The following is a 61938-nucleotide window of genomic DNA, read 5'->3' on the forward strand; positions in this document are numbered from 1 at the left end:
CACGTAACTTCTAATAATTAACATCTCCTTAAGGCCATTCTAAATTTAACGTCGGTTCTTTGAATTTTGATATAGGGGAGCGGGATTGAAAGCGTGAAACCCTTATTGTCAACTGGTGACAGGAATTTTAAAGGGAGTATTAAACCTTCCATTTTAATTAAGGTAACACCATAATCCTTTATCTCGCTTTAAATATGTCGAGCAATCGTAAAACACAATTCAAAATGCTAACCCTTACTGATACAATTAAATGCAGGGGCGTCGGAAGTGTTTTGAAGTTGGGGGGCTCGGGCTCCGATGAAGACCAGGGAGGATGTATGGGATAACGCCCCAAACCTGCTCCGGAGCGTCTTTTGAAAGCTGTTGTCGTAATTTACACAAGTATTATTTTAAATAGTATAATTATAGATATACACCGGGGATGAGGCATGAGACTGTAAGACGATATTAACCTGGAATGAGACTATGCATAAGGTATTCAGGGGTGATACTCACTCATACGCTCAATTTTAGTTGAATAAGTGACTAATTAATTTAGAAATAGAAAGCAAAAAGGGACTAAATAGGGGTAAATCAAGCTATAAAAAGGGCCACTTGAAATGAAATGTTTTCAGAGATGACCGATTTAAAAGATATTTTAAAGGTCGGAGTCGTAATTAAGCCCAATCAATGGTCTTAGATATTTCCAGTCAAAAGAAAGGTCACCTCATAAAAGGTCTACGGCGAAATTCAATTACAGAATGCAAAGCATTCAAAAATAAAACAAACATTCATTTGAATTGGATTAATTTTAAATAATAAGTTAAAAATTTGCTGAGCGAGCGAAGCGAGCTCCACGATTTTGGACTTTGATCAACTGTGATCTCGCTATTTTTTCGTTTAAACCGTCATAAGACAAATATATTACGTTTAACTTTGTGGTCGAGAAGATAAATAACACCGAAAGACTCAAAAATCCAAAAAAAATGGCAAATAGTAACTAATTTTTGGAAAAGTGACTTTTAGTAACCGAATTTGAAAAAAGTGACTTAGTATCAGCCCTGGACCGTATTTCTCAAGGGGTGAGACTACTATTAAAGAAATTCAGAAAGTATAGCTAAAATATGCTTTACAATTTTTTGTAATGCAGTAGGTCTTAAAATATAGCAATTTTTTATTTTTAATCTAAAATTTAATACCTAAATGAATACAAAGTAAGAAAATTAAAAACCAAATGTGAGGGGGCTGCGCCCCCTCACATTTCGTTAGAGCAGGGGCTTGAGCCCTCCCTGCCCCCCGGTTCCGACGCCACTGATTAAATGCAATGCTTAAAGTTACTATTAAAATGCCCATCCTCTTAAAATACACGAACCAAACGAGGCCAAACTAAGAGCCTCATCGTAGATGTACATCATACGATGTGGCTAAAAACAAACTGAGTGGACGGGGCGCTTTCAAAATAAAAGTGTTTTACGTCGTATCTAATGACAAATACTAAAAAACAATCTGAAGTTAACAAGGACACTGATGAAAAGTTCAAACCTATTTTTAACATTCATGCTCCCGATGAATCTTTCTCTGGAGCTTTCCAAGAATTGGCAGAAACGTATTGCAATGATTTAAATTTTGAAGAGCTTGAAAACGAACTGCTACATTTCAAGCATTTCGTGAAGAATGAAGAAAGCAAAAACCCAGAATTCTTTCATTCCTTCATTCGTACCAATAATATCATTTCAACTTTTCCAAACTTAGAAATTGTTTTGAGAATTTAGTTGTGTTTGCAATGCAAGTGGCGAAAGATCCTTTTCAGCTTTAAAAAGAGTGAAAAACTACCTAAGAACCACATTAGCCCAGTAAAAATTAAATTCTTTATCTTATATATATTGAAAAGGATTTACTAAACAACTTCATAGACTATGAAGAGATAATTGATAAATTTCTTGAGTTAGAATGAAAGAAATTTAACTATTGAGTTCAAAAAGAAATTTAAATATGCAGTTAAGTGTTAAGTCAATTAAAGGTATAGAAAATAGTATGTCTCTTAGATTCTCTTAAACTGTGGTCTGTTGGGGGGCTGGGGGCCCGGGTCTAAGGCCTTGCCTAGGGCCCAAAATATTGTTAATCCGGCCCTGGATAAAGGTAGCCAATTTAATAACTATTAATGAAATCTGTTGAAATGTACGACAATTAATCCTTGAAGAATGTTTTGTTACATTTCCAGCCGCCATTTTTCAAGATGACTGCGGATTGAAAAAATCTCTCTTTTTGCGTAACTACTACTCAAGAGTAACGTCCCTGCCAAATTTTAGGTATAGTGGTTTGTACTGGGCGTTGATTATCAGGTAGTCAGCCAGTCAGCCAGCACTTTGACTTATATTTAGATACAGATTAAAATAAAATGTATTTATCCAAAATTTAATAATAAACCCTTCTCATTGAAAGTAGTACCGGATAAGATACTCAAGGCATTAAAGTAGCGCTTTCAATTGTATTTTTCCTAACAATACCGGTGCCAAACTGAATGAAAGCATATTTACACCTTTCAAAAGCTAAGAAGACGACTAAAAAAATCTAAATCCATTTTAAAAAATTGAAGGCAAAGAAGTTATAATGGAAAAAAGCGAGTGAGGCGAGGCTGGAGCGTTGAAATAAAAAGCTGCGAAAATTTCCAAAGTGTTTCTTGAATTTCATCTCGCAAAGTGGACTGAAAAGTTTTTTGGGTGGAATGAGGTGGTTGCTGTGTAAGAAAGAAGCTCTGTGTATGTCCGTGTTGGCCCCGAGAATGGGGTGATAGCTTTAGTTAAGCGAGGTACACAAAAACCACCTTAACAGAGGCCGATTAACTGAGGTAAACACTTTAAAGAATATCTTGGTATCGTTAGTAGAACTTCACTTAGTACACGGTTTAAAAAAGTCTTATATAATTGTTTACTTTTAAGCCTTTTGTGTACGAACAATGTCACAAAAGCTGCAGTGTCTTTTAAGACAATTATTCAAATCGTAGATTGTTTTCTCATTTTAACTTATTTGGAAGGGACTTTCTAATTTAGCAAGATTATTTCTAACTTAGTTAAAGGTTTAAATTCATACATAATGAAGTATTTAGTAACCATGGTTGGACAAGTTTTTAAAATTTAATGAAGGTGGTTTAATATAGGATAGGAAATTTATTAAATCAATTCACAACGCAAAAATTCGACTTAGTTGATCATTTCTGTGAATTTGTATAAGATTTCCAAAACTATATCTGACTTCAAAATGCAACTTTTGGTGAGAGATAATGCTACCCGTAAAAGCACCCTACTATAACCATACTATTTTACAACTTTTCAGTGTAAAATTAAGTAAAATTCCTCGATAATGTCCTCAGTTCTAATAAAGTTACTCCCATTTAATCCGATCTAAATTTGAGAATGTTTCCTTCGTCTGAAAGACTTCTGTATCTTAGTGTATCTTCATCAATTCCTAGTTTAAGCTCTGTTCAGTCACAGTCCTCGAAAAGCGATGCGGATTTCGAGGGGGTTGACGGACTTTTTTTTCGTTCTTTTGTTTTAAAGGCTTTTGGAGGCATTCGGGCGAGCTTAAAGTTTTTAAAGCCTTCTTTTCCAAAAGGGGAAGAGGGGTGAGATAGTGAAAAATGTGCCATCGGGGATTGGGCCGTTCTAGAAGAGGAAGAAGACGTCTTCAAAGACTTGGGCATAAAATATCCCCCCCTCTTTTCCATCCTCTTCAAAAAGATTTTCTTTCTTTTTTTCTTTCGGCCTTTTCTTTTGAAAAAAGTGGAAAAACACTTTTAAGAAGAATGGATGTTAAAAGTGACGGTTCTCCATGCTCTTCCTTACTCTTCTTGTATTGCAAGAAATCGTAATCATTTTCTAGGCAAAGACGACTTTCGACCCAGTTTTCCTAGGTTTCTAAACCAACAGATCTAACAAATTTGGTTTGGCAACTTCAGGACAATATTATCGTATATAGAGTAGAGGTGAGTGGGCATGCCAGATATAGCGGGCTCAAGCGACCGCGGGCAGTGTCCCTAAGGGCAACGACCGTTATTCCGAGGGCTGAATTTAAGTTTCACGAGGTTTGTTGGTTACCGATGTGTGCCCGCTGTTGCTGGCGGGCATTGTCCCGTAACTACATGATATACAATGTACAGTTCCACAATGGCGCCTAAAGATTGCATTGAGCAGGCTTGATGACGTTTTAGTTGTTAATCTCTTGATTTTTGACTTTGCAGGCCTATCATTGAACGGAAACTTATGTGCAGGCCTATCATTGAACGGAAACGTATATGCAGGCCTATCGTCGAACATAAACTTATATACAGGCGTTCGTTAGACCATGCGTGTTGTTATACTACGTGAAAGAGACAACTAAAATCGCCAGGCTTTCGCCCACGATGTTTACAACTGGCTACCGATCACGATAAAAGGACACTATTTTTTGAAACAATACCGTGATGCGTGCGATCTTATCTGTGCAAGGATATTTACTTTGTCGTGATGGTTTACGACTAGTAATGCATGAAATAAGCTCAGTTTTATAATTATTTCCAAAGACATTTTATAGATATTAGGCATTTTTATTTACAAATATTAACTTTGTCAATGCGTCGGCACTTAATTGAGTCCTTCTCGGGCTAAGAGTATATCCGGATGATGAAAAGACTCTCTCTTCGGAAGCTTCGGACGCTGGTATAGCAAGTAGCCAACTAGCTACACGTTTTAGATTGGGGAAATCATTCGTTTTCCAAAACGTCACAGGATTGTTTACATCTTCGTTGTTTCCTTGATTGATAAAGGATTTTAGTGGAGTTTAGATTTAAGAACCTATAATAGTAAAATACAACTGCATAAATACCATCTCTAATGGAACGATGTCGATGAAGCATGTACGAGTCAAGTTCTAGTTGAAGGTCGTCTTCATCGTCACTCTCACAAAACGACGCAAACATTTTATCGGAATACTTCGATATTTTAACAGCAGGCTCAGCAGTAGTCTTGTCAAGATCAACTTGGTCTTTTTCTATTTTCATCAAACATTTTAACTGTTTTAAAGCTAGAGCTTTCCTGACGTCACTTGCACATTTCAGTCTTTTATACCTAATTTGATGGAGTACAATGGGTTATTTCGGTAACAAAACCGAAATTTAATGAATGTATCTCAATGTATTATGTCTATGTGATGATAATGATGGTTACGGTTTCCCTCTTCATATAACCCTATAATGCATGATATGTATAAGTATGCCATGGCCTCGCTAGCAGTACTTTCACAAAATATAAGCCTTATAAACCTGCCAATCGAAACTGATTTGAACAAGATGTCACGTAAGATCCAGAATATTTATGAATTAGGTTGATACTTCAGTTGTAATATAACTATTTAAAAATTATAGATATTTACCTAGGATCCAGAAGGCATGCAACTAAGTGAATGTCCTCAGTTACACAGTACTTTGTGAACCATATGGTCGCTTCTTCTTTTAATAAACGAATGGGTGAAGAGTCTGTCTCCGTTATTGATAAATGTTCTTTGAGAATTGAATGACACATCGCAACTAAGCAAAGAGTAGGGTATTTGTCTCCACTAAGACGTGAAGTACAATCTCGAAAAGGGCTGAGGAATGTGACCAACTCTTGAACAAGTTGGTTGTCGATGTTGACTATCTTATCTAATTTTCTTTTTTCTGGTAAAAGTTCTTGTAGCTCCTCGGACGACTTCAGATACGATTCTAGCATTATCAGTTTACCGCACCAACGTGTGGGAACGTCTTGTTTTAAGGATGTAGTGAGTCGAGAATTAAGACCAGACTTTTTTATATACGTCGCTAGTTCTTTTACCCCAGAAAGGACATTATCTATTTCAGGCCATTTCCGAAGGCTTTTCGAGTCAAAAGAATGGACTAGTAATAAGTTAATTAGGTGACAGTGGCAAGGGTAGCGCTTAGGGAAGACATTAATGACGTTAGAGCCACCGTCAGTGACGGCTGTAGAATTTTGCATAACGATTTCTGCTTCGTCTTTAAAGTACACCATAAGGACCTTTAGGCACTCTGCTCTAACAACAGCGGTAGTTTTCTTATCAGCGATTATTTCACTAAACCCTAACAAACTAGTTTTAAGGTCAAACGCTACATTGAAGTAGTGAAGAGATAGTGACATAAAGTGCCTTTGTTTGTACTTATCTGACCACATATCAATGGTTATTCCAAATTTTGGGAAAGTCGGTGACGTTTCTATCTCTTCGATAAGTGCCTCTTGGACAGATTGGATAACAGATGGTAGTACTGCTGATTTTAATGTAGTACGGTGATGAAGAATTGCACGAACGTCCTGAACGCCATGGTGCGCACCAAAGTCCAGTAGACTCTGGGCTATTCGAATGAATCCTTCACCCTCTACAGTGCTGAGTGGTCGTAAATCCTTCGCCAGCCCTATGACAACTGATTCATTCAAGGCCTTTATGTCGTTGAACGTAGATTGTGCTTGACGAGGTGCAACATGTGTTGCATCATTGTTTATTTCCTCCGAAATACTATGTTTGCAAGGTACATGACGTAACAAACTTTTTGTTCCTCCACGAGATGTCCATGAGAAAATATTAACGCAGTTGTTGCATTTGACAAAGTCAAGTTCAACTTCGTCTACGCGCACACGCTTAAAGTGTTTCCACACCACCGATTTGGCACCATTCTTCACGCTGAAAGTAACACGTGGACTATTCTGTCTTACCAAGAAAGATATATCGACCTTTGTCAATGATGACATACTCCTAATATCAGGATTATAATTTCGCGTGACCAACAGGTCTCCTCCGTAACTGAAAATGAAATCTGTGTATTGAACTTGTTATCGTAACGAAATACCATTAAAACCCCCGTTGACTCACTAGGCCTACTGGTATACGCAGATCATAGTAGATGATTTTAAAGTAGAATATAGCAAGATTGGATCTAATAGGTTTAAAAAATATGCTATATCAAATTAGGCAAGAATCTAGGGTTATATAAAACAGAATGTACGAATGTGGACTTTAGACGATTAGATAACGTTTTCGTTTTTAAATGGCAGTCCAGTTTTACAAACGTTACTCATAGCGTTTTCCTTTGGGTCCTCGCGGAGCGCTCCCATGGAGGAATAAAACTAGGAGATCCTATTCTTCAAAAACAGTCTTTAACGAAGCTGGAAACTACTACTAACATTTTTATTGCTCCTTGGGAGCGCTCCGCGAGGACCCAAAGGAAAACGCTATCAATTAGCATTTTTATATTTCCATAGAGTAAGAAGTACGTGAAGTTCGTGTAGTTGTTGTGGCTATGTAGTAAACGCATAGAAGTTCATGCGTGACAACATTTTGCCAACACGACCCAAACGCAGAGATATTATATTTCAATAATTTCAAAAACACGAAGTTTATTAGCGAAATAACTGGCTCTATATTGATTGTTTTCACTCCCTCTGCCACGTCAATATTAACTATTAGTATCCCGCATTCATAACCAGATATCTTTTCTAGTATCTGTTAATATGTTGAGACGACGTCCCGCTAACTCTTCGTACGTGACTCACAAAGCTAAATTGTTAGTTTCTAAAGGTAGATATCGACATCCCAGTTATTAAAAGCCAATGAAAAAGCATTTTCTAATCGAGGTATATAACGTGTGAAAGAGATGTTTAATTTAATGCTGTTTTCTATTAGCTGCTAGAAATCGGCCACCACGTAGTAATATTTAAAATGGTACCAGGCTGCCATATAATAAAATTTCGTGAAACTCCTTTTGAACTCTAATAAATATACTCAAAGCAAAATACCAAGGCAAAATTGTTTAACGCTGCTGCACTTAAGATGATACTATTGCCCATGACTATTGGCTTTATCCTTCACAATCCTAAGTCCAACATACGCAACGAGTTCATAATTGAACCCGCCCAATATGCCCGCCACAGAGGCAACCCACTATCCACGAACGATAGCAGGCTGTGGTATGGTTTCATATTTTGCCCGCGGGCGCGATAACGCATGCCAACCTCGGTTTCACACCTTAAGCAGTTTACCTTCCCCTGCTCTGACGTATTATTACAGATAGGGATTTAAGCCTTCTGCTCTACTAAATGACGTTGCTTAGCAAACATACGCCTGCGTCTAATCGGGCAGGCCCGCTGTTTGGCGACGGGTATTGTAGGGCCCGCTCACCTCTATCTCTCACCAAAAGTTGCATTTTGAAGTCAGATATAGTTTTGGAAATCTTATACAAATTCACAGAAATGATCAACTAAGTCGAATTTTTGCGTTGTGAATTGATTTAATAAATTTCCTATCCTATATTAAACCACCTTCATTAAATTTTAATTATTGATAATTTTTATTTATCATGCATTTCCATTTCAGATAAGTTTGGTTTAGAAATTGCTATCGTTAAATCTAAAATAGGGTACGGACAAAAATAATATATATTCAACTTTTTTTTCATCGCTTAATCGTCGCTGTACTATTCAAAGTAGACACCCTAAATTTTCGAAATTGAACAAATACGCTTTGCATTTGTAATACTTTGGACTAGCTCTTAGGAAAATTGAAACTCTAGAAGTCGGAAAGAATAAAATAAATATGAAAACAAATCTTTCCGTACGATTGATAACCTCTAAGAAACGCGTATTCCTTTTCCTAAAAATGCTATTTATTATAACTTCTCCTAGACACGGAAATAGAGGATTGGCGGGGCTCCGTTAGAAAAGGTTTTTCCTGTATAAAAACGAAAAATAAAAAATCATCCTTATGTAATTCTCTTTAATCTGTCTTTACGGAACATACCTTTCCCCTATACTGAATCTCTACCTTGGACGGAAAACTCTGTAACTCGTGTTCCGATAATTTTCTTTTTTATCTTTCTAATACCGAAAATGAAAATGAAAACCAGAAACACAAGCTTAGCAGCGATATTTTAGGAGCATCGCGGTAATTAACATGGTGGTACCGGCAGCCCAATAGAAGCCTCATAGCTTGCATGTTCCAGCTATTGTCTAAATTTTACTTATAAATAATTCTATGTTTTATTTTTGTTCTATTATGTTTCTTTTACTTGGATACTTTAAGAGGCCGTAGACCCCATACTAATATGTGTTTGGAGCAAAGGGGAGGGCTTAAAAATTTGTTAAATCACACGCTCCTCCTTCCTCGTGCTTCATTGGTTATTCACATTTATAGAACAACCTTCGACGTCCCTAGGTTTACTCGTTCAGACGACGCGAAGAGAACTTGTTTACACTTAGCTTCGGCACGGATAGGTCGATGGCTACGTCAATGTCACTTGGCTTCAAAATTCAAATAAATTAGGCGTGGCGTCTATAACTCCTCCCCTTTAGTTCAAGCAGAAAAGGGTCAGAAAAAGATATATTAAAATTCCAAGTTAAATTAATCTACGTATTCCTGACACCAACAAAGTAACCAGTCACTCTAAATGATCAATTACTTACCAATTTTGGTTTTTCTATAGTTTTCTAATTCCGAATTATTCCACGCAAAATACATTCTGGTATCGATACTTATCAATTACGCAAAAAACTGATAACGTTAACAAAACAAAATAATAATTAGTGGGGCTTTTGATCTTATCTCTAAAATTTGTCTTTGCAAAGTTTGGCAATTATTACGTGGCAATAGTTGATAGTGTCGTACACTCATAGATAAAATTAAATCAAATCAAAATCATGGGTTATAGGACTTGATATAAAATTACGAGTATTCGAATCATAAAGCTCTCTATATACGATAATATTGTCCTGAAGTTGCCAAACCAAATTTGTTAGATCTGTTGGTTTAGAAACCTAGGAAAACTGGGTCGAAAGTCGTCTTTGCCTAGAAAATGATTACGATTTCTTGCAATACAAGAAGAGTAAGGAAGAGCATGGAGAACCGTCACTTTTAACATCCATTCTTCTTAAAAGTGTTTTTCCACTTTTTTCAAAAGAAAAGGCCGAAAGAAAAAAAGAAAGAAAATCTTTTTGAAGAGGATGGAAAAGAGGGGGGATATTTTATGCCCAAGTCTTTGAAGACGTCTTCTTCCTCTTCTAGAACGGCCCAATCCCCGATGGCACATTTTTCACTATCTCACCCCTCTTGCCCTTTTGGAAAAGAAGGCTTTAAAAACTTTAAGCTCGCCCGAATGCCTCCAAAAGCCTTTAAAACAAAAGAACGAAAAAAAAGTCCGTCAACCCCCTCGAAATCCGCATCGCTTTTCGAGGACTGTGACTGAACAGAGCTTAAACTAGGAATTGATGAAGATACACTAAGATACAGAAGTCTTTCAGACGAAGGAAACATTCTCAAATTTAGATCGGATTAAATGGGAGTAACTTTATTAGAACTGAGGACATTATCGAGGAATTTTACTTAATTTTACACTGAAAAGTTGTAAAATAGCATGGTTATAGTAGGGTGCTTTTACGGGTAGCATTATCTCTCACCAAAAGTTGCATTTTGAAGTCAGATATAGTTTTGGAAATCTTATACAAATTCACAGAAATGATCAACTAAGTCGAATTTTTGCGTTGTGAATTGATTTAATAAATTTCCTATCCTATATTAAACCACCTTCATTAAATTTTAAAAACTTGTCCAACCATGGTTACTAAATACTTCATTATGTATGAATTTAAACCTTTGACTAAGTTAGAAATAATCTTGCTAAATTAGAAAGTCCCTTCCAAATAAGTTAAAATGAGAAAACAATCTACGATTTGAATAATTGTCTTAAAAGACACTGCAGCTTTTGTGACATTGTTCGTACACAAAAGGCTTAAAAGTAAACAATTATATAAGACTTTTTTAAACCGTGTACTAAGTGAAGTTCTACTAACGATACCAAGATATTCTTTAAAGTGTTTACCTCAGTTAATCGGCCTCTGTTAAGGTGGTTTTTGTGTACCTCGCTTAACTAAAGCTATCACCCCATTCTCGGGGCCAACACGGATATACACAGAGCTTCTTTCTTACACAGCAACCACCTCATTCCACCCAAAAAACTTTTCAGTCCACTTTACGAGATGAAATTCAAGAAACACTTTGGAAATTTTCGCAGCTTTTTATTTCAACGCTCCAGCCTCGCCTCACTCGCTTCTTTCCATGGTAACTTCTTTGCCTTCAATTTTTTAAAATGGATTTAGATTTTTTTAGTCGTCTTCTTAGCTTTTGAAAGGTGTAAATATGCTTTCATTCAGTTTGGCACCGGTATTGTTTGGAAAAATACAATTGAAAGCGCTACTTTAATGCCTTGAGTATCTTATCCGGTACTACTTTCAATGAGAAGGGTTTATTATTAAATTTTGGATAAATACATTTTATTTTAATCTGTATCTAAATATAAGTCAAAGTGCTGACTGACTGACCTGATAATCAACGCCCAGTACAAACCACTATACCTAAAATTTGGCAGGGACGTTACTCTTGAGTAGTAGTTACGCAAAAAGAGAGATTTTTTCAATCCGCTGTCATCTTGAAAAATGGTGGCTGGAAATGTAACAAAAAATTTTTCAAGGATTAATTGTCGTACATTTCAACAGATTTCTTTAATAGTTATTAAATTGGCTACCTTTATCCAATAGACGAACCTTCTGGCATTTGGGGTTCGATTTTCCATCATCTTTCAAAAAATAACAAGTTGGGAAACCAAAATAAACTTCTCCGATTCGAGAGATTGCCGAGTACATCTCAACCCTAACGATGATAATGGAGTAGAAGCCAATATTACTTTCTGTGAAATGCGAACACGTTTGCTCCGATTTGCCAACTGCGAACGCGGTGACAGACACACACGCAGACACGTTCAATGTTATACCTCTCCGTCACATCATCGTCATGCCGAAAAGTAATGAAAAAACCATCGAGCTGAAGGTCAACGCCGGGTGCCTTGCTACTAGTGCAATATAGAAAAGAAAACTTTGTTCTTCTTTCGAAATCATTTTTTTTTTAAATTTTGTTATTTAAATTGTCTGGCGACCTCTTTATCAAAACGACACCGTTATGGCGTTCCGTGTCGCTTTAGACACTGCGTTGCACGCCACACCATCTATGTAGCAAGTGATAGTCCCCAGCTGCAGATATTTCTACCATAAATTATCTTAGTTACGCTGAGCTGTGTGCCTATTTTATTTACTGTTATTGAAATATTTTCAATTAAATCATTAGTAATGCTAATTTTTACCTCTCCGAGTGACGATGACGGTTACGGAGAGGTATTACACTGGACGCGTCTGTCTGTCTGTCACACCCCACGTGACCGCGTTCGCAGTTTGCGTATCGGAGCAAACGTGTTCGCAATTTCCGGACCGCGTTCGCAGTACACAGAAATTGCGAAAACTTTACTTCATTGCTTCATCTATCTTATTTAACGCCAATCATTAACTAGTCGTTACACCGTCATTTGCTGACTAACCGCTTATTCTTTCACTCAACACCCTCAGTATTTATTGGCTTCTAACAACAACAACATGCACTAGTCTTTCGTGTACACCACATACACACCAATCTGTTCTTATTGGCTTCTAACACCACCATCTACTTGTCTTTCGTCTATACCACATAGACACCAATCTGCAACTTTGGCTTCAAACACCACCATCTACTGGTCTTTCGTCTATACCACATAGACACCAATCTGCAACATTGGCTTCTAACACCACCATCTACTGGTCTTTCGTCTATACCACATACACACCAATCTGTTACATTGGCTTCTACTCCATCATCGTCGTTAGGCTTAAGATGTACGCGGCGAGCGGCTAGGGTTACGAGAAACGTCTAGCCTCCCAATGGCAGGGCTTCCACCATCGGTTCACGCGAATGCGTTTTTATCTATTATTATAATGGAAACGAATGGTACATATACCCCAAAATTTGAAAAAAAGCGGGCAAGAGGGGTACCCTTCACTTTAAATGTCAATATTAGCAAAGTTTCGAAAGATAATAGGAACAACTTCATTTTAAACCATTTAACTATTTTTAAAGTTATTTACTGGCGATTAAAATAATTAATATCATTTATATTTAATTAATTATTTAAGATAAACTTATTTCTATGTAATGACACAAGTGAGAGTTTATATAGAACGAGTAATGAAGATTGCATCTGAATAGAAACACTACACGCATATCAAAGTTAATATAAAGCGAGTAGGATGAAAAGATCTCTTACAAAACGATAACATTTTCTTTTTGCAGAATATTAAATGGAAATACTTTAATTTTTTTCGGCATTACGATTCTTTTAGTAGTTTTGTAGCTATAAAGCTCTGTTTCATCTCAATATTTCAAGAACATCTTTTGAAATTAACATTTCAAATTTGGTGTTTACTTTTTAATTCAGCTTTACTACATATATATATAGTGTAAACGTAACTTTTAGCTTCGTTGGATAATATGGATGTTAATACTTCATCTTTCCATAAATGTTGAAACGATTGGGTCTAAGACCATGTAGGAGGTCTTAACGGCTCAGAGTGAGCCGAAAGTTAAATACATGTATTTAAGTGATAGATATTAGGTCCTCATTAGAAATATTGAGGATACGCAGGAAATTATGAAACGCTTTAACCTTTACAAATGACCTAGCCAATTTGAACTATGTATTTCCGGTTTTACTCATTGGCTGGTGGACCTGTGATTCGAAAGTAAATTCGTCTCGACTCGGAGAGGTTTATTTTGGTTTCCCAACTTGTTAAACTTTATCAGGTATTACGTTTTTTTTTCAATTTAACAGTATTGTATCAGGGAGTAAGGAACGTTAGAGGGAGTGTTGATCTAATGCTAAAAAAACCGTCATACAGTGGCAAATGGGAAAGAAAGTGGGGGTAGGAATTTTTATCTCCGTTCCACAACTTTAGCTAAAGCGCAGGCGCGAGTGACGTCGTTTACTAACGCCAGCAGAGAGAATTTAAAAATTCTCCCCGCCCCCAGCTTCCGCTTCCATCGAATGCTGCCCCACTCACTCTGTTCAACCAACAATCAACGTCTGTTGGGAGGAAACCGAGGCTTAATAAAAATGCCAAATTATTTTTGTAACGGTTGTAGGAATGATTCAAGGTATTCGCTTAAAAAGATATGAAAGGAATATCCTTCCACGCGTTTCCAAAGGCAAAAACCCAGATAGAAAAATGTAAAAGATGGATATTAGCTTGTGGAAGACCGATTTCCACTAGCTTCTATTCACTTTCAATAAATTTCAAGCTTTGTTTTTGGTTTGGGAAATGGTTTGAAAACGATATTTACCATGCCGGGTATTGTTAAATACTTAAGGTTACTTGAACAATTAAAAAACAACACTTCGTATAGTTAACCATAGCAGAAATTTAAACACGACCTTCCCCTGCTAGTTCAAAGCCGGTTTTTAAATTTGACGCATGCGCACGGACACCGCGATGAGGCCCCGAGTCAGCGCCAAAGAGAGACGATTTTAGCCACGTAGCGAACGAACGCGCCTATTCAATTTAACACTCCCTCGCAAGTCTCTTCTCCCTGATTGTATCAGAAATTATGGTAGTTTATTGACTAAAGCCATGTTCACACATACATGGGAAACTAATTCGAAGCGATCGTTCTTTGATATTTTGGGAGCCGTTACAATTTCTACAATCTTTTTAAGTTGCAAGTAAAGTTTCCAAACTGAATCGGTGCAATCTCTTTGATTAAAGATAAAAGCCTTAAAAGGCCCCAAATCTGGGAAGCATCTCCAGATAGTTTAATGCCACTAGCACTTCCACTACACGGTTTATTACCAATATCTTTCCCTTGATAAGCAAAATTATTTAACGCCCAGTTGTAATAGTTCCATGAAAACCACTTTTTCTCCCCTATGAAATATAGTAGAAAACGGTGCAAATCGTAGGCCACTACCCCTTCAAACAAATCGTGCGCTAGGGATGGAGCCAAAGCAGGCATACACACGTGAAAATGATTTAACTGGTTAAAAACTGAATCTACTTTAACACTTGGTGACTTTTGATGCCCACATTAATTCTTAGATTATCGAGATTTTTATTGTAACTTGCTACAGTTCTCCTTGGATAGTGTTTGTCCTCGTTTAGCTCATCTGCCTTTATGTGGCAAAAACGACAAACATAATCTTTTGAAAAACTCATATTAAATCCACCGATTTCGTGGTTACCAAGGTTATCACCAACAATACAGGTTACGACTACTTTGTAATTTTGACCGGTGAATCTTCTAGAGATCCCCGCGCGCGAGTTCCTTCCCCCCTGAGCCTCACCCCCGCGGGGTTCCCCGCGCGCGCCGCGAGTTCCTTCCCCCATTTTAACTCCGCGCGCGGCGCTAGTTTCGTACTATTCAATTCCAGGAAAAATTCTATTGTTAAATTCTTACTATCTACGTAGGTGATTAATGCTTTTGGCATATATTCTATAGACCCATACTTATAGAGAGTATCATAGACTTATGGTGATAACTTATATTGTATGAATACAGTTGTTTTGTTATAGTGAAATCAATTCTAAATAAATAAATAGGGTAATAGAATTTAAGCTTAGCAATAACAATGGAATCAAAATTAAGCCGAGTACATTACGATTGTGAAAACCCTCTTAGTTACGGAAGCGCAAATAAATTGAAACAAGGAGTAAAAAGTATTTCAAAGAAAAAAATTGAGACTTGGCTTCAGTCTCAACCCACATACACTATTCATAAACCAAGGAGAATAAACTTCCCTCGAAATCAAACTTATGCTACAACAGCTGATGAAGTATTTCAATGCGATCTAATTGATCAACGACGTATCAAAAAGCATAACAAAGGTTTTCAATACATTTTGACTATAATAGACGTATTTTCAAAATATGCCTGGAGTTTTCCTTTAAAGAATAAAACTAGTAGAGAAGTTTTAAGCGCATTTCAGAAAGCTATCAAAGAGAGAAAGCCTTTGCGTATTAATGTTGACCAAGGCAGTGAATTTCTATCAAAATTGTTTAAAGAATATTTGAAGAAAGAGGGTATTCAACTCTATACAAGTGTTGGAAGGATAAAGTGCGGTGTTATTGAAAGATTTAACAGATTTTTAAAGGATAAAATATTCAAACTATTTACAAGAACCAAAAAATATAATTATATTGGTAGTTTGCCAAAAATCATGAAGGCCTATAACTCTAGTACGCATTCAAGTATTGGTTTCGCTCCAAAAGATGTTAATATCGAAAATGAACATTTAGTATGGCAGCGTTTGTATGGCAATCAAAAACCTGCTAAACCCCCAAAGTTAAAGATTGGTGATTTTGTCAGACTGTCAAAGAGTAAGCCTCTTTTCGAAAAGGGTTATAAAGGCTATTGGACGAGGGAAATATTTACCGTATCAAAAGTTCTTTACAGAAATCCAGTTTGTTACGTAGTTAAAGATTACAACGACGAAGAAATAAGAGGTGCCTTTTACGAATGCGAACTTCAAAAAGTAGTCTACTGATATATGTCTATTGGCAAATAAATAAATGTTCATTTTAATCTAGTTAACCATGTCGAACGATTCATTTTATGTTACACTCGTAAGTTCGGCTTCTATGAATGTCTTTCCGGATAACACGCAATCTCATTTTAAAGTTCAGTTACCAGCTCCTTTAAACTTAGTTGGTAATTGGCATGTGGGGCTTGCCGAAGCATTTTTACCCCAGGCCTGGGATAATGTATCCGGCGAGTATTTATATTTCAATGCTGGAGTACATGACTATACTGAAAACAGCTGGTACCAGTATAAGATACAACTTGTCGCGGGAAACTTGCGCGGAGACGAATACGATGTTTATAAGAATTTAATTAAATCTATTAATAATGCCATACCCCCCGAAATACGACGGTCGGTTTATATGTTTATCACCTACAGTGATGACAATGAGAAGGCTTTTTGCGCTCTGAGAGCTAAAAATGGATATGAAGTTCAAATACCGGAAGAAATGGGGATAATCTTAGGCTTACCCTTCATGGATTGGATCAAAGAGAGATACACTTTTCCCGAAGAACTGATTAAAAGAAAGAAAGACGATCCTTTAGAACTAAATAGTTCCTATAATTTTTTCCATATAAGAAAAAGAAAAGGCCCAACGAATCCAAGGGAAATTACTCTGCAAATTCAACCCGGCCAGTATAACCATATTGAAAATGTTATTGAAGCAATGCTCCACGCAATTCCTCGAGAACACAGTAGTAATTTTGTAATTAAGCTTAATCCCGACGGAAAAGTAAACGTAAAATGTGAAAATAACTATTATTTGTGTTTTAACAAAAAACAGTCTGGTCTAGGTAGACTATTAGGGTTTCATATGGACCAAATGGATAGACCCCTTATGGATGAAACTGGAAAAAGTGTTGCCGATATAGACAAGGGTACGGCTAGTTTGTATATTTATACAAATTTAATTCTACCACAAGTGGTTGGTGACGTTTATGCCCCTCTTCTGAGGGTTATACCAATAATAAATGATAAATCTTCTAGCTTAGCTGTACATAGGTTTCAAAACATTGATTATTACCCTTTAAGATGTCCATCATTTGAAATGATCGAAATTGATATGAGGACAGATTTCGGAGAAAATATTATGTTTAAATTAAACAAGTCCGTCATAAAACTTCATTTCATTCTCAAGCATGTCACGAAGTAACATATATCTAAACTACTACTTAAACCAAACCGGAAATGGTCTTAATCACTTCCGGGGGCCTGTATTTCAAAGAGGAAACGGACTCGGAAGTATCTTCAAAAGTTTAATTAGATATATTACACCGATATTTCGACCAGCAGGTAAAGTGTTAGGTAGGGAAGCTCTCAGAACGGGGTCGAGAATCAGGGCCGGATTAACCACTAGGCAAGTTAGGCAATTGCCTAGGGCCCGGATATCTGAGGGGCCCGTAATCAGCTAGTTTTCCAAAATTGAGAAAATGAAAAACCAAAAAATATATTCCCCCTCTTTCTCTACCAAAACATAACGTCACTGACACCATGGAAAAGCCAGGTGAGATGTAACGGCAGCGTAATGTTGGAAAAACCGTTACCCAAAAACATTATGGCAATTTATAAAGGAAGAAAGAAAAAGACGAAAAGAAACTTAAAAATTCAATGGAAATGTATTTTGAGAAGTCGTAATCCTCGGAGAAAGAAATTTCATTTTGAATCGTGTTGTTACTGACCGTCATTAAACACTGGGGTTGCATTGTATGATTCCTTGAGAAGCTTTATTCGGGGTGGTCGTGATAATTTGAAATATTTTAAATAATTGCTCAGCTCACAAAAGAGATAATTTACAAAAGTAACGAAGAAAGGGGAAAAAATACGTAAATATGTTAAAGGCGCAGGAAAGAACAAGGCGACCCAAGGGTTGGGCTCGTAATAGTAGCCACATCGTACAGTACTTGACAGGCGTACAGAAAATTTAAGTGAATAGCCCTCGATGCGCTACCTGAACTGTTTTAAAATGATTACTTCATTTTTTACTTCTGTTATAATTATAATAGTGTGACACGAACGAAAAACGTGAGTACCCCCACGATGAGCATCCTTTATCAGTGTTTAAACGAAATACCCGTAAATGCCCATTAAAAGAAGTACAGAAAATGAGAGTGAATAACCCCTCGTTGCCCTAACAAAAATAATAACCCTTAATCCTTACTTCAATAAATTTACTTACATTATAATTGTAATATTTAGGGCCACAACTTAGTGCTTTTTTTTAATTCTTCTCGATTTGTGGAGAAATACACGTAACTTCTAATAATTAACATCTCCTTAAGGCCATTCTAAATTTAACGTCGGTTCTTTGAATTTTGATATAGGGGAGCGGGATTGAAAGCGTGAAACCCTTATTGTCAACTGGTGACAGGAATTTTAAAGGGAGTATTAAACCTTCCATTTTAATTAAGGTAACACCATAATCCTTTATCTCGCTTTAAATATGTCGAGCAATCGTAAAACACAATTCAAAATGCTAACCCTTACTGATACAATTAAATGCAGGGGCGTCGGAAGTGTTTTGAAGTTGGGGGGCTCGGGCTCCGATGAAGACCAGGGAGGATGTATGGGATAACGCCCCAAACCTGCTCCGGAGCGTCTTTTGAAAGCTGTTGTCGTAATTTACACAAGTATTATTTTAAATAGTATAATTATAGATATACACCGGGGATGAGGCATGAGACTGTAAGACGATATTAACCTGGAATGAGACTATGCATAAGGTATTCAGGGGTGATACTCACTCATACGCTCAATTTTAGTTGAATAAGTGACTAATTAATTTAGAAATAGAAAGCAAAAAGGGACTAAATAGGGGTAAATCAAGCTATAAAAAGGGCCACTTGAAATGAAATGTTTTCAGAGGTGACCGATTTAAAAGATATTTTAAAGGTCGGAGTCGTAATTAAGCCCAATCTATGGTCTTAGATATTTCCAGTCAAAAGAAAGGTCACCTCATAAAAGGTCTACGGCGAAATTCAATTACAGAATGCAAAGCATTCAAAAATAAAACAAACATTCATTTGAATTGGATTAATTTTAAATAATAAGTTAAAAATTTGCTGAGCGAGCGAAGCGAGCTCCACGATTTTGGACTTTGATCAACTGTGATCTCGCTATTTTTTCGTTTAAACCGTCATAAGACAAATATATTACGTTTAACTTTGTGGTCGAGAAGATAAATAACACCGAAAGACTCAAAAATCCAAAAAAAATGGCAAATAGTAACTAATTTTTGGAAAAGTGACTTTTAGTAACCGAATTTGAAAAAAGTGACTTAGTATCAGCCCTGGACCGTATTTCTCAAGGGGTGAGACTACTATTAAAGAAATTCAGAAAGTATAGCTAAAATATGCTTTACAATTTTTTGTAATGCAGTAGGTCTTAAAATATAGCAATTTTTTATTTTTAATCTAAAATTTAATACCTAAATGAATACAAAGTAAGAAAATTAAAAACCAAATGTGAGGGGGCTGCGCCCCCTCACATTTCGTTAGAGCAGGGGCTTGAGCCCTCCCTGCCCCCCGGTTCCGACGCCACTGATTAAATGCAATGCTTAAAGTTACTATTAAAATGCCCATCCTCTTAAAATACACGAACCAAACGAGGCCAAACTAAGAGCCTCATCGTAGATGTACATCATACGATGTGGCTAAAAACAAACTGAGTGGACGGGGCGCTTTCAAAATAAAAGTGTTTTACGTCGTATCTAATGACAAATACTAAAAAACAATCTGAAGTTAACAAGGACACTGATGAAAAGTTCAAACCTATTTTTAACATTCATGCTCCCGATGAATCTTTCTCTGGAGCTTTCCAAGAATTGGCAGAAACGTATTGCAATGATTTAAATTTTGAAGAGCTTGAAAACGAACTGCTACATTTCAAGCATTTCGTGAAGAATGAAGAAAGCAAAAACCCAGAATTCTTTCATTCCTTCATTCGTACCAATAATATCATTTCAACTTTTCCAAACTTAGAAATTGTTTTGAGAATTTAGTTGTGTTTGCAATGCAAGTGGCGAAAGATCCTTTTCAGCTTTAAAAAGAGTGAAAAACTACCTAAGAACCACATTAGCCCAGTAAAAATTAAATTCTTTATCTTATATATATTGAAAAGGATTTACTAAACAACTTCATAGACTATGAAGAGATAATTGATAAATTTCTTGAGTTAGAATGAAAGAAATTTAACTATTGAGTTCAAAAAGAAATTTAAATATGCAGTTAAGTGTTAAGTCAATTAAAGGTATAGAAAATAGTATGTCTCTTAGATTCTCTTAAACTGTGGTCTGTTGGGGGGCTGGGGGCCCGGGTCTAAGGCCTTGCCTAGGGCCCAAAATATTGTTAATCCGGCCCTGTCGAGAATAGCAGGGGATCTCGTAGCAGGAAGAAACCTAAGAGAATCATTGAAATCAAATTCGAGCGAAGCAGGATCAAATTTACTACAAAAGGCTAGCCAACACTTGGCTCAACAACAAACGGGCCAAGGACTTCGCAGAAAGCTGAAGCCTAAAAAGCGATCAAAAAAGAGAAAAAGAACGAAAACCGATTTTCTCGATTAAAAATAACAATGGTTGAAGGAATGATGTCTGAACTGGATTTGTTCGCGGAGCCACCAACAAATTACAACATAGAAAATAGTGATTATGCTATGTATAAAGCTTTGGCTTCGCTTTCTGATGATGGACCAATTGAATTTTTTATCCCTGGATCTAATGACGTCTTTATGGATTTGTCTAAAACCTTATTGCAAGTTCGAGTCAAACTAGTTAAGGAGGATGGATCTTCTTTAACTTCCCAAGACAAGGACGTTGGTCCTACAAATTTATTACACGCATCTTTATTTAGTCAAGTTGACGTATTTTTTGGAGATACGCAAGTTAATACACCAACGAATGCCTACCCATATTTGGCATTTTTTGAAACACATTTAAACTATGGTACAAGTGCCAAAAAGTCTTATCTTTCTTCAAAAATGTATTACAAAGATGACCCTGTGGACGCTAGTAAAATGTTTTTACCCGCGTCAAACAACGACAAGAATGGAATGCTGAAACGAAGAGATCGAGCTGCCCTATCGAAACGCATTGATATGTTGGGTGATTTACATTTGGATGTATGTCGAATGAGTCGATTTCTCATTAATAATATTGATGTACGGTTTCGCTTCATAAAGTCAGTTAATGAATTTGCAATTATATCTACAGCAGCACCTTATCCTAAATTTAAAATAAAAATTGACGATGTTACATTATTTATAAAAAAGATTAAAATAAATAATGAGATTATGTTAGCTCAGGCGATGGTACACGAAAAGCACAATGTAATTTATCCAATTAACAGAACAGCGTTAAAATACTTTTCCATCAGTAGCGGTTCCACTGACATTATACGAGAAAATGTCTTTATGGAAAGACAACCATCACGCGTAGTTATCGGCTTAGTTAGAACAACGGCCTTTAATGGAGCCCTAGATTTGAATAGCTTTGAATTCATTCATTTTAATTTAAGCTACTTGGCACTAACAATTGGAAATCAAACATATCCCAATCCTCCGTTTACACCCCACTATGCCGTTAACGAGTATTCCAGAGAGTACCTCTCAAACTATACGGCCTTGGATTTGTTCAAAAGTAATAAAGGAAACTGTATTACCTTCGAAGAATTTAAAGAGGGTAACGCTCTGTACGCGTTCGATCTTACACCGGAAGAGCAAGCGGGCGCTGAACATTTGTCAAGAAACAAACAGGGAAGCCTAAGAATATCTATGAAGTTCAAATCTCCGCTAGTCCATAACGTAACTGTAATAGTGTACGCCGAGGTCGAATCTGAAATTATTATTTCTAAAGATCGTACCTTGATTTATAACCCATCGGGATAATGAATACGGTGGAAATAATCGAAATTTTAACGTGTGAACCTGTAACAAGACCTTTTTTCCTCGGTGTATTTGCTTTCGATCAAAAACCATTACCGCCAAAGCAAGCTAAATATTGCTTTTGTCTAAATACGGAACCTTCATCGAGTCCAGGACTTCATTGGTTAGCTATATATGTAAATAATAATGTAGGGAACTTTTTTGATTCTTATGGAAATGATCCCTCTTATTATAATCTTAGCGATCTTTATGTCTACGCTAAAGAGTGGTTTATAAACCCTGTACCTGTTCAATATCCATTATCTTTAACATGCGGTTTACATTGTATTTTTTATCTAGTTAATGCCTGTTACGGTTATAATCTAAACGTTATTATTCAAGATTTATATAAACCAAATGATTTAATGTATAATGAAGCTTTGGTTCTATTGTTTTTATGTAATCATTTGTTGAAACATCAAAATAAATATTGCAATCAATAAAAAAACGTTTATTTAAATTTTTCTTTCCATAGTGTAGTGGGTACAACAGTTTTTTATCTTTTCTGGTTTTACGTTTAGAATGAAGAGGCGAATATAGTTCTTGAAATTTTTTAAATTCATCTAATGATTGAGCCACGCTGTTTTTACGTAGAGTTTTTTTCTTTTGGGTGGTGGAGACTTAGCCGCTATAGCCGTAGCCGTAAATGGCTGCCATGTCAAGGTGGACCCGCTAGGTGGTGCTTGAAAAATGGTGGAACCCTGTGCAGAAGCGGTAGGCATAATGGGGGTAGTTGCGTGTATTCCTGTTAGGCTCGGAGTAATGGGTAAAGTAGCGGTAGAAGTAGAAACCACCGGGGTAGAAGGTAGCGCTGGATAAGTTGTAGGAGGTGCCGATACAGTTTTTACGGTAATGGGTTGTACTAGTTTCTTCATATTTAAATATTTTTGCAGGGTTTCCAAGTATTCTCTAAGTTTAGTTTCTGTAGACCCGGACTTTCGAAGAATGTTATGCATTTCTTGATCTAGCTCAGATAATTCTTTATCCACCGGATCCAAAATGGTATTGGCAGGCACCAAAACCATTTTCTTCATGTTAAACTTTTTATAGCTGAGATAGCACTAGGGATAATACTAGCCAGTAACATTGGCCAAAAGGCTCCGCCTGATTGATTAATCATCAACTGACGCTTCTCACTAAATGGCAAAGACTTTTGAGCCAATAGCCTTATAACTCTCCTGTGACGTTTTAAATGATTTTTTAGTTTGGAGGTCAAAGGTATCCCGCCGTGTGTAATGTTAAAACAAATATTACAAAGCGTCTTTAATTGATCTTTGGTACTGTTTTTTAGAATGTGTTTTCTTTGAATTTTATTGCTTCGTTTAAGCAAAGTTAGGTAGGGGTATTTCTTACGAAGTGAGACCGGCAGAATCATTGTATTAAATAGATTAAAAATGCGCCGTCACTCTTTCTTATTCGTCGATAAATACGTACATATTTCCATCTGGAGGGAGGACATTTGTTCTAACTCGTAGACATTCATCCGTGGCTTGATGACAGTCAATCAAAATGTACGAGTGCGGCTTTTCAGTAGCAATGGCGTAGACCTTCACTAGAAACTGACTTTTTCTAGGAAAAACTTGCCTACTTAAAAATTGTATTGGCGATGAATCCCTGGGACATTTGAATATTAAAATATAAACGCAATTTAGGCTAATCAATCTGAACTCTTTATTTTTACTAAATAAGCTCTGTGTAATTAAAATTATGCTGGTATTATAGTGGTGACTCCCCTTAATAAACATATCAGCTATTTCTTTACTATTACCACATTCTGAAGCTAAATCATCCAACACCAGGAGGTTATTTTGACTTCTATTCCAAAATTCTTCGTTATTCGGAGGTAACCCTTCCAAAAATTCTATTTCAGGGATTTCCCTTTCAGATCATCAAATTTATTTTGGTAAATTGAATAGCAATAAACTATCCGATCTGGTTTTGGACTAATCATGCATGTTCTATATCTTAATAAATTAAAAACCCACGATGATTTACCACACATGCTAGAGCCTGCGCATAACATCTGAAAGGGCGCCACAAATTTTATTCGACACGCCATGGTTAATAAATGTAATTAAAATGACACAAAAAATTCAACACTCGAATATTTTATTGCTCAGTTCGAATTGTATATATTTTGAGTAACATTTTTTCCACCTTTCGAATACGATCTTTAAACCTTAGCGCATCGTAAAGGGCGTAATTACGTTTATCTTCGATAGGTATTTCAAACACAGTTACATTTGGTGAAAAATGTACATTCTTTTTAGATCTACTCATCCTGAGTTGTCTCTGTTAAGTAACCATATGCAAATGTATTAAAACCCTTAACTACGCGCTTCTTAAATGTATATCCAAATGTCTTTTCCATTTTTTATTTATTATTGTTGCCGTATATTTATCTCTACGTACATTAAAAGGAACGGCTACTTTAATTCTTTTCGATTGATTATGAATACTTTCAAATATGGAGTCAAAATTTACAATATTTTCATTTATTCGATTTTGAAGACTTAAGCCCTTTACTTTCACGATAGTTTTGTTGTCTGTAGTTTTCAGGGCGTAACTTTTTGGAGCATTGCAAACAAATTCTAAAATTGATTCCTCTCCCAGTTCGTTTACCCAACACCCCAAGTTAATACCGGTGGGGGGGGGGTATGTAGTCCCCCTCTTTTGCAACAAAGATTACGCTATCAGTATCCATATAAAGTACACGCTCATTCAACTTTGCAAGTGTTTCATAAAGAGTTAATCTACCATAACATGAAACAAAGCTGGCAACATATGGGTTCCCCTTATAATATGTGGGTTGAAACTCATCCTTAAAACTATACGTTAACAAACATAGCTCTTCGTTTAGGGGCCTTAAATCTATAAGTTCTTTTGTGTCGTCTACTAAAATGCCAATTAGATCTTTATAATCATCTATTATGATAGACTTGGTTTGTTAGTATTTAATCCAAATTTTCCCCATAGTGAGTTCAAACAAATTTATGAGATTGCTCTCATAGCAGGGTTTTTAGTTACCTCATCCATTTCGATTTTGATTCCTTCAGTCTCATAAATTGAATCTAAATATTCCCTCTTTTCTTCGAAGGTTTTAACTGAGGAGGGGAACCCCGAGTTGGCCTGCTTAATCTTTAAAAAATTATTTACGTAACCACCGAAAAGTCCGTCGCTTACACCTTTTTCATATTTGAAAGTTTCTTTATAATGATGCACTTCTGATATTTTTAAAAGTTTGTAACCCATTTCCATAGCTTTATAAATTTCTGGGGTACACCACACGCCCGAAATTGACCTTTCACCATCGCTATGACTACAAAGTTCAGTATTTTCTTCGATTACACAAGATTTACAAAAAGGAAAATACAATCGCCCATTATGTCTGTAGGGTAATACAGGAATGTACAGACCATATGGGGGTAACAATGTCGCCGACATGATTCCAAAATAAGCGTCTTTCCGATAATCAAAATTGAATTGAATCACCTCAGGGAAATGCTTCGGGTAAATACATTATTTATTTTGACTAGGGTATAAAGACATAATGTCAAAATATAAAATACGTTCATTTTTACTTGGATCTGCTTTATAGTATAACTTTAGGGGTTCGCATCGTCCTCCATAAAGCGCTGATCTTGATAAGATAGGGTCACACACTTCGACTGAATTACAAAATTCCCTAAAATCTGAATTTTCAGCCATCAGTTTATCGTAATCACATTCCCACATAGTAATGATCTCAGCCCTAGGATGAAGCTCTTTAATGTATTGTATTCTATCAAGTCCTTTTTCGTAAATAACTTTATTGGTTTCCTTAACTACGCTATTCCACTCACTTCCTTTGTAACACTTTTTACACGCGTGATATAAACAGCCCATGAATTCTAAAATTATTTCCGGGTCACCACAATAACCATCAACTGCATATGGTCCAATTTTCTTTTCTCTTGATGCTGACATTACAGTTTGAATCTCGACCTTTCTTTCCTTACTTACCCATGCCATCCATTTTATGGCTTTCTTGCTCTGGTTACCTGAACCACGGAATCCAGGGTTTGGAACGACACCAAGGGTATTCTTCTGTAAGTATGTGTGAAGATACACCGAAGTACAAGCTCCAGCTATGGTTATCGCACCGCAATTCATTGGGTCTAAACCCGTTACTGTTTTGAAATGGTTACGAAAACAGTCTACACCCTTCTGAAGGACTTGGACATCTGTCACGCAATATTCTTGTAACTCTAACATGGCATTATAAACGGGTTGTTTTGACTTTTCACTATACCACTTTTCAAAAGCTATGTTATCATCTTTTTTCATAAACTCTGGCTGAAAATAAGATTTATCGGGAATTTTTCCACAATAATCTAAATTGTTTTTGTTTAAAATGATATATGGGAAAAACTGCTTGCAGGTTGAACCCAACTGAAATGTCTCCGAAAAAGCCCTTAATGGTATAGCCAGAAAGGAAAAACTACATATAAATTTTAAATTTTGGTTTTTAACAAACATTGCTAGCAGTTTTGCTCCATCGAATATAATTTCTATTTTTCCATAATTATGGATTAACCATTGTAAAATGAAAAACCCGTCATAGGCTCTCATGTTATGAGCAACAATAGTAACATTTTCAAACCTAGGTTTGGTTACTCTACGTCTTTTGTTGTCTCTTGTAAAAACAATTTTTTCATCTACTTGGGTTAGGTATTGCATAAATTTGTCTACGCAATCTAGTCCTCTAAAAATGTTATAATCGTAAACATTTTCCTCTATTTGCATAGCAGAAACTAGAAGTATTGGGGTATGAAGGGAATTATCTACTATACATTCGGTATCGAAATAACAATAAGTTGTTTCCTTATACTTTTTAGTAAGGGGTTGGACATAACAAAGCCTAGGCGGGTGTTCAATTTTACATTTTGGGCATACTTTACTACATTTGTGATTTTTTTCAATTTCCTCGCAGCAAATTTTGCATCGTTTTACTTTTTCACAAATTTTATTAGTTCTATGTATTTGGAAGCATTCGGGACCTTTAAAATACCTATTACAATCTGGACATTTCACGACGTCCAAGGATGGGCTCTCGTGGAATGTCTCAGAGTAACATCGCCAACATTTTGTGGGTTCATTATAACATTTATGATTTGAGGCCCTTAATACATTACTAAATGTTACTAAGCATTTGTAACAATAAGAAACACATCCGAACATGGCTGCTAAACTTTTAATAACATGCATATGTGTATCTACAAGCAGAAGGAAAATTTTTTTTTCAGCGTAAATTTCACCTTCATAAATTTTCTTAAAATTATTTTCAGCGCTAAACACTATAATTTGGTATTCGGGTTCTAAGATTTTTTGAAAAGCCGAAATCTGTTCTATACTAACGGGTCCTACCGGTAAGTTAGCTTCATGGTGAAGTTTTAGGGCCTCTTCCCTCTGTAGCGGTCTGTTAGGTGCCTGTATTCTACGGTATCGGTTATAGTCGAAACCAGATCTATCTTGTTTTTGTTGTTTTAAATAGGTTAAGTCCGCAACCATTTTTCCGCACACTATGCTTCGAGCTACGCAAAGATCGTCATCGTTTAAAATTGGTAAAAAAGTCCTCCCGTTTTTCATGTAATGTTCTAGTGATAACATCGATCTATTTCTGACTGATTTTCTACCCGATATTGGAATATCAGTTTTTAGAAAAATTGCATCAATTCTAATATCACCGTCTAAAATGAAATTACGATTTGATTGACTAACTTGACTTATAGCACCAAAAAGCCTATCAACTGTCAGTTCGTTCAACGCCATAAATCTTAAATTTATGGCATTTTCCAGCTGGTCACTTCTAACACAAAACCTGACTCTGTTGTAGTCTCTACCCGCGTTGATAATAGTCTCAATGATTGATTGAAATATGAGTTTCAATTTTTCATATAGTTCCGTCACACATATTTTATCAAGGTTTTTGAAGATAATTTTGTATTCGTAGGATGAACAGTTAAATTTCCTAGATCTGACTACATTTACTTTAACTAATTCATAAAAGTTTTCTGCTCTAAAAATAGAAAGGTTCATCATCAGACATTTTACTACTTCAACGTAACCTTCTTCAAAATGCTCGATACTAGTTCCACTACTTCCGGTATATCGACGGCCTTCAAATCCAGTTGCTTCTCGCGCGCATGGCCCCTATATTTCGTTATTAGACAACTCTTTTCTTTTATTTTCTCGATTTTCAACATCCCAGGCAAACAGGAACTTTGCGGTAACTTATTCAGAGATGCTAATTTCAAAACCTTAAGTAAGTCGTCTACTATTTCAATGGGTGTGCATACCCCCGATTTAAGGGGTATTCTGGGTAGAGCGTACTTTCTTATGTCTACGTATAATTTATTATTAAACTTGCATAGTTTAACTCCTATTTGTTCGGATTGACTAAACTGTAGTTGAAGAGTCTCCCAAGGGTTGCTGCTTTGAGCCTAGATAACATAAAACTATGGGGTAGTAAGAAAAAGTACCAAAAATATATATTTATATATATTACTTACCATTTTGAAGCAATTATTAATTTTAGCAGGGAGATTAAGCGAAAGCAATGAGGATATTTTGTAGTTTGCGGGGCGGTGGGTGCGGTATTTATATTGTTCAGACTTCTTAAAAGGAGTGTAAAAGGTAATTTATGTAGTTTATCATGCCTACCGCTTTTGCACGTGAAAGCAGGGGAAAATTGGCGCGACATACTTAAACGAATAGAGAAATAAAACTTAACAACCATACCTTTAAAAAAAATTAAAATTTCTTGGAACTCAAGCCTTGGAAACAATGACGTTTTAGTTAATTCGAAGTTCTGGCATAGAAGGATTTTTCTTGGAATTATGACTCAACGCAACAATTAACTTTGAAGTCTAATGAGCCTTATATATGCTATACTATACTTAAACTACCTTTGCCAAAAAATCTAATATCACCTCCGTCATACATTGTATAAATAGTAGTTATTGGAAAAATAGACTTATAGTTTCACACTCAAAGATCACAGGTAACATTAGGTCGATTGGTAGCGTATTGGCTGCTAAATATGGAATTCGAAAGATCCTGGTTCGATTCCAGTTATCGGTAAGTAACCTTTCAATCGACCTAATGTTACTTTTCGCGAATATTTTTATCTAATTAACAGTAGGTATTTAAGGGGAAATTTAAAACTTAAGGGCACATACAACATTCAGTTATTAACTTTAAAGCATCTCTTCTTATATTTAAAATCAATATGGAATCTCGGTCACCCATGTCTTTGAGATCCATGGCCGTTAGAGCGTTAGTAGTAACAATGGAATTCGTTTTAGCTAATACGGAGCAAACCTTTAATGATATTAAGAAAACAGTTCCACGCCAACTTTGGGGAGTATCTGAACAGGTATTTTGGAAAGCGGCTATTGGTGAGCGAGGGAACCTGGGCGAAGAGGATCTATATCCCGAAGAAATACCAAATTGGCTTTGGATCACAGAATCAGAAATTGAATTCGAAGTGGATAATCGCTTGACTTTTGCTCAATTTCAAGCTACGCAAAGGAATAGAGTTACCACCCCTTTCTTTTTATTGGATGGTTACCACCACATAGAATATGACTATTTTTTAAAAACATGGAGAAAAGGTGAAAGGAAATGCCAACGTAGAGTTTGCAGAGACTGTTTTGTCTTTTTTAGCGATATGGACGAACCAAATACGAAATATCAAGCGGTAAAAACTCATACAGTAGTGCATCGAGACGACATGATGCTAGAAGTAATTTGGGACGTTCAGAAAACTTTCTGTAGTAATTGAATAAAAAAACCTTTATCTAATATGTATAGTGAGGAATATTGTTCGCATAATACCGGCGGGCATACTATTAACAATCGTAGATCTTTTACATTTAGAGACCAAGAAGAGGTAACTCATTCTAAAGTGGCCCTTGTATCTTCTTTACATTAAAGTTTTTTTACGGAAATGAATAATAAGTATTGTAAATTGTAGTATAATAAACTTAAATTCTCAGTCAGGTACATTTTTTTCATTTCTAGTGAAAAGGGTTTTACATCTCGCATTCCTAGCGAAAGGGTTTTACAGCTACCATTTCCAGTTAACAGGATGGTATGACTTTTGTTTCATAAGAAAAGGGTTGGATTTTCTGCCGTTTGAGACAACTAAATAGATGAAGCTCTATACGCATTGCTAATTTAACTGAAGAGGAGGAGGAGTTCATTTATTTTTCGTTCATTACCCATTTTTGTCATGTATATTGATCTTATTTCAGTGGCTAACACCCTGTCACGTTTACAACTTATAACAGAAGTTCACTTACAGAATATTTTTCTTGAAATTTATTAAAGTGCACATTTCAAAAACTAGGCACCCCAAAACTAATTTAAATATAGCAAAAAATGTTACCTTTCAATGTGAATATACGTATTCCTTATTTAAGTTGATGATCACAAATAGAAACGTGGTTTTTACGCGAGACTTACACGCTTGAAACCATTATCTCCACACAAATTATATTTTGTACTCATACTTAAAATCATTTTCATCAAAAACTTTAAACCAAGTTGAAAACAAGAAGCCTTTTTTAAAAATTTTGACCATTTTTCTATTGAAATTTTAGCTAACTTGTAAGACCTCTAAATGACCGTCTTTAACTGATTTCTAAGAATCTCCCGATTCTAAGAAGTGCTTGTAACAGTAAAATCACGTGCTATAAACGTTCTAGTACACAATTTGTAATTGGTTAGTTTTTTAAACCATCTACCCAGATGGTTAAGTCAGCCAATAAGCTTAGCACTTCTTAATACAAACATAGGTCTTTCGATTTATATTTTATATAGCTGTCTTGTAATATTCCATAAGAACAGGACGTGACTTTGTAAATATCGCTTTCGTTCTATGCCATTAGAAAATGCTTACGCCGTCGACCCTCAAAAAATAATCTAACTTTATCAATAACAAATAGTCCCAATATAACAATAAAAAACGTTTGTATCATTAGAGTGAAACTTAAGGCAAATATGACGTCATTCGTCGAACAGTTATAATATAGCCGCATTGATTGGTTGAATTAGATATGACGTCATTTGTATTACTTTTTTTTGGAGATCACCTAAACTTTGAGGAAAAACTATATTAGGTAGGAACTCAACGTCGAAATCATCATTTCTTAACCGCTTTAAAATGAACCAAGCTCACAATATTTCGGAGAAAGTAGAAGTTTGGGTTGGTAATGTCACGACCCCAAAGGTATATTTTAGACGTACTGACACTCGTGTACAAATATCATTAAAGAAACACGTTTGGTCTAATATTTGGGAGTTTTCAAACGAAATCGACGTTTTCTTTAAAGGAAATTCGCCGAGGTTTTCCGTCTGGCTACATCCAACTACTACCAATTTAAAGCTAGAATGCTTCGTAAGGTTTGAATTCTAGTGTACACCATTTTCACAAATTTCGTAAATTTAGGGTATATAAAGCGATTGATTCTCATTCAATGATAAGAAATCCCGCATAGCGTGAACCTTTGGTAGAATTCCTGCCATTGGGAGGCTAGTCGTTTCTCGTAACCCTAGCCGATCGCCGCGTACATCTTAACCCAAACGATGATAATGGAGTAGAAGCCAATGTTATAGATTGGTGTGTATGTGGTACGAAAGACTAGTAGATGGTGATGTTAGTGGCCAATAAATAGAGATTGGTGTATATGTGGTATGCTCAAAAGACTTGGGCTTGGTGTTTTTTTGAATCTAATAAGTACAAATAGTGTGCATGTGGGTTCGATTATAATAACTGAATTGCGCTAAAGTGGGATTGGTAACGTACTAGAACAATTTTCCGAATTTCTGTGAACTGCGAACACGGTCCGGAAATTGCGAACACCTTTGCTCCGATTTGCCAACTGCGAACGCGTTGACAAATAGACACGTCCAGTGTAATACCTTTCCGTGACGTTATCGTCACTCGCAGAGGTAAAAAGTCAAAACAATAAGGAGTTTGCGGTAGAAAACGTGCACTTTATAAAATGGCGGAGAATAAAGTAACAACCATGTAATAATAGGCAAAGCCGGGTGCCTTTCATGTTAACAGCAAAGTTCAATTCAAAGGCTTTCTTTAACTTTGGCTTTAAGAATTCAGCATCGAGAAAAAGCATGCAGTCAAAAATGCAGCACATGGCCAGTTTTGAGGAAAGAGCCGATAAGATGTAATCATTATTCAACCTATTATTACAAAGTCGCAATTAAACAACTTATTTTTATATTTTTCTAATAGTTTTATTTTTGCAACGCCCAGCTTGTTGATTCTAATCGAACAAAAAAGAATACCAATTTTTAAATGGGTTTTCGTTAGCCATATCCGAAAATTAAATGGTTTTAGTTCTCCCATTCCTCGAATATTTTTACAATACACTAAAGAAGAGCATTTGCATATATTGTCTCTAATTTGTTGATTAGCTTCTTTTACGTGTGATTGCGCTTAACAACGCTCCCAGAGAAAGAAAGCCTTTTCATATATTTTCTACTGAAAGCTATTTCCAGAAATTCAATACTTTCTCATTTAGCTAAAGAGGCAATGCTTATTTTGATATTATCGCCCTAGATACTTATTCTCTGTGGTATTTCAACGTTAATGTTTAATTTTGAAGAAAGCCTTTTCACATATTTCAGCATTTGTTTCCGACAACAAAATTTTCTTTTTAACCCAAAACGCACAATGCTTATTTCGCTATTATTGCGATAGATGCTTTCGTGAAAAACTGATAAAAGGACTCAAAATTATTTTACTCTCCTAGCAATGGTTTTTTTAACCCTCAGCAAATTCCTCGCCCAAATTTATTTCAAATCCGCAAGCTAAATAGTACAAAAACTCAACTATAAACCGAGTTTCAAGTCGATCTATCATTTCTTTAATAATAATAGCAATAATAAAAGGTAAGAATGCAGGGTTACAAATATTTGCTAAGACAAAGTCATCTTAAAACGTTCAAAAGTAGATTACGGCTTTATTTACAAATACTTTCTAAGGTGATATATATATGTACTGTACATGTTTTGACCATCGTTATTGGACATAATAATAAGCCAGATCTCTTGTAAAACAGAGTATTACCACGTATGTATGGTGTAGTGGTTATCACATTCGCCCAACACGCGGTAGTTCCCAGGTTTGAGCCCTGGTATGTACATGTTTTGACAATCGTGATTGGAAATTATAAGAAGCAAGATCTCTTGGAAAACTGCTTATTACCACGTCTCTATAATGTAGTAGTTATCACGTCAGCTATTCACGCGGAATGTCCCAGGTTTGAGCCCTGATAGATACATGATTTGACCATCGTGATTGGTCATAATAATAAGCCAGATCTCTCGGAAAACTCAGTATTACAACGTATCACTGGTGTAGTGGTTATTATTTAAATTAAATTTGCCGTAAACTTAAATATCTATAGTTGTAGCTCTAAAACCTAGTCCATAACTAATTACTATTATTTTTCCATCACTGAGGAATGAAAGCCAGGCACGTTGAAATTCCAAAGATATTTCCCCAGAAAATGCCCATAGATTTTTCCCTAGAAAATGCACAAAGATATTTCCAAAGATATTTCCCAAGAAAATGCTCAAAGATGTTTCCCTAGAAAATGCCCAAAGATGTTTCCCTAGAAAATGACAAAAGAAAATGCCCAAAGGTGTTTCCCTAGAAAATGCCCAAAGATGTTTCCCTAGAAAATGCCCAAATATATTTCCAAAGATATATCCCAAGAAAATTCCAAATATATTTCCCTAGAAAATTGCTAAGATATTTCCCAAGAAAATTCCCAAAGATATTTCCCAAGAAAATTCCAAAGATGTTTCCCTAGAAAATGCCCAAAGATATTTCCAAAGATATATCCCAAAAAATTCCAAAGATATATCCCAAGAAAATTGCAAAGATATTTCCCAAGAAAATTCCCAAAGATATTTCCCTTGAAAATTCCCAAAGATATTTCCCTTGAAAATTGCAAAGATATTTCCCAAGAAAATTCCCAAAGATATTTCCCTTGAAAATTCCAAAGATGTTTCCCTAGAAAATGCCCAAAGATGTTTCCCCAAAAAATGCCCAAAGATGTTTCCCCAGAAAATGCCCAAAGATGTTTCCCCAGAAAATGCCGAAAGATGTTTCCCTAGAAAATTCCCAAAGATGTTTCCCTAGAAAATGCCCAAAAATGTTTCCCTAGAAAATGCCCAAAGATGTTTCCCTAGAAAATGCCCAAAGATTTTTCCCTAGAAAATGCCCAAAGATATATCCCAAGAAAATTCCAAAGATTATTACCTAGATAATTCCAAAGATATTTACCTAGATAATTCCAAAGATATATCCCAAGAAAATTCCAAAGATATTTCCCTAGAAAATGCCCAAAGATGTTTTCCCTAGAAAATGCCCAAAGATTTTTTCCTAGAAAATGGTTATTTCCAAAGATATTTCCCGAGAGAATTCCAAAGATATTTCCCAAGAGAATTCCAAAGATATTTCCCAAGAGAATTCCAAAGATATTTCCCAAGAGAATTCCAAAGATATTTCCCAAGAGAATTCCAAAGATATTTCCCTAGAAAATTCCAAAAGATTTTTCCCTCGAAAATTCCAAATATGTTTCCCGGGAAAATTCCAAAGATATTTCGCGAGGAAATTCCAAAGATATTGCCACTATTGAGAGACACTAGAGTTTTGCTCAAATCCTTGCAGTAATAGCTATCCATTACAAAAATCTTTAGAACTCTTTAGAAAATTCCTTAGGAAATTCTTTAGGCGTTTTTTGGGAAATTGGGAAATATTGGCCTCTTTTTCTTTTGAAATTGCTTTGGAATTATCTTTGGAATATCCTTGAAAAATAACTTTGGAGTTTTCTTGGGAAATATATAGGGAAAATTATGGGACGAATTAATTTAGCCCTCTAGCAGCTAGGGTGAGACTACTTATTAGGTCAGACATTTAATCGACTTACAAACATCCGAAAACGGCAGAAAGTTTTAACCTTGAGCAATGTATGGGGTACTAAGTGGGTTATGGAGGCTTCAATGGCCAAGCCGTAGATATAGATGTTGTTGTTAAATTTAATTATATATTTTCACTTTGAGTTTTACGAGTACCAGATAAGTGTTTTACCAAACGTAATCTACAATATTTTTTAAAAAAATATTCTCTAATTGCGCTCGAAATAAAGATAAAACATACGCTAAGGGAATAAATTTTATGTTAATTTTACTTTTCAAAAATGAAAGTTAGTATAAGCAAAAGTTCCGACTGCCAGCTTATATATATAAAAAAGGACTTGGTTTGCCCAAGCCTAAAAAACAAAACGATAAGAGTTTTTTCCAGTTGACTGAAGCGCGGATATTTTATTTTTCTATATAATTTTAAAGACAATCTGTATTTTACTACTCTTTAATTCAATCTCCTCATTTTACTGATAATGGATTTATTTCCTATAAATTAATTGAAATAAAATAAAATATCTTATCTCAGATTTTTCAACAACAACTCCATTTTCGTTAAAATTTTATCATGAAAAATCTGAGATAAGTAATATTTTATTTCAATTAATTTATAGGAAATAAATCCATTACCAGTAAAATGAGGAGATTGAATTAAAGAGTAGTAAAATACAGATTGTCTTTAAAATTATATAGAAAAATAAAATATCCGCGCTTCAGTCAACTGGAAAAAACTCTTATCGTTTTGTTTTTTAGGCTTGGGCAAACCAAGTCCTTTTTAATATAATATCTGTTCCTTCAGTCTTTATTTGTATTAATCTATTATAAAATAATATTTGCCTTAAATGCGAAATTTTTCACTTCTAGGACGAGGTTAAAAATGGTCCTACACTTCTACTAATTCTTATATGATACGGCTCACAATTCGTTTTAGAACCCGAGCTTAATAGTCAACTTCAAAACCAACATCCTGCCACGATTTTTAAACTATCAAATCCGTATCTTTTACAGTCCACTCTACGATTACAATTATCCATGACATTGCGTTCACTGCCCTTGTACGTTTACAGTGATTGGCACCGTGGACAGTTATTTTAATTAAAATACCTAGGCCACAGGTCCAGTTTTAAAAATATCCTTATTTCCAACACTGATCCATCTATCCTTCAAGCTTTTACAATCACCCATTGAATAGACTCACTCAATAGTCTGCCTAAGCATGGATTTATAATAGAAGCTTACGCTTCCAGGATATTTCACTCACCTTAAAACGCGCACAACATTTATTCCTCGTCTGAAATAGTACCAGCCTGGCACGCGCGTGTGTGACGTAGAATTTGAGGCAAATTCAGAGGGGGGTTGAAGTTTTTCACGTGATCGAGTTCTAATTTTGAATAGCGCGCGCGCACGCGCGTCAAAAGAAAAAAGTTTTTGACTCAATTTCTACGTCATCAGCCCCCCAGTCCCCACCCGCGCGAATTTTTGTGACATAAATGTGTTTAAAATCAAAATGCCTTACTGAAGGCAACAGGGAAATATCCATGAAGCGTGAGCTTCTATTATAAATCCATGGCCTAAGTAAGGCAACTTAAGCCTTGGTCGAAACTAACATCTAAAATATAAATTAAAAAGGTATCTTAAGTATAAAATTTCAAACCGAGACACATAATTAAACGAAAATTAGACCCGCCAGAGAAGTTTTTAATAAATATAGTGTTATATTTATGGAAAAATATCAAGTTAAAGTTTCAAGGCGGTGAAATGGCAAATTAGCGTCGTCTACTGTAGAGTAACGAACAATTAGCGTCGTCTGCTGTAGAATAATCTTTTTGAGGTACTTACATTTTTAATTAAATTAACATACTTAGACTTAATTAAATTTGATGAAACTTGAAAAAGGCACACCTTCAATAGTTACTTGTTAATTTAAAAGTATTCCGAAAGCTAACTTCCATGTAGTTTTTAAATGATTCGATGTACAGGAGCACCAAACACCCCATGTTATTCCTAAGGGAAAATCGGCGAAAATCTGTGAATTTTCATTTAACATTACGGGAGGGTGTGGGATTTTATCTAGAAGGGCCTACCGGCCCTCTAGAATAGTTTGAAGGGACAATAGCCACAATAAATACTTGATCCATACATGTTTTAAAAAACAGTTTATTGTGTTAAAAAATGAAATTAAGCATGAAAGTTTTAAAACGTTTCACTTTGATGTCGTTACCAATAGTCAAAATAAAAGATTTCAAGGTGAGTAATAACTTTTGTAAAATATCTCACTAAAAACATCAACTGTTTTTGAAACTTTCATTGAAATCCATCTACAGATGCAAATCATCACTTGCATGGAAGTGTTACCAATGGCACTATGAGTAGGTATTCGATACATTTTACCTCTCCGTGTGACGTAGTCCAGGAGAGGTTCTGTAACGGCCGTGTCTGTCTGTCCGTTGTTACACCCACGTGACCGCTTTCGCAGTTTGCGTATCAGAGGAAACGTGTTCCCAATTTCCGGACCGCATTGTCAGTTCACAGAAATTTGGAAAATTGTATTTCTCTCCGTTGGCTACTCCATACTTGAGTTCTCACACCACCATGTTTGGTCTTCGTCCATCCCACATCAACACCAGTCTGGTACTTTTCTGGCTTCCAACACCCCCATCTTCTGTTCCTTGTCAATCCCACTGTAACGTTAAAAAAGGACGACGGTTTTAACGGGATATCTTTGTTCGGCCCGCGAACCTGTTCCTGCCGGGAGCTTCTACCTTTCCCGTTCCCCGTACTAGCTTTACAATGCTTTCAGAGGGAAGGGTTGAGTATAGACCCCAGGTGAGAACCCGAATGTCTTCGGTTAGGACCAGTCCCTCCTTTTATAGGGGCTCAGTCTCGGTTTTTTGGGCCGTCTTTATTTACTCTTTATGACAAAGTTATACATTGGGACCGAACTAGCTGGTCAAACTATACTAATAACAATGTTACCCCGATTTGCCGTTACACGACCCACCCCCCGGGTTTAAAAATCGTCCCGATTTTGGGGTAGAGTGAGTCTTTAAATATTAAAGTTCAATATAATATGGCACCTGCGATGGTGCGCTGGACGTGTCTGCGGGGACTGCGGCGGAGGTGGCTGTCGTCCTTGTGGCTTTCATGGTCCGCGACTTGTCGCACAGCGGAAGGCGGCACCTCGGGATCGAAGTGGAGCACCTGGTCGACGTCGGAGAATGATACGTGGGCGTCGTCGTTGGAGTTTAAGTTGTGCGATAAAGGCAGGTCACCCGCCCCTTGAATGGTGACCTCTGCGTCGGCGTCGTGGAACTCGTTGGTCGGAACAGCGTCGGGTCCGAAGGGTGTGCGTGTGGAGTGGTCTACGGGTGGAACTATGTCGATTTCCGTGGGTTCGTCCAGCGCTATGTCTTCGAAAATGTTGGTGTTCCGTGCTATGAATTGTTTCATGCGGGAGACGTGAACCGTATCTTGCTTCCTACGCGAGCGGTTTTCTATTTTGTAGTTAGTATCGGAGAGCTTCTCGATGACTTGGAAAGGTCCGTGGAATTGATGAAGAAGCTTCTCCGTTTTCCCCTTCTTCCTAGTCGGCGTTTTGACGTAGACCATATCGCCTTCATAGAAGGACATGTTTGATCGCCCCTCGTCGTACTGTTGCTTATTTTTCTCTTGGGCCAATTTCTCGCGTTCCAACGTGATTTCTTTCGCTAGTGTAAGGTTTCTTTTGTATTGAAGGCTAGTTTCTCTTTGTAATCTCGATACTTCCGTGTTTCCCAACATCAAGAGCGGTCGGGCGCTTTCTTCACTCTCGTTTGTAGGGTTTTGCCGCTGTATCTAGAGGACTTCATCAAATACTGTCGTTTCGTCGTTTTCGTCATCGTAAGCTCGACCTTCTCGCGGTAGTCGTGACAAGGCGTCTGCATCCCCGTTTCTGCGTCCTGGGCGGTATTTTATTATCGGGTTGAATTCTTCTAGGAGGAGTGCCCAACGAATAAGGCGGCCGTTGGTATGTTTTACTGTTTTCAACCACGTAAGGCTAACATGGTCCGTGAAAACTTTGAAAGGTGCAACGTATATATAGGGACGAAATTCTTGGCAAGCGAAATAGATCGCTAAGCATTCTAGTTTCTTTCGTGTTTATAGAGATGTCTACTGGCGTAAGCCACGGGGTGCTCTTTGTTGTCGTGTCGTTGCACCAACACTGCTCCTATACCGTAATCGCACGCGTCTGTGTGAATCTCTATGTCTATGGTTGGATCGAAATGTCGGAGAATGGGCGCCGATATTAGTCTTTCCTTCAGCTCTTCGAACGCTGCTTGTGCTTCTTTATTCCATTGGAATGCGTTACCCTTGGTAAGTTCCGTCAGTTGCTTTGAAATCTTGGAAAAGAACCTTATAAATTTGCGATAGTAGTTGCAAAGCCCTAAGAAGCTTTGAACTTCCCGTCTACATTCTGGTACTTTGAAATTTCGGACGCAATCGGTTAGTTGTGGGTGGGGTTTAAACCCGAAGCCATCGACGATGTGGCCCAATTATTTGATGGACTTGCGCGATGTTACACTTGCTAGGTTTCAGTCGTAGATTCGCTTCTTTCAGGAGTTGGAAAACGGTACGTAAGTGGCCTACGTGTTCCTCGAATGTCTTTGAGAAGACGATAATATCGTCTAAATACGCTAGGCACGTTTTCCAAAGGACGCTTGCTCGGACTTTGTTTATTGTCCTCTGAAACGTTGCGCCTGCGTTGGTGAGTCCAAATGGAAGCACATAAAACTGGTAAAGTCCTTCTGAGCTTGTAAAGGCGGTTTTTTCGCGATCCTTTTCATACAGTTCAATTTGCCAATACCCTGAAGCCAGGTCTAGCGTACTGAAATACCGGGCTCCGCGCAAGGCGTCGAGGATATCATCGACTCGGGGTAACGGATGTACGTCTTTTTTCGTTATCGCGTTGAGTTTTCTAAAGTCGATACAGAATCGCCATCCTTTGTCTTTTTTCCGTACCAAAACTATTGGGGACGAATATGGGCTATCGGATTCGCTGATAACCCCTTGTTTTAGCATCTCCTGGATTTGTTTTTTATGACTTCCCTTTCGAATGGTGAATGTCGGTGTGGGTGTTGTCGTACTGGGGGATTGCCTTCTGGATTTATCTGGTGTGTGACGTTCGGGACGCACCCTATGTCCCAAGGGGAAGCAGCAAATATCGATGAGTATTCTTCTAATAGTCGGTCGATTTGGTCCCGTTCTGAAGTTGAGAGACTTCCGCTAATGTTCATCTCCTCCAAGGAAGCCGGGATACTGGAAGAAGGCGCGAATGTGGCGATCTGTACTTCGTGCATTGGTGATGCGTGTCCCACTTTCATATTCGCGTGCAGGAGTATCGCGCGGGTGGTGGAATTAGCTACGCGTATATGGCCCGTGTTGTTCTGGACGTTGATAAGGCAGCGTGCAACCCGAGATCCTCTTGCTGCGGGGCGAAAGCGCTAACCGCTACGCCACCCCACCGTGCATTAATAAATACAAAGACTTCTATGAAGTACAAGAATCTAAATCTCATTTAAAAATTTATTTTTAAAACATATTTGAAATATAGTATCATTCTAACCTTTTTTTAACAAAATATTACAAATTTCTCAAAAAAAAGGAAGTATTCTTCATATTATGTTCTTCTTTCTGACCTTTGAGAGTATTCAGGTTAGTTTAGGTTTAGGTTATGTTTCAGCAGCCGACTATTGGAATCCATTGTTACGAAGAAAAACACCAATAAAAAAATACAACACAGTAATACCAGAGTGAAATGATATCAATAACATATCGAAAGCAATTGGTTTCTAATAACATTAAAAATTTAATACGGAGTAAACACCAATCTACGTTTAGTTTATTAATTGATCTTAAATGCATTTCCACGCTGCATGTGGTTTTGATACTTTTTTTGAGGGCTGGCTATGAAAACTGATCCTGTATTGATAGATTAGTTATCATTCCGAGTGAAAAACAAAATAAAATATATGAATGTTTTTATTAAAGTTTTGGGAACTGCGCTTCTAATTAGATGTTTTTAGCGCCTCCTGAGATTGAAAGTGCATTATTTTATTATTTTTTAAATATAAGCATTTTAATAAGCTTTTTGTTTTTATATATTGAACAATGGTTTGCCTTAAAAAATAAAAATAGAAAAGCCGGTTATTCAATCAAATGTCATGGAAAACTAACGATCAAAACAGCTACTGTAAATCATTAATCTATTGTCAATGTTGACTTCGCGCGTAATCCATTTTTAATGAATCTAATTTAACTTCTTGAAAATGGATAAAATGGCGACCAAAGTGGCGATTGAAATTCCGTAAAAGTAGATGGTGAAAACGGGACTGAGAAACCCAAGAGACAACGAAGTCGTCTCTTGGAGTTGATTGAAGTCCGTCAAAGCAAAAAAGGCATCCTGATTTTCTCTTGGAGTAACTTGACGAGTCTCCAAAAACCTTAGTGTTCTGAATAAAACATTGAATAAGCAATATTTGACTTAAACAAGATGGAAAATTTTAACTAACCATTTAGCATTGAAACAAGTAGTAGTGGTTATTGTGAACATCCTTTCATAGACAAAGCCTAGGTTATTATTACTATTATTATTTGAAATGAATAGACAATTCCATTAAATATTTGCCGTAAAATCAACACCATATTAGGAGAGTTCCCTCACGCGAAGAGGCAACGCCAGATGGAGCTCCCGTTCGCTACGTGTGAAAGGCTAGGCGACTCACACTGCCGCTTGCGGTGCATCTCAGCGGAAGGGAACTAACCTAATATGGCGTCCTGGTTCTTTTGCTGTTTACTTTTCCTATGGCATTGCAGGAATGGTGCATAGAAACGTTTGCATGTAAAAAGGAATACATGCTATTTCTTCAGTACGTGTACTTTCTAGATTGTGGCCCACTCCTGTAAGTCTAGGTTCTAGGCAACTAAGTTTGAAGGAATACGACATATACTCCGGCAATCCCACCCTATTGGTGCCGACTGCACCTTGTCTACCGGAGGTGATTTGAGCCCAACGCCCCTTCCGTCACTTCCAAGGTAAACCTTGTTCTCTTTTCCGGTTTATTCACATCTCGTAACCAAATCTGCAATATCCTGGCCTATTCACCTCGACCAAATTGCCTTATAACCTTTTAATAGTGTACATTTCTAAACCACACTTTTTTACTATTAATATTACTTCCGCAATAGTAAACCTTTTAATGTTATCAATTATCTAACTTATTTATAGTCTAATCAATGCGTGATTATCTGAATCCCAATTAAAAAGATCTGAATAATTTATGCCATGAACCTTTCCGCATCTCCACTCATTTGTGGGTGATAATTTGAAAAAGTCATTATTAAAGGAAATAAATAATGAGATAATTTAAAAGGAATCGTTCCACAGGACTGAAATTCCATTCTCTTGGTTTTAGAATTTTGAAATTCCGGGCTCTTCATCGATTGTATGTGGACGCAAGGAAGAACACGCTTAATGGCTTATAAACATATAGATAACATTATGTACAGTACTTACAAATAATTCATGTTTTCAAGTATGTCACGCGGGACGCGTTTGTTTATAAAAAAATTATAATATCTTGCTTCGTAAGATTCTTTTCCAATGTAAATTTTTCTAGTTGAATTCACAAGGGTGGATTGAGCGAAATGTAGTACTGCTGTCTGAATGTATTTTATATCTTGAAAAAGTGCCGAAGTGCCACGATGAAAAATGATTTAAGTATAGACCTCGTAATATTATCATTGTAAATGAACCCGTTTTGATCAATCTTTTTCTGGAGTTTGGCGCTAAAAGACGAGTTTTTCTGAATGATTGAAAAACAATTTTAGACTTTTCAGTTTGAATGGTATTGAAGGATGAAAATATTTTCGTAATACCTACTAGAGGGAGGGTTCAATCAAAAGCGGATTATGCTTCACGCATAAAGTACGAAAGTACCACTTTAACAACCGTTAAAAGGGTGTAATTTAAGAAAACTCTTACACCGTAAAAACACCCAAAAGAGAGTTTTATTTTTGTGGCGAATTTAAAGTGTAAATTCGTTGTAAAATAGAACTTTTAAAACACCGTTTTGAAATTAAAAATGGAAAATTAGTACTGCGGGTTTCTTAAAAAAGGTCTTTCATTTTCATTAATGTTTTAATATTAAAGTCAATCCGAACAGTAAAAAATGATTGAAAACGTTAACTTTTAAACATTTTTTTAAAGATGATATTCGTGAAAGAAATTATTTTTATCCTTTAAATAAAATTAACAAGGAAATTGGTATTCCGACAGCATTGTACCTTCATGAAGCACTGCTAAACGTGTTAGGTGACACTCTTAAAAGCGTTATGCGACACTCTTAAAAGTGTTATGCGACACTCTTGCAGTGGCGTCGCTAGGCCTTTAAAGGGGGCTATAGCACCCCCAAATTTCTAAGTTAGCCCCCTCAAAATAATCCGTAAACTATACCAAAATATTTCTCGTAGTCCCCTAAAATTCTGTAGCAATATAGTGTTTAAAAATTATAATGTAAAGTTCGTTAAGTTTCATCTTTGTAGAGATGAATTTCAATATCAAACCGTAGTGGGAACCTAAAGCAAACGAAAACTAAACTTACAAAAGACGAGTGAAATCTTTCATCCACAATTGTCTCTTAGTCAATAACTCTGTTCCGTACTCTTTATCAATAAAAGTTTGTATATCTTTAATATACGATTAATAAGATTAAGCCCCCCAAATTTCAAACCCTAGCAACGCTATTGCACTCTTGAAAGTGTGACACTAAAAAAACGAGACTAGGGTACTGGCCTCACAGTAGGGCAATTATTATTATTGTTACTATTGGGGAGAGGGGGGCTCACATCCTTGCACCGATGCCAGAGGCATATTGTGCACCCTCATATTCAGGCCTTGAATAGACCTGTGGCCACGGTGTAGCGTAGAATTCGTTCCACCATTATGGACTATAGACGCCAGCTTGAGAGGCCAACATGTGGGGCACATGCTTTTGTGACATGTCTTATCTTTATTTTGAGAAAAATTAGAGTAGAAAGTGATTTTTTTTTAAATATTTTAGAGTAGATTAGGTCAAACGCGTTTCTGGTATTCGAAAAACTCTTCGTGAAAAGAGATTGTTAAAGTTCGTCTGTATCTACTGCTGGGATTATATAGCCTCCAAAACCAATTTAACACCCGATGCATTTATACTAATTTAAAACTTTCTGCCTTTTCAGAAGTTATTAAGTCGGTGAAAATGACCAACTTATCATACAGATTCACGCTGGATTTTATGCAGTTTCACATTGCATGAGAGAACTAACCTTGCCTAAAGGGGTATAGCTCTGCAAGTTAGAACTGTCCTCTTAAGTTCTCTCAAGGTGGAACCTTACTATGAATATAGCGCTATTCGCGAATAAATCAAACCCTCTTAAAGGTGTTATACAACACTCTGAAAGGCTTTATACGACACTCTGAAAGGCTTTATACGACACTCTGAAAGGTGTTATGCGTCACTCAGAAACGTGTTATTCTACACTCTTAAAAACGTTCTTTAAACTCGGAAAGGTGCTATTCTACACCTTTTAAGGAATTGCACAACACTCATATGAGAGTAAAAAATTAACTTTTAGTTCGATATAAGAGTTAATAAGGTGTTAAACTACACCTCTATTGCACCATTTTATTCTTTTCTTTAACACCAATTGCTCAAATAAGTGTTATTAAACCCTTTCAGGGGTGTAAAAGAACACCTGTAACGGTGTCAAATTTGGACCCATATAAACTACTTTTAAAGGTGTTAATGCACACCCCAATTTCTTAGAGTGTAGAGTCGGGGTGATTATATTCGAAGCAAAACACAATTTCTTTAAGAAATACGCACATACCATTTGTAATTTGAAGAATATATGCAGATCTCTTGCTTAAAGACATCAAATGATGTTTTCGTATAACTGTCGAAATAATGTGGAAATTGATAAAAGGGCTACTGAAATTGGACTATGTTAAAATAATCTTGTGGGCTTTTGTGGTGTGGCAAATTTAAACTTGGGTAAAGATATCGCAAAGTTGCTTCGTATATCGATGTACGAGGACGTAGGGTGTGCCAACTGGGTTAAAAAATGGTGTTACTTATGCGCCGCATAATGTAGTGCTCTTAAATTTGTCAAGTGAAGAAATGCCGAGTTTTGGTAAGATAGAACATATCATTGTAAGTGGCCAGAGAGCGTTTAGTTTTGTTGTTTCTTTGCTGGAAACCTTGTCATATGAAAGACACTACCGCGCTTATAAAGTAGTTCAAGAAAATCCCATCACCTTAGTGCTGATTATAACCCTTTACACCTTTGTCGCAACTTCAAAAATGGCGCTGACAACTTTTACATCGTGACCAAATATAGCTCTTTTTAATGATTGGGTAATCCCCCCACAAAGATTGATGTAGCTCACACAAATCTGTAATTACAGTGGAATTTATTAAGACGAATTTTGTTATCTATCAGAGAATTAAATCACGCGCAAAATTAATTTTTATTTAGTAAATATGATTAGAACATCGATTGTCTCTTCACCGTTTTAAATAATTTTATATGAATAAGAAACGAAGGCTTACGATTTCTTTATAGTCTTATGTTTGTACCGTTGAAGCCCTTTATTTAGAATTTGGGGTTTATTTGTTTTCTGTTTCTTTTTTTTGTCTTTTTTTCATACAACATGAAGAAAATCAGCTGACGAAACATCAAGTGAAGCTTATGGAAATTTTCAAGTCGATCCTTCTCTTAACGAAAAATAAATTGATCACAATAATAGCGCTGGATCATCAAAAGATGAAAATTACGAAATTTCACATGATAAAAATGACGAAATTTCACATGATAAAAATGACGAAATTTCACATGATAAAAATGACGAAATTTCACATGATAAAAATGACGAAATTTCACATGATAAAAATGACGAAATTTCAAAAGATAAAAATGACATTACTAAAATGTCTTAGCCTGGATTGTTTGTTAGTATTTTTTTGCTATTTAGTTTCTATTTGTCAAGATATGAAAATTTAAAAAATATTTATATTTTATCAAAGAAAGTGAAGGAAATGGTTGTAAACTACCCTGATGGAAAACAACTTTTCTCGAATCTGAGCAATGGGCCTATATCAAATAAATCATGACGACTCTTATGCAGAATTGCAGTGGCTCATTTAATAGATAAATAGTGAGTTAAAAACAAAACTTTTACCACTTTTTTTTTTCAAATACTAAAGTATTAATGTTTGTACAGCCCTCCTGCTCACTTGAAAACTGAGCTGTCCAAGTCGATTGAAAATGAATACCCAAATTGGATAATGAATTAGTGGGCCATGTAATTAATTATAAATACAACAATAATAGGTTTTCAGGTTTTAAATACTGATCTCATGATAGATGATTTGGTGTTGTCGTAGATTAAAAAGACCACCAACCGTATATTTAGAAGAACATTTGCGAAACGTAAGGAAAAAGCATAAGAACGCTAATACAATAGATGAAGACCAAACTATTGACAAATGTAACATGCCCTTGTCATTGGGTTTAGCCAAAGTAGCTGGTAAGTGCAGTTTCCTATGGACTGAAATTTACTTCAATCTGAATTATTTTCAGGTATTATCTGTGAAGAAGATGATGATCAAGTAGAAGTAATGACAGATTGGTTAAAGGTTAATACGACGCCTTTCAATCAAGTAAAAGAATACATGAAGTTAACCGCGGCACCCAGGCGAAGCTGGATTAAAAGCCATCCAGCTGCAACAATTGAAGAAATGTTTCTCATGTTTCCGCGATTAAGAGGCATTATTGGCATGGTAAATTTAAAAGCGTGAAAGGGAATGTAAAGAGGAAAGTCAAGTTGGGTTTTTTTCATTATCCTACGGTTTACAAGACCTATCTCCATAGTTAAAAACCCAGGAAATATCTCGGAACGATTAATTGAAGGAAAAATTCCTTTAGAGGAAGGCGCGGCGTTTAATAATCGATGAAATCTGACCCTATTTTAAATTTTAAAATCGTTCGGAGATATTTTGATGTTTCTCTATGCAGATAAGTCTTATTACAAGTAAATGATTATTAAAAATTAATTTTTTCCTCTTCATCCTCCTATTCGTAATAGATTACCTCAAATGTTTTACATTGCAGATCGAAAAAGATTTTTCGTTAATGTGTAAAGAAAATTCGGGTAACCTTGTGAGTAAGTGGAAAAACTTTTGCCCAAAATTAAAGATTCGCGTTCTAATTGAGGTCAAAGAAAATATTTTGAAGGAACTGAAGTTCCTTTCCGAAGAAGAAAATAATGGTATGTAAACAATAAGCTGTTCATATACAATTTGATTTCTATCGATTTTTTTCTGAATGTGTGATTGTCATGCTAGATTTAGAAAAGGCATGCATTTATGCACCACCTTATTTGGTACCATCATTAACGTACAAAATTGGGAAGAAAACAGTCAATTATGTGAGGAATGCTTTTATCGTTAATGTTAATGTGAGTATTAAATTATAGAATGGATATAAATCAAACATTGAGAACAACGATTTCATTGCATCAGATATTTTATTAATGCTCTATACTCGGTTTCAGTTAGAAATGAGGGATGGGGAAAATCTGAAGTGTATAATTACATAACATGAAATGGCCACAATCTCAACAGAAAGTAGTGTCGATAAATTTCGATTTAGACAGAGTATAGACCATATGTGTAGAATTAATCGTCACAAGAGAAATGCTTGTTCTCCATTTCTATCGTGTTGAACTCATTTTTATATTTAAATAATGGTTTCCGTTTCCAGGATGATGTTAAAAGTATTGAAGAATAAGTGGAAAAATGTCAGGTGCCTGACCCGCATATTGTAACCTTTGAAGATTTCTTAAAGCCTACACAATGTTTTGTAGTTGTAGAAAAAGTATCGTACCCTCGTGCTACCTTATTAAGCGCTCTAGACGCATCCTTCAAAATGTTTTACGTGCTAGATTTGGATTATCCGAAAAAATTAAAAAGAAGTTTGGGAGTTGATACAAGACTCATTTTTTGAAATTTTTGGAAAAGATAAGAATGGCGTTAGTAATGTCATAGTTTCAATGAGGGAATGGTTTAAATAAATATTGAAGTACATTTTTCAATTGCAAATTTGATTTTTCCTTGAAATAGCACATACGAAATGAAAGTATACAAACAGGGCTTGAAGGTTGGAAGCTAATCTTGTTAAGTTGAGTCCCAACCCTTTATCTCTTTCTCTCTGCCGTCCAGCGCGGTTACTTCAGGCTTTCAAACGTAGTTAAGTAATTATTTAAAAAGGAAACACGTGGTCGCAACCAACCCATCGCGGGGTCGCAAACAACCCATCGCGGGGTCGTAAACAACCCAACGCGGGGTCGTAAGCAACCCAACGCGGGGTCGTAAAAAACCCAAATTATTTGATTTTACCCAAATTATATCGAAATAACGACCTAATTTGTTGTCAATTTTAACCCAACGTTGGCCAAATTCAACCCAAATATTATAGTAAAATTGAACCCAAATAAGAAGTTGCCTAGTTTTAACTAAAATTAGGTTGAACTAACAACATACATTTGGGTTATTGGAAAAAAACCCATTTTTTTGGCTGGGTAAATACGGACACATTTTTAAGTTATCAATTAACTCATTTTGGGCTGAAAACAACCCAATATTTTTAAGAGTGTAACCAAAAAATACAGAGATCTGAGAGGAAATGTAGAAACATTTTCAGTTGGTTTTTGCGTTAATCCCTCTTTGCCAATGTTAGGCGCAACTCCTGACGGATTAGTTTTAGACAAAACTACCGGAGAATATGGTTTGTTGGAAATTAAAACGTTATCAAAATGTAAGTTTCAAAATATTTCTGTCAGGAACACTGTTGGTAAAAGGAAACCGACAGCCAAATTCCTTAAAATGGATAAAAACTGTTCTTTATACTGTGATAAAAACCATAATCATTATTTCCAAATACAAGGTCATTAGGGTATTAGTGGCCTACCATGGTATGATTTAACAGTTGACAGTGGTGACGATGCACCATTTTTAGAAAGGATTGTTTTTAACGAGGAAATATTTAAAAATAAAATGTTACCAAAATTAACCTACTTTTATGCTAGTCATGTGATACCCTTTTTAAAAAAGCAGCCAGAAACCATGCCAATGTTTTAAAAGAGGCATTTATGTGATATTATTAAAAGTTCCTACATTAATTTTTTGTATTAAAGTTCACTATTTTCAACTTTGACCAATGGTTCATTACAAAAGTTGTGCAAATAGGCACATATTTTCCACACTTTTTCAAGTTGCGTATACATACTGTTAGGGAAAACTGTGTTAAGTATATGATATTTTTACCTCTCCGTGTGACGTAGTCCAGGAGAGGTTCTGTAACGGCTGTGTCTGTGTGTGTGTGTCTGTCAGTCTGTTCACGGCCCGTGCATGCGATATATTTCCTTCATTTCCTCCTATATCTATCAAAGCCCGTGCATTGTGATATATTTCATCTATCAAGGCCCGCGCATTGTAATATATTTCATTCATTGCCTTCTACATCTATCAAGGCCCGTGCATTGCGATATATTTTTCAAAACAACAACCAAAATGGGAAGCTCCTCTCAGATGCAAAATAATTTCTTTTCTCTGAATATGAAATGAAAATATGGATATTGCGCTCCTTCTTTGATGGTATGAATCCTTGCCTGTCTATTAATATTTTACCTAGGATTAATACGTTCGTTTATTTTTTATGTGTAAAGAAATCCTACAGAACTATAATATTCCCTTTATCCATAATATAATTTAGGATAATTGCAGGCGCATTTCAGATTCTTTGCAGGATCATTGCAGGCTCTTTTCATATACTTTGTAAGATAATTGCAGGTGCGTTTCAGATACTTTGTAGGATCATTGCAGCCGCGTTTCAGATACTTCGCAGGATCATTGCAGGTAGGGTAAGGTTTGGTTTGGTTAGGTTAGGCTTTGTGAGGTAGGGTTAGGTAAGGTTAGGTTAGGGTTAGTTGAGTGGCCAGCTTTTTAGTATAGTTGAGAATACATAATAAGTAGTAGTTATGCATATCCATGGTTCACTGATAATCATTTTGCAAATTTCTTAAGACATGCGGAGAATGTTCTGTTTGTCTTTAACCATGTATTTAAGAACGGCTTTGATGATCCATCTTTCAAAACACCGCGAAGCCAATTTAATGAAATGGTGTTACCACGAATGTATGGAGTGGGTTGGAATGGCTAAAGGGGATCCCGGTGTTCCCTTGATGGTGGAAACATATGGCGAGGGCTTATTTTTTTAACGTGTAGCTCCTCTCCCATCGTCAGCTTAGCCATCTCCTGAAGGCGGTAAATGTCTAGTCGTTTCAAACTAGGGACCGAGCAGATTTAGGGTGGAGTTAGCAGAAGAATTTTAACGTTTTTGGCAATCATTGAAAATATTTAAGCGGGAAATAATCGTATTTCGTCAGTCTATGACGTCGCTAAAATAAAATAAGCCACGCCAGATGTTTTCAAGATCATTTCACGACTAAAATGATTTGACCTTAGCCATACCAACTCACCTCCATTCATTTACCGTAACCAAACCATTAAAACACTGTAAAATGTACAGTCATACGACTGTAACAAGTTTCGCCGTAAATGTAACAGTCAATTTAGTTTTTTCCTCGTTCATGTTATATGCCATTATAATTAACGGCCAAATCACAGTATTCATTCCTAACTGTTAAAACAACGGTCAAAATGAAGTTCTTTTTGTTGACGGTAACAAACCATTACATCAAACAGTACAACGTGGAGAAGAGATAATCACAGTTAAAATTAATTTGAAATCGCATTATTTTCATCAGACGCTACAAACTCTAAAAATCAAAGGCTAACCTCTAAAAAAAAGTATTCAATGTAAAAAGAGGCGTCAATATCACTTTTTCTCGACTATGACTCAGCTTTAAAAAATCCAATATATAGCATTAAAAAATTCATGTATAGAAATACATGCCATACTCCATCCTTTTTTCTACAGTAAAACATCATTAAACCTAACAGTTGTTCAATATAAAATCCGAATCTATAAAATCTTCCTAATAGCAGGTGAAATATATCTTTGCGTATATTTTAGCACTAACTGAATTATCTAACGGTGGGTGATAGCGTGGATCTTTAAAAGAAAGTTTTACACGGATAGTTCTTAAATTAGTTTTATTCGCACGAAAACAATTCGCGTAGTACACGTTAAAACAAAAATTCAACTCTGATTACCTCATCGTTAACAATCTCAAAAGAAAACTCTTTCTCCGTAAAAAATAGCGTCCAAAAAGTATTTATCTTTATAAAAAAACCAATAAAAACGAATTTGTCTAATAGGCCTAGATATTCTATTTTGTTTATCTAATATTATCATTTTTTATCTCAATTTTCTACAGCAGGGGAGGATTTTCCCTGAATGATAAATTCTACAAATACATCGTATAATAGAAGTTTAGTCGTTTTGAGAAACGTTATTCCTAAAATAATTTTAAACATAGTTTTTGCTAGCGTTTGACTTCTAGCGTACACCTTTTTCATAATTTGTAAATTTAGAGTATTTAAGGCAATTGATTCACAATTAGTACATGTAACTAAAGAAGAAAATAATTAATATAAATTTGATATCTTAAACTATTTATGAAAAACATCTGTTAATCCTCAAAGTATATATTGAAGGAGTAATGAAGATTTTCTTTGAAGTCAACACACTAATTTCATTTTAAAGTTAGTATTTAGTAATACAGACGTTGCTTAAATGCATTAAAATCATAGAAACTTTGTCCAAAGTTAATATTTTAGTAAGAATATCTTTAGTTAATAAAGCAGATTTCTCATAAAATATGAAATAGACGAAGAATAGAGTGGAACACAACTAGATCTTATTTAACGAGTTTATATGAAGGAAATTAGCATAAACATTTCATATTTCATAATAATACTGCAGCTTCTACTCCTTGGTTCATACTCCTAGCTTGTAATTCTTAATGCTAAGATGTTAGGTAAACTTATAGATATTAATATGGTCTTTTTCACGATAAAAGGAAGATATGGGAAATATTTTTCAGCATAGCGTTGCCTTTAGTAGTTGCGCAGATATAAAGCTATGCTTCATGCCAAGAACATCTTTTAATATTCATATTTAAAATGGGGTGTTATCAATTAAATTTAACTTTACTACATTTATACATAATCTAAATGTAGATCTTTACAATACTAGATACAAAGGAAAGTAATTCTTGATGTTATAATTTCCTTCGATGTCCTATTGGCTCGGAATGAACCAAAAGGTTAAGACACCCCTTGACACTCGAGGCTCGAGCTATGAGGTATACGGTGAAAATTAACGCTGTTACGTGTCCTCTATAGAACTCTCTGAAAAGCCCTAACGGTTAAGAACGAGCCGAAAGTTAGGTACACTTTTAAATAACGTATGAGTTCACTGTATAGAATTAAGGGTCATGACCGTAACTTTATAGCCGTAGTGCTGAGGTACGATCAAGCACTATCATCCATTCACTTGTGCATATTCTCACTGTTTGAAGCTAGTTCTGGGCTAATAAGACAAAACCTAATGATTCATGAATGGCATTTTATTGGTGTAACATCATTTTAGTTTACGGCGTCAAAGAAAACCAAATGTTACCCGAATGTGAATATTTCCAGGATATTACGGGAGAATAAGGTTTTTATTTACGGTGTAATGGAATGCAAAATGTTGTCTAAATGCGAAATTCACGCTTCGGGTACATTCATATTTACTGGGCCCACTTAAATTCAATATATATAAAATTTAAAATCAAGTGCATGGCAACCGTTGAACGTGGCGAAGATGTAACTGTAAATTTTATATGCAACATACCGTTAATTTAATGGAAATTATTCATTGAAAATTTATTTTATTTAATCGCAAACTTAAGTATGATAAAGCTGTGAATATACATTCCTACCAGTTGAGTATTTTGTTATCCTTTTGAATTATTTTCCAATGTAAATTTGACATTATTTTTCACTGTCAAATTACTGGCAACAAGCTGCCGGTAATTTGACTGTAAATTTTACGGTAATTTCTTACAGTGTAGTCACCCACTTTCTAAAACGCATGTTGGCCTCTAACATTAGTTTTGCTGCATCCTCAGACAGTTTGTAAGCCTGATCCACGCTATCTTCTCCACTTGTCAAATCATCCACATAAATATCATCGTTCAATTTTTGTTTAACAATTGGGTCAGCGTTTTTAGCTTGTTCCAAATGATATTTAATAGTGCATGCAAGGAGAAAGGGACTAGAAGTTACTCCGAAAGGCACTCTAGTCATCCTGTAGGTTTCAAATTCATTTTCTAGTAATACCCCTTTATTTTCTTTGACCCAAAAGAACCTTATGGAATCTCTGTCGTTTTCATTTATAGCCACCTGCAGGAACGCCTTCTCAATATCGACGACCACAGCTATTTTGTGTGCTCGAAATCTTATAAGTAACAGCAGGAGGTCCGGGTTCAAGTTGGGTCCCGAAGAAAGGCATTCATTTAAGGAGGGGCTCCCTTTAACGTGCGAGGATGCATCCATGACTACGCGAAGTTTCGTGGTTGACACGTGGTTTCTGACCACACCCCTATGAGGGATATAATAGGTACCTGGCACTCTATTATCTATTTCGGTTTGGGGAACTTTTTCCGCAACCCCTGATTCTACCTGTTCGTTTATACTCCTTTTATATTCTTGGTAGTACGTGGGGTCCTTTTGAAACTGTTTAACTAATCCTGACATTCTTTTTAACGCTACCATTTTGTTATCGGGGAGTGATTCCTTGGTATTTTTCCATGGAAGCTTCACTTCATACCTTTCCCCATTGAATCTAATGTCTTTGAAAAACAAGTTTACGGTGTCATCGTCCCTGGTGTCCAAATTTTCCCTACTATCTATTCCAATAGATTCTAGATCAAAGAACTTTCTAAGAGTTTGATCGATGCCCCTACCATTATTTGCTTGTGAAACCCGTGGTGCGTTTTCCTTTAAAGCAAGTCCTAAGGACGCCCATCCCAAAACTGTTTCCATGGCGGCCAGAAATGGTGAAAATCTTTCAATAGTGTTTCCCACAACAAGTTGCCAGAAAAAATCCGCTCCTATTAAGATCTCTATCTCGGGATTCCCCTTTTTGTAAGCCTTGGGGTCATCTGACATTTGCAATCCCCTATCTAACATAAGTTTTTCTAGTTCCAAACAACCTTCGCTTGTTATTGAATGGCAAAGAAAGGGAATTTCAACAGCTTTGATTACAATGGCTCTCTCTGGGTATTCTCGGTTTTCCAGAGTGACCTGAACTACGTTTGTTTTGTACTCTGTTGGGGTTTTACTCATGAAAGGAAATATGTCAATTATTTTCAGGGTTGGCAAAAATCCGGATTTTTCTTGAAAAAGCCACTGGTATGGTTTTTTGCTGGTTTAATCCGGATTTTATTGCATTTATCTGGCTTTTTTAAACTACTCTCTAGTGCTTAATTTTAGCCCTTCTTTTTACATTTAGTGCGCTAGTTGTCTTCTGCTAGGCCGTCTAATTGAATCATTTTTATTGTACATAAAAGTTGATAAAACTATAGATGAGTAGGGCCCCTGATTTAATCGGGATTTTTCAATCCAACTCGACCCATATCGGGTCGGAAAATCCTAGGTCGGGTTGGGTGAGAAAATTACATAAAATATTTTGCTGGTCGGGTCAGGTAGGGTTATCATACCTTCTACCCGGGTAGACTTTTTTATTATCTTCAATAGGGCAGGGTTGGGCCCGGGTAGGCTTTTTTGTGATCTTCAATAGGGCAGCTAGGGTCGGGCCCGGGTAGGCTTTTTTGTGATCTTCAATAGGGCAGCTAGGGTCGGGCCCGGGTAGGCTTTTTGTGATCTTCAATAGGGCAGCTAGGGTCGGGCCCGGGTAGGCTTTTTTGTGATCTTCAATAGGGCAGCTAGGGTCGGGCGCGGGTAGGCTTTTTTGTAATCTTCAATAGGGCAGCTAGGGTCGGGCGCGGGTAGGCTTTTTTGTGATCTTCAATAGGGCAGCTAGGGTCGGGCGCGGGTAGGCTTTTTTGTGATCTTCAATAGGGCAGCTAGGGTCGGGCGCGGGTAAGCTTTTTTGTGATCTTCGATAGGGCAGCTAGGGTAAGGCCCGGGTAGGCTTTTTGTGATCTTCAATAGGGCAGGGTCTGATAAAGATTTTTCTAAATGCGCGGTCCGACCCAACAATATAGCGTTGCGAAAAATTCAACTCAGTCTCACGAGTTTCGCGTGGGTCAGTGGGAGGAGGGCGCGTCAAACTAACCCACAATGTATGGGAATCGACCATTTCGATGAAATAAAGAGGTAAAGACATGTGGGTCAAACGTTTCCTTCCATCTCACTTTATGGTGCCTGCGCTGTACTCTATTATTATATTTTTTGAAAAATCCACTGGATTTTTCATCGTGGTTTAAACCGGTTTAATCCAGGTGGATAAAACGGGACTGGATACCAGCGTGCCAACCCTGATTATTTTATGCCCTATGATTGGTAATTTAAGCTTTCTGGATAGATCCGATTTAATATAGGTTTGCTGACTTCCACCATCGAGTAAACATCTGGCCCTTTTTTCTTCTAGGGGGTGTTTAGGATTTTTAACAATAGCTAAAGCTGTTTGCAGAAGGACTAATTCTTCTACTGTTCTAATTGGAGCTAAATTTGTTACTACCGACTGATTTTCGTTAGCCTCAAGGGTTTCGCTTGGGCCTGGTTTTAAATGTGATTCATTTTCTTCACAAATTACGAAATTGTGTTTCTTACGGCATTTTTTACATGTTCGAAATTTTGATCTACAAGTTTTTGCGTCATGGCCAAACCTAAGACAAATGTAGCACCTATGACTATCCCTTAAAATATCTTGTTTCAGCTCTAGGGTAAAATTCCGGCATTCTGTTGATTTATGGTTTGTATTGTTACAAAAAAATACAATAGACGCCTTCAGTTTGGTTGTTTCTCCCCCTAGATCCTGCTGTAAGGGTAGCTGCGCTAGCAAAGTACTTGTTTTCTACTTTGGTCTTAGGCTTTTGTTCTGTTTTAACATGGGATTCAAGTTTCCCGCCATTTTGCCCCGAGGATGAACCTAAAATCTGAGCCATCTCCCTACTTTCTATCTGCTCTTTTATAAATTGTAACAATTCATTTACATCCAACTTACTGAAATTAGTAGTAATTGATTTTTTACAAAGGCAAAACTCGGTCCTGATATCATCAGGAAGGCATCTTAACAAGGTTGGGCATAAGAAGGAGGAATTTTCCGTGGTATTTTCACCTAGGGATTTTAAACTACGTAAGCTTATTTCGCATGTATTTAATAAACGTCTAAGGGCGGGCAGGTTTTTAGAACTTGTCACCGGCTGAATATCCCTTAATTTTTGCATGTATGAATGTGAGGCGATGTATGATTTATCAAATTTTTCTTTTAACAATGCTATAGCTTCTTCATAAGCTTCTTCTGAATCAACTAACCCGTCTACAGCTTCAAAAGCTTCCCCTTCCAAATAAGACATTAAATAAACAAATTTATCTACCTTGTCAAGCCTCGTACTATCGTGCACTGTTACTTTAAATCGTCCCCAAAAACTGTTCCATTTTGAGTAATCTCCGTTAAATTTGACGATTGTTAATGCAGGTAATTTCACTTCCACTTTTTGCGAGGTTGAAGAGTTGCTTTGAAGTTGACAACTTTGGCTTACTCCGGGCAAGAGTACGTTTCCTCCAGCGTTGCCCGTAGATCCTGCGGTTAAGGATGACGTTGACGAAGGGGCGGTTCCACCTAATTTGATGATCATCCGATTTAATTTGAGTTTTATACCGATGATGTCTTCCTTGTATTTTATAGCTTCATCTTGGTCCTTTTCCAAGTCGGCTTCGTCAGTTATTAGGGGTTCAACTTTGTTTTCCGCTTGCATCAGATCTTCATCCTTTCGGATTAAGATCGCTAATCCATCTTCAAGTTCTTCGACGTCAGGAACGGCAGTCGATTTGATCAATTTATTTAGATCATTAATTTTTCTGGTTACGGCTGCTCTAGTGCTTTTCCTGGCGGCTTTTGCTAATTTTAGAAGATCTTGGATGGTTGGCGCTGGACCCGTTGCTTGTGCCGCGTTGATTCCACTCGACACGTTCTGGTTTATGAGATCGTTGTTGTTCGCCATCGTTCGCGATTTATTTCGTTAATTAACGAAATCCCGGGTTTCGGCACCATGAAGATTATTTGTCCAAGTTCGCGGACCTTTTTGGTATCTTCTGACGTTCTGTGGTTCAGTTTAGGAGAGCTGGGAAATTACCTACGATCCGGACTGAAACAGATTGTAGGCTAATCGCACTGTTTACGATGGTTAATTTTAATTTATTAATCAACGAACTAAGTTTGTTTTAAAGAAAAACTGTTTATTTTTGCTAAATTTTACTAAAGTTTTTTCTACTCCTATGTTTGCGGAGCTACCACTAATTTATGTGGTTACCACTAGTTTATGTGGCCTACTCTAAAGGTGGTTTTTTTAGACTGCCTGTCCAAAGGCAAAAAAAAGAGGTTTTTTGTCGCTCTTACCTCCCTTGGTAGTTATTTTTACAAGGGAGAGGTAGAGGGAAGGGGAAGGCATTTTCTGGGGCCTTTCCCCTTTCCTCATCTTTTTGCGAGATATTTCTCTCCTTTTTTCTTCTTTTTATAATACAGTGAAATGATTCAAATGAATAACAAATTATAGTTACATGAATATTGAAAAACAAGTTATACATGAATATTTTTACAGTTTTTAACATTTTGTTTGCGCGTACAAATTCAATAATTTACAGGCATCATTTAATTGAACAAGTCAAGTGGAAGAAACCGTCAAAAAGCACGGCTGATTTGAACCTCAGTAGCGTCACGGTTCCTTTCTACTTTCTTTTCATACTATTGTCAAGAACAGTAGCCGCTGTCACCACTAAAATAATCTTCAACCTCTTTGCTTAAAGAAGCAAAATCTAGCAATGAATCATACGAATCGAATAAAAGTTTTTGACTCGTACGGAAAAATTACGTTGTAGTTACCGCTTGAAACTTGGAAAATGACACAAACTGAATATAAATTTCTTGGTAACGATAGATACATACAATATTTGCTTTTTCAAATGTAATATACTATTAAATTATTCAAGTTCTTGGAGCTTAGATTGTACTAAATTCTAAATTGTAAAAATTAAAACCTGCCTCTATTATTTTGCCTAATCAATATAACGCCTAGAAGTACATATGCGATACTTAACACATGTCGTGAATTCCCACGTTCTACCTTAACGATAATTGCAAAAAAGCGACCAAGCTTTAGGTTGTTTCCAACCATCGAAGGGAAATAATTAGTTTAGCTTTTTGGGGCGTTCACGGGAGAGGTTTTTGGAGTACATACGGGAGGTTTTTCGATGTAAACCAGGTTTGCCAGCTATTTAATCACGATGTTAATGTACTGGCTAAATGAAAAGTTTAAAATTAAATTTAACAAATTCTTTTTATTATATATTGATGTTCAAAAGCACTATAATTTGCCAATTTTTTAGCCATATCGTAGTATACGATAGGCTCTTAGTTTGACCCGAGCCGTAGTAGTAGTAGTAGTAGTAACAGTAGTGGCCGGAGTTTTCGCTATCGTTATCGTCAGATTTTAGCTTAAAAGGAACTTTATATTACCACAACCCACCCATAGGGGTTACTGGGCTCGGTTAGAGATTTAATTTTAATTAAAATTTTTTCAGGTCAGACCCGGGAATCGAACCCGGGTCGCTGGCGTAGTAGACAAACACTCTAACCACTGAACCATAGAGACTCGATAAAAGCTTAGAGTTTTTTATTATCTATTCTTATCTCTAAAATGTCGGGGTGATGTGGGGTGGGGTACCTCTTAATCTGTGGGGTCGGAAACTTTTGAATTTTTATCTGTGGAGTCGGATACTTATGAATTTGTATGTTTGGGGTTTTTATATTTATTTTCTTTCTATGTATGTGCTAATTAAATAGATAACGATTTTCCCCGTTTTTCGTTCTCGTTCGGTAGCTATCGTCATCTATGTTATGTTTGACTGGAACGTTTTGGCGGTTAATTCAAATGTGGGTTTAGATCGAGCTAACATAGTGTTAAATGAGCGTTATGCGTTTGATCATTTTAGCATTGCTAAAGGTAATTCGAGGGCATAATCACTAAAATGCGTAATCACTATAACTAAACTTTCTCTTTCAAAGGTTTCTGGGCATAAGTCCTTGTTAGAAATTTATAATATGCGATAAGTGTGAATCGGCATAAGTCTATGTTGTAAACTCATCGAGAGGATAATCACTAAAACTATCTGTTCTTCGATTCCCCGGAATATTAGAATTATACAGCATAAGTAAATTTATACGGTTATAATTTTATCACTGGTTTAGATCGGGCATCGAAGGGCGATTAACTCTGATTTTATGCACGGTAAATCATTAGGTTAAGGTATAGAGGGGTTATCCACTCATTAGGGTAGGGTATAGAGGGGCTATTCACACGTACGATATGGCTACTATTACGAGCCCTTGGGCCGTCTTGTTCCTTACCATTATAATTCTTCAGTCGGTTTTCGGTTTCCCAAATTAGGCGCGGACTTTGGATTTTTCCAGGGACAATACACAGACACAAATTATGAAAAATTACTAGAAAACGGAGAATATAGCTAAACGAAATTACTTGCTTAAGTGACTGATTAATTAACTTTTTATCGCTGGCCGCGTTTAGGAAATTATTTTTGGGTACTCATTCTATGTTCAGACTTCTTTGCAGTGTTACAAGATGCGTGTGACTTAAAAATAATAATGAATGATAATCACTTTAAAAAATAAAATTTCCTCGAATTAAAAATATTTCGTTCATCTTAACTATAAAGTTTGCTTAATATTTTACAAAACACTTGGATTTAATGCTCATTTTACCTAACCACTCAATCGTTATACAGTGTGGAAGAGATCAGAGCAACACCTGCCTTTGTGGTAAACCCCCAAAACCCCTGACGGACTACTTCACTGCAGTACATTTTCGAGCTCGTATACAGGGTGTGACATGTGTCATTGTATGCAAATGAGAACGTGCAACAAGTATCATAGTGAATATCGTTTGATGATACGCACTTTGAAACGTTAAAGACCTACGATTAAGCTTAGGAACTAAGGCATCACACTACAAATTAAAGGGCTGTTTGGTAAGCCCATCAGCGTAAATGTTCGATGTGCCTACCGTCGTGGTGTAGGCACTCTTCAAGACGATTGTCCATGCCTTGTATTACGTTTTCTAGCATTTGAGGAGTGATTCGTTCAATTACGCTTCGAATTCTGGCCGTCAAGTCGTCTACATTTAAAGGTTCTGTTGCATACACCTCCCCCTTAACATATCCAGATAAGAAAAAATCAAGTGGGGTTAGGTCAGGGGATCTTGCTGGCCACGGAATTGGTCCACCTCTACCGATCCAACGGTTTGGAAAGTGCTCAGTTAGCCATTGGCGAACATTGACCGCCCAATGTGGTGGCGCACCATCCTGCTGGAACCACAGGTCCCGCATCATTGCTAATGGTAATACTTGTTGCACGTTCTCATTTGCATACAATGACACATGTTACACCCTGTATACGAGCTCGAAAATGTACTGCAGTAAAGTAGTCCGTCAGGGTTTTTGGGGGTTTTCCACAAAGGTAGGTGTTGCTCTGATCTCTTCCACACTGTATGTTAGTTAGATGTTTGCGGGATAAGATAGACTCTGCGTTCCCGGGAATTGTTATTTTCTATTTTATCGGTAACATTTAAGCCAAGATGTGTGTTCCATTGGACCAAATTAAAATCCGATAGGTTGCGGGGTTTTTCGTCCGAATGGGAATTAGGTCGTATGGGAGGCAAGCGGTTTATAACCGTATAGAGAAATCAACTTGAATCCAGTTAAAGTGGTGAATAGAGGTTAAAATAGAGTATAAGGCCTAATAATATTTGTGAACGGCGTGAATTGATCACAAAACTGTTGTTGAAGTACACCAAAATCGTTCTTGTCTGAAAGTCAAAAACTCTTTCGTTTGAATGTTAATCCAATCCTATTATAATGCAAAAACGGTTACCTATGAACGCCAATTAGTTCTCGTTTCAAAGCAATAAACGATCTCGTTTGATAATCAAATCCTTATTTAACGCAAAAACGGTCCCATTTGAATGACAAACTCACTTTTTTTTTGAACGACAAACAAGCTCTCGTCTAAATGCTAGTGCAATCGTAGTGCAATCGAAGTTGAATGGCAAAATGACCTAATCTGATTGCTTTATTAGCGAGATTTTTTGAATATCAAAATAAGCGTTCAAACATTTCTTTAACTTCTACAATTGAATACCACCTTATGCGTTCAAATTTGATTGCTAACGCGTACTACCACAGTGGCACGGTATTGAACGC

General features: G+C 36.4%; 1 protein-coding gene across 1 annotated transcript; it reads right to left on the bottom strand.

The window, feature by feature from the left end:
* Positions 1 to 53538: 53538 nt before the first annotated feature.
* On the bottom strand, positions 53539 to 57668 carry LOC149653758 (uncharacterized). The gene is made up of 3 exons (XM_089847052.1): positions 56441 to 57668; positions 56053 to 56220; positions 53539 to 54806 (listed from the first exon to the last, which is right to left on the bottom strand). Exons 1-3 carry the CDS (start codon positions 57666 to 57668, stop codon positions 53539 to 53541), a joined length of 2664 nt encoding a protein of 887 aa, XP_089703178.1.
* Positions 57669 to 61938: the final 4270 nt, after the last annotated feature.

The sequence above is a fragment of the Phalangium opilio genome, unplaced genomic scaffold (genome assembly GCF_054372755.1).
Source record: "Phalangium opilio isolate 3A_F unplaced genomic scaffold, DU_Popi_V2 ptg000082l_1, whole genome shotgun sequence".
Classification (NCBI taxonomy): Eukaryota; Metazoa; Arthropoda; class Arachnida; order Opiliones; family Phalangiidae; genus Phalangium; species Phalangium opilio.

What these genes read in the sequence shown, in the direction of transcription:
- LOC149653758 (XM_089847052.1), bottom strand. Translation starts at nt 57,668, where the DNA reads ATGGCGAACAACAACGATCTCATAAACCAGAACGTGTCGAGTGGAATC. An exon ending in CCAAACTGAAGGCGTCTATT is followed by an intron (nt 56,221 to 56,440) that starts GTATTTTTTTGT and finishes ATTTAAAACCAG; the next exon opens with GCCCAAGCGAAACCCTTGAG. An exon ending in ATGTTTACTCGATGGTGGAA is followed by an intron (nt 54,807 to 56,052) that starts GTCAGCAAACCT and finishes AAACCCCAACAG; the next exon opens with AGTACAAAACAAACGTAGTT.